General features: G+C 32.8%; 3 protein-coding genes across 4 annotated transcripts in view; all 3 read left to right on the forward strand.

Annotated features, from left to right (window-relative positions):
- The first annotated feature begins 13,623 nt into the window (after nucleotides 1-13,623).
- On the forward strand, nucleotides 13,624-43,109 carry LOC132748479 (thrombospondin-1-like). Of its 2 annotated transcripts, none has more exons than XM_060738108.1 (10): nucleotides 13,624-13,730; nucleotides 15,185-15,226; nucleotides 15,876-15,955; nucleotides 17,852-17,920; nucleotides 19,669-19,783; nucleotides 20,276-20,398; nucleotides 20,750-20,920; nucleotides 21,180-21,350; nucleotides 21,656-21,820; nucleotides 42,444-43,109. In XM_060738108.1, the coding sequence occupies exons 1-10, from the start codon at nucleotides 13,718-13,720 to the stop codon at nucleotides 42,845-42,847; spliced, it is 1,353 nt and encodes a 450-aa protein (XP_060594091.1). In that variant the 5' UTR covers nucleotides 13,624-13,717; the 3' UTR covers nucleotides 42,848-43,109. The 2 variants fall into 2 exon arrangements, with proteins under 2 accessions (XP_060594091.1, XP_060594093.1); XM_060738110.1 differs by lacking the exon at nucleotides 42,444-43,109 and adding an exon at nucleotides 28,084-29,235.
- Nucleotides 43,110-59,359: 16,250 nt separating this feature from the next.
- Nucleotides 59,360-60,304, forward strand: LOC132748481 (uncharacterized). Its single transcript, XM_060738112.1, has one exon. The coding sequence runs from the start codon at nucleotides 59,360-59,362 to the stop codon at nucleotides 60,302-60,304; it is 945 nt and encodes a 314-aa protein (XP_060594095.1).
- Nucleotides 60,305-68,381: 8,077 nt separating this feature from the next.
- Nucleotides 68,382-72,089, forward strand: part of LOC132748480 (A disintegrin and metalloproteinase with thrombospondin motifs adt-1-like) — a 14,552-nt gene continuing 10,844 nt past the window's right edge. The window contains exons 1-5 of the mRNA XM_060738111.1: nucleotides 68,382-68,428; nucleotides 69,483-69,524; nucleotides 69,777-69,856; nucleotides 70,934-71,002; nucleotides 71,496-71,610. Of these exons, the coding sequence (XP_060594094.1) occupies nucleotides 68,416-68,428; nucleotides 69,483-69,524; nucleotides 69,777-69,856; nucleotides 70,934-71,002; nucleotides 71,496-71,610 (319 nt within the window). The 5' untranslated portion in view covers nucleotides 68,382-68,415. The remainder of the gene's footprint in view (nucleotides 68,429-69,482; nucleotides 69,525-69,776; nucleotides 69,857-70,933; nucleotides 71,003-71,495; nucleotides 71,611-72,089) is intronic.

Here is a 72,089-nt window from a genome sequence, read left to right on the forward strand (position 1 = left end):
ACCCACAGTCTTCATATTTGGAGCATGGATGTTTATCATGACTATAAGGAGACCCTATTGATTTTGAGGTCATGGGTCAAAGGTCAAGGTCACAGGGACTTGACAAAAAAAAAGCTTTTCTTCTCAATTGCTAAAGAATGTCCTGTCCGCAAATGTATTGATTTTGACATTTTCACATTTGAAGCATGTAGAATACATAACTTAGCAATGCACTGGCTTAGTAACCTCAGATTTGGCAGGGAGGTTGTCCTTGAGCTCTAAATGGCCACTGTTGATTCTGACAAAGTGGTATGCGGGGGTATTCACGCCATGATAGTGGCAGTTCTAGTTTTTAGTTGTTTTGGTCTGAGTCAAACTTTGTGGCTTAGTTTAAATCCTTATTTACACACATATTTAAGAATCTAAATAGCTTCTCTTATGCACTAGTAATAGATCACTTAACAAGACACAGAACTCTAGCATGAATTATTACAGAATTGTTTCCCTTTGTTAACTTTGAAAATTTATAAGGAGATTAATCAGGAGATAAATATAAGATTTCAAATTGAAAATGCAGAACTATCGATTGTTTGGTAATGATGAAACAAATAGCCTTTTAAAATATAGATACATATATTCATTTGTATATCAATTTTAATTATTTTGTGTCAGTAAAAGCACATCTTTTATTCAATAAAAGCCATAGTAAAGTCAGTAGAAATTCCATTACAAAATGCATCTTCTTATTTTTTTCTGTTTATTTTTGTTTGTGTCTGTGTTTCTGTTATTTTATATATTTTGTACTAATACTAGCTCTTTTTGTTTAAGACACTTCAAAGAAATTTGTGTGTTTTCATGATTCAGTAATATGGTTACATATATGGACTTTGATATGAATTATTAAGATGAATGACTCATTGCGGCAGTAACAATATGAAAAATGATTATTGTATATCACACATGATAAATGCTTAGTGAAAGTAGGATAGTATTAGTATCAATTAATTCAAATGAAATATTGATTAACTTTGGTATTTAACTCTCTACCTGATGGAACTGAAAGCAATAAGCCTTTTCCACCAGTATTTGACCAGGTCAGCAAACTTTTTTACGTTCTGTACTGTTGGTTGCTTGATTATTAGCTGTTCTGTTTCGTAGCATCCTTATTGTTGTTCTCATGTAAAAAAATTAATGTAACTTTAAAAGGTACCAACATGAAACTTGGTATACTTGCTTATCATGACAATGTGCAAAGTGTTGAAAAGATAAGGAGCATAATTATGAAAGAGTTATGACCCTTTTTAACTTAGAATATTTGCCAAAATTGATTATTAAGTAGATGACTTTTAAAACTATTAAAGGTATCAACATGAAACTTGGAATAATTGTTCATCAGGACAAGGCACATTATTTTTAGACAAGGTGAATAATCCAGAAAGCTTTATTTTCAGAGTTATGCCCCTTTTCTAATTAGAATTTTTGTCAAAATTGCTTATTAAGTAGAATAATTTCATAACTGTTAAAGATATCAACATAAAACTTGGAATACTTAATTATTATGACATTGCACAGTTTGAAGACTAGATGTATTATCTTTAAAGCAATATTTTTAGTAGTGTCCTTTTTAACTTGAATATTGTTAAAGATTGGTTATCTTAACATATATAAGTGTTAACACTGCATGTGATGCTTTTGTTTTGTATTTTGGAATTAAATCCCGGATTGTTCTTATTTCAAAGCAGGGCATATCCATAACATTAAATCAGCATGTTAAATATTAATGTTGTACTATTGTTACATGTTGTAGTGATGTTCTTTCCTCTTTTATGTACATAGATATAGCTGTATTATAAGTGTATATAATTGTATATTTGTAATGTTTATTGTAGATCTATTTGTTTACTCAGAATAAATAATATTTTTTAATTGATTTGGATGAATTTGAGATTTTTTGAGATTTTTTTTATATCTTTTAAGTGTGAATAAATAAATGAGATGTTTAGGTCATCGTATTTTTTGTTATTTTCTAGTGAAATTTTCCAGCTTCTGAGTTTGGAACTGTCTATGATCTATTTCATGACTGTCAATATGTAAATTTTAAGTTTAAATCAGCCATCAGTACAATTCCTACACAGCCTAGATAAGGTATATTACCAAATTGTTTAGGTTGTTGAGTAGAGCATTGATGAAAGATCTTGCTATACAAGAAAGGCTGAAAGTCATCACTTGGCTTTACAGTGTTGGTGTCATTTTGATTAAACATATCCATTTTACCTTGATTTTTATAATTTTGGGGTTTGTTGATTTATACTTGGTCAAAAGAACACATATAACAGAACAAACATGTTTAGTAATTCAAATAGGACTTGACCTTTATTTGACTTTGACCGTCTAGGTTAAATATTGAAAATAGCTTAGATTATCTTAACATGGTTGTGATTTATACAGAGATGTTATCTATGTGACAGATTTATACTTGAACAAAAGAACCCTCCTGACAAAACTGATGTGTTGATTAATCATTACCGTCAAGATTGAATTATTAAGATTTGCTGAAATTTTAATAACTTTACTATATGAGCCGCGCTATGACAAAACCAACATAATGCATTTGCGACCAGCATGGATCCAGACCAGCCTGCGCATCCGCGCAGTCTGATCAGGATCCATGCTGTTCGCTAGCAGTTTCTTTACTTGTTATAGGGTCTGTAAGCGAACAGCATGGATTTTGATTAGACTGCGTGGATGCGCAGGCTGGTCTGGATCCATGCTGGTCGCAAACCCATTGTGTTGGTTTTGTCATGACATGGCTCATTTATTTACAGATTTGATTTATACTTGAACAAAAGAACACACTTGACATGAAGCTGGAAAGTTAAACTATTCAATCATTTGAATATGACCTTGACCTTTAATCAACCTTGACCATCAAAGTGTAATTATAAAATTTCCTTTTATTTTTAGCTCGACTATTCGATAAGAATAAGTAGAGCTATTGTAGTCACCCGAGCGTCGGCGTCTGCGTCGGCGTAACCACTTATGTTAAAGTTTTTGTAATAGTTCAAATATTTTCAAAGTCCATTGACATATGGCTTTGAAACTTTGCACACTTGTTCACCATCATGACCCCAACCTGTAGACAGGAGGAGGTAACTCTATCAAGCATTTTGACAGAATTATGCCCCTTTTTCAACTTAGAATTTACGTTAAAGTTTTTGTAATAGTTCAAATATTTTCAAAGTCCATTGACATATGGATTTGAAATTTTGCACACTTGTTCACCATCATGACCCCAACCTGTAGACAGGAGGAGGTAACTCTATCAAGCATTTTGACAAAATTATGCCCCTTTTTCGACTTAGAATTTACGTTAAAGTTTTTGTAATAGTTCAAATATTTTCAAAGTCCATTGACATATGGCTTTGAAACTTTGCACACTTGTTCACCATCATGACCCCAACCTGTAAACAGGAGGAGGTAACTGTATCAAGCATTTTTTTTAAATATCAAGCACTAAGAATAGTCGAGCTTTGCTGTCCTACCGACAGCTCTTGTTATATCTTGTTATTTATTTATAGATTTGATATTTACTTGGACAAAGAACACATATGATAAAACTGACAATTTGAACTATTCTGATATGCCTTTGACTATTGAAATTGGCTAAAATTACCATAATTTTTTAGCTCACCTGAGCTTGCTCAGGGTGAGCTTTTAGGATCGGTGAATGTCCGTCGTCCGTCGTCCGTCCGGCCGTCCACAATTGCTTGTGAACACTCTAGCGGTCGCATTTTTGCCTCAATCATCATCAAACTTGGTCAGGATGCTTATCTAGTTGAAAGCTCGGATGAGTTCGAACATGGGTCATCTCGGATGAAAAACTAGGTCACAAGAGCTAAAAATAGAAAAACCTTGTGAACACTCTAGAGGTCACATTTTTGACCCAATCATCATCAAACTTGGTCAGGTTGTTTGTCTAGGTGATAGCTCGGATGAGTTCGAACATGGGTCATCTCGGATGAAAAAGTAGGTCACAGGAGCTATAAATAGAAAAACCTTGTGAACACTCTAGTGGTCACATTTTTGAACCAATCATCATCAAACTTGGTCAGAATGCTTGTCTAGTCAATTGCTTGGATGAGTTCGAACATGGGTCATCTCTGATGAAAAACTAGTCACAGGAGCTAAAAATAGAAAAACCTTGTGAACACTCTAGTGGTCACATTTTTGACCCAATCATCATCAAACTTTGTCAGGATGCTTGTTTAGATAATAGCTCAGATGAGTTCGAATATGGGTCATCTCGGATGAAAAACTAGGTCACCGGAGCTATAAATAGAAAAACCTTGTTAACACTTTAGCGGTCACATTTTTGCATCAATCATCATCAAACTTGATCAAAATGCTTGTCTAGGTGATAGCTCGGATGAGTTCGAACATGGGTCATCTCGGATGAAAACTAGGTCACAGGAGCTAAAAATAGAAAAACCTTGTTAACACTCTAGTGGTCACAATTTTGACTCAATTGTCATCAAACTTGGTCAGGAAACTTGAATAGGTCATTGCTTGGAATAAATCGAACATGGGACATCTCGGATGAAAAACTAGGTCACATGAGCTAAAATAGAAAAATCTTGTTTACACTCTAGTGGCTACTGTTGTGATCCAAATATTCTGTTAATTGGTCTGAAAGTTTTTTTTGATGATTTCTAAGTCAAGATCAAACATGGGTCATCTTGGATGAAAAACTAGGTCACACCGCCCAAATATGGAAAACCTTGTTAACATTCTAGTGGTCACATTTTCGACTCGATTATCATCAAACTTGGTCAGGATGCTTGTCTAGGTAATTGCTTGGATTAGTTCGAAATCGCATGTGAAACTAGGTCACCGGAGCTAAAAATAGAAAAATCTTGTTAACACTCTAGTTGCTACTGTTTTGATCCAAGTATCCTGGAAATTGGTCTGAAAGTTTGTTTTGATGATTTCTAGGTCAAGTTTGAATATGTGTCACCTGGGTAAAAAACTAGGTCGCACTGCTCAAATATGGATAATCCTTGTTAACACTGTAGTGGTCACATTTTTGACTCACCTGTCATGAGACTTGGTCAGAATGCTTGTCTAGGTAATTGTTTGGATGAGTTTGATAATTCAGGTGAGCGATCTAGGGCCATCATGGCCCTCTTGTTTATTTATGTATGGAATTGATTCATTCTTAGACAATATAATGACAAAACTGACAAGATGATAAATTCAAGTGTGACCTTGATGTTTGATTGAACTTGACTATGAAGGTCAAATATGAAATTTGAATTATATTTTGTACTTGAAATTTATGTTTTCTTGGATTATTTTTTACTACAATACACTCTATGCAATTCAATTTATCAATATGTCTACATGTTAAACCTTAATAGCGTATTATGGTTACTGACTTCAATTATTTTGCTTACCACATGTTATATGGGTTTGAATCCCATCATGGACTTCCTTCATGTGAGGAAACTCTAGAAGGTTGGTGGTCCTACTCTGGTGCTTACTTGTAACTGTAATAATGTAGAGAGGGACACCTGGTGTCTTTCTATATTGGTCAAGCTAAACAGTAAATTTTAATGACCTGCTAAGTGTTTGTGAGAAATATATGTCATAATTGGTTTGAATCAACATTTAATTGGTTAAATGGAAATATTATTCCTTACTGTTATGGAAACATAATGTGCTTTTGCTGAAAACCAAAATGTTTAAAGTTAGCCAACCTGCTTTTTGTACTATAAACAAACCTTAATTTGAATACAGAAGTATTTGTTATAAAATTTGGTGCTGTCTTATAATGTTATGTTAAAGTTACAGGGTTGAAAAAATTACAAAAATTATTTGTTATTTTGAAAAAAGTATAATCCTTTATCATATACCTGTGCCGATTCTGCGACTGTAAATATGGTATTGCATGGCCATGCATATATTTTGACTTGACGTCATTAGCAAAAAATTTTATCGTTATACTATAGGCGCTTCAATGCAACTTATTTCACTTTAAATGGTCTTTATTTTGGGTATGTGATAAATAGAATATTAAATTCGTGTAAGTTCATTACTGAATTTATTGAACTCATTGAACAAAATAATATTATGCTCGCCAGAGGCTCGCATAATATAATTTTATTCAACTCGTGCAATAAATTCAGTATTGAACTTGCACTTATACAATATCCTCTATATAATTAATAAATGCAAAGTTTTTTCCTTTTTCCACTTTTTTGCCCTAGGTAGTTTTTTTTTTGTTTTTTTTTGTTTTTGTTGTTGTTGCTAGGGTCAATCTTCTAGAAAATCATGAATGTTATTCACTTTAATACACCTGTTTCTACTTTGTTTTTAATTTTTTTAGCTCACCTGTGCCATTGTGAGCTTTTGTGATCGTTTTTCTTCCGGCGTGTGTCCGTAAACTTTTACTTTAAACTACATCTGCTCATCAACCACAAAGCCATTTTCATACAAACTTTACAGTTTTGTTCTTTGGGTAATCACCTTTGAAATAGTTCAAAGAATTGAATTCTGTGCAGAACTCTGGTTGACACGGCAACACAAAGAGCTAAAGCTTAGATTTTAGCATGTAACATCTTTTAGTGGTTGTCTACCAAGTTTGTTCAAATAAAGGCCCTGGGGTTGAAATTGGTCGGCCCCAGGGGTCGGGGGTAATTAATTGATTTTCCTTATATCTATATAGAAAAAAACAAAGAAGAATTTTCTTCTATTATACTATAGAAGCTTTAGCTTAGATATTTGATATAAAACATGGTCTCGCAGACCTCTACAAAAATTTTCAAATTATAGCACTCTGGTCAATTTTGCCTCACCCTGGGGAAACATAGATTCACCTTATATGTATGTATTAAAAAATTTAAAAAAATTCTTCCCTAAATCTACAAGAGCTTAGTTTCCATAGCAACCAGTGATTTAATAGCAGCCATCAACTTTTCATAGCAAACTGTAAATTATAGCAACCAGCAAACATTTACTTCCCATAGCAACGAGTGAATCTAGCATTGAATTTCATAGCAGGCACTGACTTCCAAGGAAACCATTTATTTTGTAAAGTTTTTACACTTGCACTTTTTCAGATACAAATATGAACTTTGTTATATTAACTATATATATCTGCTTTCATTATAGTTAACAATAATACTTGTTCCTTGTCATGGAGAATATTCAAATTCAGGTGAGCGGTATTTGGGCCTCTTGTTTTATTTTATTGTCTTCATTGATAAAGAATAGTGTGCAGCCCACAGAGAAATCTTGTTTTTCATAGTATCATTGAACACTTTCATTATTTCATTCTCTTTCTTTCATTTAATTCTAAATGTTATGATTAAAATGTTTGGTTGTTTTTTATTTTTTGTTTCAATGCAATTAGATCAAACTGACATTTTATTAGCAATTTGTCATTTGTGTTACTTTTCATGACATAAAGATACAGAGCAACAAAGAAGGTTGGTGATAGCATCCTTTTGTTGAAAATAATTTCCCTTTTTGGCTATGAAATTTTAATCTATGAAAAGTAGCAATGCTTGATTAAAACTTGATTTTAAATATGAATTTTTTTTTCAAAGTGAATGCTATATATAAAGAGGAGACCAACTTATGCAAGTGATTAAGGGATACAGTTACTATTAACTGTTTCTTAGCAATGCATTGTATTCTGTCTTGCAGGTTTATATAATATCACTTTATGTAACATTGTTTTTAATTTTTGTAGATTTGGAAAATACAGTACAGAAATATTTTTCTTAAAGTTGTTGTTGACATTCTGACATGGATTGTTTTTGTAAGATCTTTCAGTGTTATTTTCATTTTTTTGTAATAGCTAAAAATAAAACTATCAAACACAAACAAAAAATGTTGGTATTAGTTATTGATATACATGTACAAAACACTGCACACAAAATCATTCTTGTATCTCTGAATGTTATCAAAATTTGCATTGAGTAAAAATATGCTATGAAAATAACCAAATTGTGAGCCAGTAGAACCAAGTGATGCTCACTGAATAGGTATTGGACACAGAGTAGTTTCTTGTTGACTCCTTGTAGTTTCAGAGTTATGTTCAAAAATGAAAAAGGGCAATAACTCCAAAATTAGGCAAGGCAGAGTTACGGTTTCTTCTGCAGTGCACTTCTACTTAATTAGATCTATCTACCTACAAAGTTTCTTGTTGATACCTCTTGTGGTTTAAGAGTTATGTCCCAGACAAAGTTCAAAGTGTAAAAATAAACAAAGGGCAATAACTCCAAAATTAGGCAAGGCAGAGTTACAGTTTCTTTAGAAGTGCACTACTACTCAGTGAGATCTAACTACCTATTAAGTTTCTTGTTGATACCTCTTGCAGTTTAAGAGTAATGTCGCGGACAAAGTTTAGTGTTAAAATAAACAAATGACAATAACTCCAAAATTACTTAGTAGGTAAGGCAAAGTTACAGGTCTCGTTTTTTGCACTGCACTGCACTTCTACTCAATAAGATCTATCTACCTACAGTTTCTTGTTGATACCTCGGAATTATGTCCCGGACAAGAAAAGCGGACGGACGGACAAAGCGGCGAGTATATGCTCTCCTTATGGGGTGCATAATAACTTAATTGGAGACGGCCATGCATGATATCTTAACATCTACATTATAATCCATATATGGACGTGTTCATCTGTGCAGAATATTTTTGATTTTATTCAGCATCACAAGCTAGTGTGTTTGCGTGCGTGCGTGTGTGCGAGCTTTTTTTTTGGGGGGGGGGGGGGGTGGAGCTTTTCCCTCCAGCTTTGCGCATGGATTATTTGAAAATCTGGACTCCTTGTGTTGAATGAGTTCTTGAGGTGTAATTTTTTTTTTGTGTGTGGAATTTGATGCGATGTGATTTTTGGTGTTCATGTTGATCTTGAAATAATATGTTATCATACTAATTTAGATTTTTTTAAAGTGTGTTTAATTATTTTTATACACTCGGCAAAAAAAAAAGAAACTTAACATTATGTAACCCTGCATTTCAGTGCGTACTCATGCGTGATAAGTAAGTCTACCTCATTTTAGAGACCTGTCGATACATTACACAAAGCCGATAATCTCGTGCAGTTGTATCATGCACGGGCAACTTAAACGCCAATTTCCGGGGTTTTTGCACGCATCAAAAAATCTCGTGTCATTCTGAGTAAAACCTCTTACACAGAAACTTGCTCTCATTTACAGTTTCGAAAAAAAAAATTGTTAAATCTTAAGACTTTCAGCAGCCAAGCCACGGCTTTCTGAAAATCAACGTAATCAGGCTGTTGGGATGCTGCCAGCGGGTGCTAAGGTTATGGGACGTTGCACAGCATTTTGGGTACAGCGTCACTTACGCTGGACACGAAACCAGTGAGGATCGAAGGGTTATCTTCAGTTTAGAGTAAGTCATGCTGACGGCAGGGTGCGAATCTATCGTCGCAGAAATGAATCTTTGGCTCAATTTTGCATCCGCGAAAGGGATAGGTTTGTTAGGAGAACTGTGATGGTATGGGGAGGGATTATTGGGGACCGAAAGACTGAGCTTGTGGTTGTGCGCGGCAACCTTACAGCACAAAGTCATGTGTATATTCTAACAAACACTCTTTTTACCATTCATGCAGGCTCACGGTCCTAGGTTAACTTTCCAGTAAGACAATGCAAGACCATACAATGCACGTTTAACAGATAATTTTCTAGTTCGCAACCACGTTAACGTCTTTCCCTGGCCCGCTGACTCCCCGGATATGAATCCCATTGAACATATCGGGGCAAAAAGTGAGGACAAATTACCAGATAGACAACGTTAACAACCTCGCGTGGAATGGCGGGCCCTCCATAACGTCTTAATTAGGCGTCACGTACACTCCACGAGGAGGAGAATTCGAGGGTGTATTGCCAGTTCCGTGGCCACACACGTTACTGAGTTCCTGGATTTTAATTTGGACCCCTGGGCCAGAATTTGTTTGTGTATAAATTGTTTCTTTTGGTTAGATCGACGACAATGTGAGTAAATCGAAGCAAAATTTCATAGGAATAAAATGTAATCAGAATTATCCGGATACACCAATAAGAAATTAAAATATGTAAAGTTCTTTTTTCCATTTTGCTCAGTGTATAAATGCAAAGATAAACATTGAGTCAATTAAGGTCGATAATATATATTTTATTGATAATTGGTTTATTTCCTTCCGCGTATCTTAAAGTTATTTAAGTCTGTATGACAAAGATATTCTGTGAGCAAAAGTTCAATAATGTTGTCCCAATCTTGCCTGATCTTATTATTCAAGCAACACCCGGGACCATCTTTCACAAGTAAAACTGGAATGTCACCAGGCGTTCTGAATAAAATCGGTCGGTTTTAAACCATCCCAAATAAATAAAATGTCTGTTGTTTACAATTTTGCAACCTTATCTAGTCTGGTAAGGACAATACATGCTTGTTCTGACCTGCATTCAAAGCTTTTTTTTTTTCGTAGAATTCTAAATTTGTAACATTATCTAATATACGGTAACAATCGTGAAGACCCTTACAACTTTCATTCCAAATGTATAGGACAATGACGTTATCAGATCTATCTGAAATAAACTGAATGAACCAAAGCTGGCAGCTGATTTAATGGTGTCATAGATATTTGATATTAAAGGCAAATAATGCTTCACAAACAAATACAATTCTACTACTTTAGAAAGAGCAAATATTAATTTTATAATGTTTAAATAATTGTTTTAGAGAATGTTAGATGCTTGTTACATGAAGAAAGTAGCGATAAATGTGAAAGGGATCAAAAAGATGCTTCATGTAATTTACAAATGAGTTATTATTTGGATACTATAAAAGAACATCAGCACTTAAATGTTTTTGAGAAATAAAACTAAAAAGCATTTTTGAGGCATAATATTAAGTAAATATTACAGGAGTCAATTCAATCATTTCTTGTGTGTCATGTTGTTCGCTGCACAAATTGATAAGACTTATTCTGTCTGTTTTGTCCATTTTTCCTCCACATAGTTTGTTAAAAAAGCCAACGGAGGAGTACTTGGCGTTAATTTACCAAGTAATATTACATGCAAATAATGCTGTTATCAAATACGACCATAGAAATAAGCAGTGATTCATTTAGGCATTTTACAGCAGTAAAACTAACAAAATACAATAATTATTATATAATTTTTATAACAAAAAGGGGTGGGGGCGACCGTGGCCGAATGGTTAAGTTCGTTGACCATGGGCTTAAATCATTTACCCCTTACCACTGTATGTTCGAATCCCTTAGGGACTTTGTATTTTTTCATGTGAAAAAGCTTTGTGGTCAGTTAGCTTATGGAACTGTCCACGTCGATGGTTCTGCTGGTTCCCGAAATAATGCACGGAGAGGCACATGAGGTCTTTCTCTACCATTAAAGCTGGTAGCCATATGACCTCTGCTGTGATGGTGCGACGTAAAACCCAGGCTAAAAAACTGCCCTCAAAATACGCGGCATCAGGTCCTAGATAAGAAATCGGTAACGATTTTTCTTGATTAAGATCATTTCCAAGCAATATCTGTTTAGCAATGTTACTAGATCATGTAGATCGAATCAAATAATTCCTCGGGTTAGATTTTTACCACTTCAAAACATTTGATTTTTTTCCGCAAATGTAAATTTCTTTGAAAGTTGATGAAAATGTATTGTAAATTTCAACTTGTAAGTGTATCTTCCCAATTATAATGCATTGATGGTTGTTAGTTTGCTGCATGTGCTCTGAGTTTGCGCTACATTCTAAAGGGAGTGTTATAAAGGACGAACGGGTACATTAATAAATTACTGATAACTTTCCTGTTGTAGAATACAATTAAACCTGTGTTATAACACCTCTGAATAAAGACCACCTTGTAAATAAAGACCACTATTTGACAAATTTTCAATGATAAACAATAAACTTCGAATAAAGACCACTTGTCTTTAAACTACATGTATGGTCTTTCCTCTGGATGGTTTTAATTCACAGGTTTGACTGTATATGTAAAATAACCACAAAAAGGTAAAAAAAAAAGTTTATTTGGAAAGAAAAATGCAGAGATTAGCAGATTTTCAGCATTATCTTTTTTATGAACTTTTGACGTGAAATTTAAGTCTAAAATATGCTGACATATAGATCCTTTCATTTAAGCCCGTATTCAAGTTGTCGTCCTTGGATGACGTCATTGGGGGATAGGTGGACAATGCCGATACGATTAAGTACAATAATAGAGGGATATAAAGATCTTAATCCTTTCTCTTGTAAGATTGAAATTGCCAAAATTTTGTGTAATTGAATAAGATTTTACATAAAAAGGATGGTGAAATGAATAAAAATGTTTACTATAATAAGGTTAACGATTTGTTTTAATAGTATACTATATTGCTGTCAACTGATCATGATTACCATTTTCGTTCAGGTAGTTTCGAAAAAGGGCTGCGTAATAATTAATTGCAAGATACTGGTTTATCAAAAATCATTTTGAATTAAGCATTACTATGCCACAGGAAAACAACAATTTAAATCTATGTAATTTCAAAGAAAAAAAATGTAAAGGCATAAAAAGTAAAAATTCTTTTGAATGTACATGACTGTATACTATTTGTGTCTGCAAAAATGCACTCTCAAAAAATCGTACATCACACCAATATATTTAAGCTGGTAAAGTAATATTTTCAACTTGATACATTTTAATTCATACTCTGCTTATCAAATATTTTTTTAAAAAATCACAAACAAAACAACAAAAACAAGTTGTGAAACACGTTTGCAGAAATTCGTTATTAACTGAATTATAATTTTACGTATTTTTGACTGTGCCAGTTGGTAGGACTCTGGATCGAGTATCAAATCAGTAAGGCGTGACCAATAAAGTCCCTAGGATGATCCATAACAAAATTCGGACCATAAATATTTTGACAACTAACAAAAGTGACGTAATCTGATGTTATAACTCTAAAAAATGCACCCTGGTGATTTATGATATCACAGCCAAGTGCCGCTTGTATATACAATATACCAGTGGCGCTTATATATACACATCTATTTATCTATGAAATAAGTTACTGCAAAATGTCTTTATTTTTATAACCATAAGAATAGATTTTTAATATCAAAATTATCTTATTAACGTCTGTTGCGAATCTAAAATTATAAAAGTCAATGCCTCATGGTTTTCGTTCTTTCCGGAATATTTACAAAATTATATCCTTCACTGGTTCTTTGAAATATTTTTTATACGGCATAATGAAAAAGAATCAGTAAGTATTGACAAAATGCATTCTATAATTGTTCTATTAAGCTTGAAAAACAATCATTAAAAGACATTGACAATCTTATTTTCATGTTTGTCACAAATACGCCGGAATTTTCTAAATGACAGAAAATAACACAGAAAACTAGAAAATGGCCATTTAAATTTAAAATAGGCAATTTCAGTGTGTATGGGTGTTTATAAAATATTAAGATTTGATTTAGTTGTGTACGAAACCTTCTCATTTTGCACACTACAAAAAAGCAGGAGTAGTAAACTAGTTTACATTATGTTTTTCAAGTTTTCTAACATTCTTGTAATAAAATGTGAACGACCCTCTTGCTACATGGCCTTATCAATGTTGAACAATATTTTATATATATGTAAACAAAAATTAACCAAGTGCATTATTTCTACTTGCGTGATGGATAGAAGACGTTGACACATTGTTACAATATGTATTCATCATGTAAGTGCTTTAATAGTTTTTCTTATCAAATATTCAAGTATTATAGATCTTTTTTTACCGGGGTATGGTTTTAAAAGCGTTAAATATTCTTTATTTTTGCATGAACTTATTTTACAAAAAAAATAATATAAGTATTTTATCTTACACTCACACACACTAAAATCTATACATTTTAAATTATTATACGTAAACAGACATTGTTTTGAGAGATAGAAATAATATAATAAGTATTATATCTTACATACTAAAATCTATACGTGTGTGTCATCTTATAAATTACAGTGATTATAAATAATAATAATAATAATAATAATAATAATAATAATAATAATAATAATTATAATAATAATAACTTTATTTTGAGAAGATGACATATTGAGAGTACGTACATAATTAACATACAACTTATTTCAAATAAGGCCTTCTATACATATATAAACAGAAAACAGAAATAACAATAAACAGCAATATAATTACGACAAACACTCTTACCAAATACATAGCATTTTTGTGGATTATAAATAATAACGTGTGTAAATTAGTATCTTAACTTTGTATGCACATGCAGACATCAATCAATGTTAACAAAAAAAGAGAGCTATATAAATTTCTGTTAAGAAATCAGTTTAATTAAATGTTTTAGCGCTTTAAGCTGTATTTTATATTAAATAATCCTTTAGTTTACCCTTAAAAGATGACAATTTACTTTGTAGTTTTATGTCAGTTGGAAATATATTCCATAAATGTGCCGCTTTGTATGAAAATGTTTGTTTCATATAATTTGTCCGTGGCCTGAAGTGAATAAGATCATTATTCGCTGAAGAGCGAAGATTATATTTATCATTACAAATATTTTTTTTTACACTTTACGCTTATATTTCTTAAAGTTCCTTAAATACATTTTTCAAACCCACATAATAACCTGATGGCATGTGTATAGTATAAAGTTGTCCCGTTCTTCATCTATTATATCTTTTTTTATGATTTAATTGTTGAAAATTGAATATTGCTATGTCCAACGTTATTATAAACGATAAAATGTGTTTGCAATTTTTGTTTTTTAAAAAATTTGTAGCCATCTCTGTCGGTGGTTGTCTCTTTACAGATTGTTATACTTGTTATATATTTAAAAAGAAAAAAAAAAGAATAATGTAGTAAAATGAATAAAAATTAACAGTACATTGCACAGTCGAGATCTATTCAATTTGTTAATAATCATAAAGATCAAGTCAGACAGACAGACAGACAGACAGACAGAAAACTTTATTTCCTCTCAATATATTATAAATACAATATGAGGATATGCAAAAAACACATATTAAGCAATGTATGGTAATGAAGTAGTCAACCAAGCTATTTATCGTTAAACTGGGTAATTGTGTAAAACAACAAAGAAAGTTGCTTCTTATTATACCTAATTAATCAAGCTTTCACGTTTTGTTTCTTGTTTTTAGATATACCTATCATTGTCCTTCTGGGAGCACTTGGCACAGTTGGTTTGTATATTTCGTTATATAGATGTATACTTTCATCAATTACTGTATATTTATTGAAACGATACAGAATCAACACCAAAAAGAGTCTAATTTTTCAGCCCTTACTTATTGACTTTAAATATTGAGTGGCATTACTGTTTAGTGAACTAAAAGAAACATAATTTTGGTGTCAGAGTAAACTTAAAACTAAAAGTTGTTATGAGCGGGTCCCTCTGATAACATATTTTACCAGTTTAACAAATATTGATGACATAATATATCCAAAATGAATAAAAATCGTTTCAAATAAGCCGTCAAAGCATCCAAAGATAACGTATTCAGTGGTCAAAGAAATATTTTGTTCAGATTAAAAGAGAATTATGATATGATACATGTATGCCCTGTTGCAAAAATGCTCAGAGAAAATTGCATCTCTTGAGTAATTTTCAAAATTAGCGACTGTAAAGAGACTGGTCAAAACCGGCTGACCTTGCCTTAATCCAACAAATTGTACTACGCAAAGATATGTTGTGTATGAGCAAACAAGCGAGATTCGGACCAAGAACAAACATATTTCAGAATCTATCTTTGGGACGTCAATATATTTTTACTTACCTTGCCCTTAACCGGCGGAAAAGGTTAATTAAGATTCTGTTTGTGTGTTAATTAGATTGTCTGGAATGCTACTCCTGTTCGGGTGTGTCATCGGTCAACAGCTGTATCTCAACTACACAATGTCGAACTGAACAGGTATTATATCATCATCTGTTTATAAAAGATCATTTACTTATGTAATGTGCCAGTTACACAAACGGTCGATCCCCAATCGGTCATTTAATTTTAAATTTACTCGCTGTTATGATCGGTTGTCATGCGTGATTTTATTTCTGGTTTTCTGTGTAAACGGCCATCGGTGACAGAAAGCAAATTCAAACGGGGTTGGGTCGGTGATAAAATGCTGAAATACTATCGGTTTTTATCGCCTGTAAATCGGAGCTAAATCGGGCTTAACGCTGATTAATCGGTGTTTGATAGCTAGTCATCAGTGGTTAAACACTTTCCGTCAGATATGGCCGGTGATTCATATTTGGTTATCTTTGTCCGATCGGCGATATCGGTGATTTAGAGCTTGCATATCTCGTGATATAGGTTGCTGTCGGTTATTTGTAAAAAAAAAAAAATACCGATCGAGAATTTTTAACATGTTTAAAAATCCCAATCGGTAATTTTTCACCGATGAAACATATCTTTCCCCAATAGCAGTTGATAGGTGGAAAACAGGTGACCAATAGGTGATATCGGTGTTAAGGCCCAGTTACACTGACGGTCGGTCCCCAATCGGTCATTTAATTTTAAATTTACTCGCTGTTATGATCGGTTGTCATGCGTGATTTTATTTCTGGTTTTCTGTGAAAACGGCCATCGGTGACAGAAAGCAAAGTCAAACGGGAATTGGTCGATGATTAAATGCTGAAATACTTTTGTTTTTTATCGTTTGTAAATCGGAGCTAAATCGGGCGTAACGCTGATTAATCGGTGTTTGATAGCTAGTCATCAGTGGTTAAACACTTTCCGTCAGATATGGCCGGTGATTCATATTTGGTTATCTTTGTCCGATCGGCGATATCGGTGATTAAGAGCTTGCATATCTCGTGATATAGGTTGCCGTCGGTTATTTTTAAAATATTTTCACCGATCGAGAATTTTAAACGTGTTTAAAAATCCCAATCGGTAATTTTTCACCGATGAAACTTATCTTTTCCACCTATCAACTGAATCACCGGCCAAATCTGACGGAAAGTGTTTAACCACTGATGACTAGCTATCAAACACCGATTAATCAGCGTTACGTCCGATTTAGCTTCGATTTACAAACGATAAAAACCTATAGTATTTCAGCATTTTCATCACCGACCCAGCCCCGTTTGAGTTTGCTTTCTGTCACCGATGGCCGTTTACACAGAAAACCAGAAATAAAATCAAGCATGACAACCGATCATAACAGCGAGTAAATTTAAAATTAAATGACCGATTGGGGACCGACCATCTGTGTAACTGGCCCCTAAGAACTCAAGCGAGGCCAAAATGCATTAAAACATAAAATTTGAATTTCTTAAATAGATTAACTGGGAAACTTAAACATAAAAAATGTACAGAATAAAACTGAAAAATATACCTAGAATTAAATTGAAAATCGTATTTTTCTCAGCATTAATTCTTGAAACGCGTTTCAACACTTTCAATTTTGTGTCATTTTTCACAATAAGAATGCTATTCTTGAAGAATGATCTGAAATTTTTTAACACACACTTTTGGTCCAGACCTATTTAAATGGTACATAAATCTCAAAATTATTTCCAGTCCCGGCATGTCAAAATTTCACAGTGAAGTCCCTTCATGTCTTAGATCTTTACATTTTAATACTACTTACAGCTTACGAAAAGGTACTTTTTTGTACTCAAACTTGTATCAAAGAGAGCCAAGGCTTTGAGAGTATTTTCGTTATTTATAAATAAATAATATCTCAATTCTAAGATAATTTCATGAGATACAAAAAATAAGAATGGATCGAAGAATATGATACAAATTTTATTCTGTTATATAGAAGATGTAGATTTCACATACAAACTTCTCTGTTGATTGTAGTCATGTTACACAAACTCCTTCACATCTGGACAAGACACAAAGTTTACCATGGGATGCACCAATAACGACGTAAGTTAACAACCTATATTAACAATTATCGCATGGCTTTGAGGTTTTTCTTTGTTCTTTCCAACCCATTATACTCGGTAAACTTCCAAACTGTATTGATAAATAACAGTACAGTTTTTTAGCTCCTGAGTTTTTTTACGGAGGCTCAAAGGGGGCATAGGGTCAAAGGGAGGATTGGGTAACACATTAAAAATAGAAAGAAAAGAAAGAAAAAAAAGCCGGTTGAACACTGGGTGATGCTCCCCAGAAAGGTTATGGACTTCTTGTTGGTATCTCTTGTGGTTTCAGAGTTATGTCCCGGACAAAGTTCACAGTGTAAAAATGGACAAAGGGCAATAAGTCTAAAATTAGGCAAGACAGAGTGACGTTTACTTCGCAAATCACATCTACTACCTACATGGTTTCTTGTTGATACCTCTTGTGATTGCAGAGTTATGTCCCGGACAAAGTTCAAAGTGTAAAAATGAACAAAGGGCAATAATTCCAAAATAAGGCTGGGCAATAAGGTTTTTGCACTGTACTTTTATTCAATGAGATCTATCTGCCTACAAAGTTTCTTGTTGATACCTCTTGTAGTTTCAGAGTTAATTTTTATATTCCTTTGGGGTGGGGTGCGGTGCGGTGGGGGGGGGGGGGGCAAAAGCGGAAACAACTTTAAACGGCCGTGCTCACTGACTTATTATTTATAGCTAGCTGTGACAGCATGCGCTTGTATAATTTCATTTTATCTGTGGTTTCCAATTGAAACAAAAGTGAAAGGGCACAAGAGAGGGAAAAGCACATAGTATTTTAATTTATATTGTATTACTGTTTTCTGTTACAAAAAAATGGCAATGAAAATGCGATAAAATAGTTATGATATATGAAACTCTTAAGTTATAGGGGTATAACAGTGGCTGTGACGACATTGAGGGATGTTTTTGCCCCCAAAAATGTCGATTTTTTTGCAGAAACAATCCTGAGATATCCCAGTAACTAACTAACTTGTTTCATATACTAAGTATTACTCAACAATCTGATTTGACGTTAAGTAACTATCGCACTATATTGTACTTAGATAAATGTGAACCTTCTGTTTTCATGTGTCAGCGGGCCTTTAAATAATACAATTATTATTATCCGTCGAAAAAGTATATTGACACTATGACAGCTACAATTTAGCGGTGTGTAACACCAAGAGGGATATTTTGTAAACTGGCAATACCGAGAGTTTTCAATAGCACACAGTACTTTGGACCACATAGTATTGAGCAGTCTTATTTGATGATCATACTTAAAATCACTTTGCGTTAGATCATTGTAATCTTACATAGTTTGAGGTTTCATAAATGTTAGAAAACAAAAGCACGGCTGGTTTGCAAGAGTTAGTCTTGGACTTTTTAAATTAAACTCGCGTAACCTTGCATTTTATAGTGTCTGTGTTTATCCTATTGCATTTTTGTAGTTCTTAGGCATGTATATATAATTTAATTAAGATATTATCAGATATATTGCGTGAATAATTTGGCAACACTTCTTTAGTTTAAACGCCCGAATAAATTACATTCAGAAGATACAGTGGACAAATGAATTTTTGGTTTATCCATATATAACTCGCATTTGCTTGAACAAAAATAAAGGAAACAATTACTCTTTTGAATAGTTATAAATGTCTCATAGTTCAAGCAATAATGCTATAATAAATGTCTAAAATTAAGTACTTTTAATATAAATCATAATATTACTATTATATAACGTTTTGTATTTAGCAATGTGGTATTCAATCAGGAATTGTTGGTCGGGACGTTAGTGAACGAGAAACTGACTGTCATGAATGCTGCAGTACAGAGAGGTGTAACAACCAGCTATGTGTCCACTTTAAACGTAAGTTTCTTTTCTAGATATAAGTTACCTAATAGAGTAAAAAAATCTTAATTTATGTAAATTCCCTTGATATGACTTGGTCGGCATATGAAAAGTGTGGTTCTGCAAAAAGGAACAGGAAAATAAACCCCTAAATAAGATAAAGACAACAAAACAAGTGAATACACACACTCACGGACAATTACATATACTAACTGAAAAAATGCTTCGTTTTTATTATATATAATATATGATTTTATAATTACAACTAACGTTGCAATTTCTACCTTGAAACAGAGAGTTTGATACATGCATCCTTCAATTCAAATTGTGAAAAATTTTGAAAATTGAGAATACGCAAATGAAAATGTATATATGACATATCAATGTCATATACTAATCAACGATCAAATGCTAGACGAAGTGCATATTATTTTAATTTACTAGTACTTTAAATTAGTTCAGATAATTCAGAGTCGGTCATTATCTTTAATTCTTATAGTTTTATTTCAGCTACAACGTGTATGGACGATGTGAAAGTAGATTGTGCTTATTTAAACGCAATGTTCAACATATGCAAAGATATTCAGCATTCGAAAAATGTATGTCCAAAATTCTGCGGCCTATGTACATTAGGTAAAGTTTACATTTTCATGTAAGAAAATTCCATTTGTTTTGTAAAGTATATCTAAGTGTTCGTTTCTGAATATTTTACCTAAACTGTCCTATGCAGACACTAATTTCTTCAATACAAGTATAAAATATGAATTGAAAAAAGATAGTACTTTTCTTGTTCTAAGCTTTAAAAAATAAGCTACTTTTTGTACTTCGAACAGTTGATCTGTTACCAAAAACGTGGGATATCTTTTTACAATTTGTAAAAAAAACACAAAAAACAATAAAAAAAGAACAACAAAAAAACAAGACATTGAAGACATTCAAGTTATAAAAAGGTTTAACTTAAACGTGTTATTTTCTTAACTTAAGTGGATGGAAACTGGGCAGAATGGTCGCAGTGGTCGGCTTGTGACGTAACTTGTGAAAAAGGAATACAAACAAGGAAAAGAACATGTACCAACCCTGAGCCTGCACACAATGGCCTTTACTGTGTTGGGAACAAAACCGATACAAAAGCATGTTTATTACAGCCATGTCCAAGTAATTTAAAATTAACATTTGTTGATTAATAAATAATAAATTTAAAGATAACAGTTTTAGTTGATACCATTGCAAGAAAGTAGCATATGTTAAGACAATGAAATTATATTATTATAGCGCTCAATATTTGACAAGAAAGCATCATTTAGTGTTTAGTTTGTCTTTAATGAAGTATGAAAACTGTTGAGCGTGTCGATATCTAAACATTGTTTGACATAATAATTAATAAATAAGGTTCAAATTATGTTCGTTTTTTCAGTCCATGGTGGATGGACAGGATGGGAAAATTGGGGTGCATGCTCAGTAACATGCGATGTAGGGGTACAAAGAAGGGTTCGTAACTGCACAAATCCTTACCCTTCACGCTTTGGAGATCATTGCTTTGGAGATCCATTAGAATACAAAATATGTATGCAAGCTCCATGTGCAAGTAAGTCATATAACCGTGATAAATAAGGATACCGATGAGGTTTTTCTTTGTTTTACAAAAATGTTTTTAGGCCGATAATGATAAATTTTGTGGTTTAAAAAGATATTTTGGCTATATAGATGTGAAAAGAGAAGTCCCAGTAATCAAGGTATGTATAAGAGAAGAAGAAAATGTTTATTCTGAGTGATTATACGTGCTTTACCAGAGATATTTTGACACTAGGCATTAACGTACTTAAACACATATGAACTCTTCAATAACATTGATATCAATTTTCTGATATAAACATTGTATTGAATACACAGACGGAGGATGGTCTTCGTGGGGAACATGGACAACTTGCTCGGCAACATGTGATGGAGGTTTGCGATCCAGATTCAGAAACTGTTCAAATCCATCACCATCTCTACATGGGCAATATTGTGCTGGGCCAGCGACAGAGGTGGACGATTGCAATCAGAAACAATGCGGTAAGTAACTTGAAATTCAAGAAAAAAATCATCATAATTATTTTTAGAGAAAAATTGCATCAAATAAAGTTTTATCGCATTTGATTCCAAATTACATGGTTCAATATTTTATGTCTGGTCATACTACTCATAATTGCAGTTGAGGAAACCATAATTGATAATTATAAGCAGTAAACAAACTCAATGAAATAAAGGTAACGAATTCATCTTTATGATTTCCCCCGAGGGTTTATTTTCCATATTGTTTTACAGCAGTATGTAAATGACATGCCGCCCTAATATCTTTGGTTGATATTCAAGGACTAGTACATTTTTTTGTTGGAGATCAAATAGAGGGGTAAAGGCTTTTTTGGAGTATTTACATCTGCATACGCACGAGAACTCATTTAAAGACCGAATTTAATATACTGGGATCATATATATTTACCGGACAAAAATCAGTTTACCAGACAAAGCTATTCCTTCCGAATATATAGCGCTTTATTTTTTGATTTGATTAAAAAATCATACGTACCGACTGAATCGTACACACACTTTCTATTTCAAAGTAAATAACAACAAAACCACCCTCAGGTAAATATTGTTGATTCAATTATTTATCTTCTAACATGCCATTTTGTTTACTAGTTATTTCATGACCTAGTCATGCGGGGGAATAATCTGTTCTGCGCAGGCCCGTATATGGAGGCCCTTAATGGGTTATTTTAGATAGGTTTTACTTTCCAAACAGTATCTCGTTGTTGTCATTTACAAAAAAAATGCAAATTAAAAAAAAACATATTAAGAACCGGGTTACGCCCATGGGAGGAAACTCTACATGAAATGTAAATAAAATAGATTGTATGGCTTTTTAAACATGCTACACGGTGACCAAAAAGAAACTGTATGACAAAGAAGAATTGAATTCCATTTGAATATCAAAATGTTTCATACATTTAATCAAAACGTTAATTGAGTTAATAGTGTTAATTTCAATTACACCTTATATATAGGCCAATTCGTAACAGGCATGGCTGCCGTGTCTATTTCTAGTGACATACTTGTTTTTCCAATACCTTAACCTTGCCCTTCAATAGCCGTAGTTTCCTTGCTGATTATTTAAAGATTAATTTCAATTCACGCCTTCAAAATTTTTTGAAACACAATTGAGTTGAATACACGATTATTTTCCTCTTACAAAGCCTTACTTTAACGACACATTTCTACGGTCAAATGTTAAATTTCATGTTTGATAAAGGAATGTTTACGTGTATTAAGAACCCAAAATTATTTTGGTAAAATTCCATTCTTTTTTATTATTTTAAATAAAAGTTACAGAATAAAAAACATCATATTTTGTCCGGTAATATGTAGGATCCCAGTAAGTATTTTCAAATGGACCTTGGCAAAATTTGTTATTATGAATCAGTCAATATTTGAAAAACAACATCAGCAAAACAACATATTTATAATAGTCTCTAATGAATTGCATGCAATATGCAAATCTTATTATTTAATGGCTCTTACACCGTTAAAGCTGGATTTCTAAGGATACGATTGCGTCTGCATTTTCTATTGATGATTGGCGTATGCGTTTATCTCAATCTAATCCCAAGTTTCTTATACCCCATTCGGGCAAAACTAAACTAGATTTTCTTACAGTTTTGCTTTTAATGCTTACTTTCTAACATGTAGAAACACAACCAAAAATTATCGAATGATATGTTTTAAACGTATAACGCATACGGATTGTTAAAGCAAATATTTTCTTTAAAACTTGCAAAAACACAATAAAGTCTACTTTGGTTTATTTTGGTGACACATAATATGAGTAGCATCAATGTGATTTCTAGAAATATATCATACTAGTATTTATCGTTTGATGCCCTGTTTCATTGCCGATCAAGTTTCAGTTGTCATTTAAAAAGGTTTGAAAAATAAAAAATGACTGTTTTAATAAACGCAATACGTAAATGCAACTTTTAACATTTCCCCTGAAATTTCTACTGGGATTCAAAATAAAAATAAGTCATCAATTTCTGTGATGAAACTAATCTTTCGACGATATCAATCACTACCTTTATATACTTTGACCGTGACGTCATCATTTTTACAATTTGTCCTAGTTGATCTGTTTTAGAATTTCATGTCTAGAATCTAGTGTTGATTTTTTATTTTAAGATTTTTCTCTTAGACTTGTGAAATAGTTAGATACGTAACTTTTTTGTTCAAAACAGCAAATCTTCAAATCCATATAGAAATAAAGACAAATAGATCTGCCTGTCTGATCATGAATCTCAAGAAGATAAATTGTATACATTCATCCGGATGTTGGTGACACCATCTACATCCTTATATCAATTGAAGGAACAATAATAGGTAATTGAATTGATTCTAACCAATTCAATGAATTTTAACCAAGAATTTCATACTGTAAGATTTTCATTTGATGACATCCGATGGTCCAAGTGCGATGAAATAAACGTTGCATGCCCCATTATGTTATCCGTGTCCGAGGGGCGCCCCTGGCCGAGTGGTTAAGGTCGTTGACTTCAAACCACTTGCCCCTCACCGCTGTGGGTTCAATCCCGACAGGGACTTTGGATTCTTTCATGTGAGGAAGCTATCCAGCTAGCTTACGGAACGTCGGTGGTTCTACTCAGGTGCCCGTTCGTGCCTGAAATAATGCACAGAAGGGCACCTGAGGTCTTCCTCCACCAGTAAAGCTGGAACGTCGCCATATGACCTATACAGTGTCGGTGTGACATAAAACAAAAAAAAAACAACAACAAACAAACAAACAAACTTATCCGTGTCCGATCAACGAGCAACGCAGTTGTATGAATTATCTCATAAACACAAAGAAAGTACAATTCATATTCAGTCATGTTTATTGCACATAGACACGCACAGGAAGATTTCTAGATTAATAAAAATTATCAAGAATGGATAATGGATATAATAGTGGAATTGTATGGGATTATAGGCAACGCTAATATGGGTAAAAAACAGTTGATAATGTTTTTGATAACTATGATTCTTAACATTTATATATAACTTTCAAAAGTAAACCATTACGTTATATATCAAACAATATAACACAACAGATGAAACCATAGATACATGAAGTCACAAAAACTTATTTGCCTCATCAAAACTTTGCTCGAAGAGTAATTGACACAAATGATTCAGAACCAAAGTATTTCAACATCCAAAACCAGATTCTGGAGTACCTTTCGTTCTTGGTCGGGATTTCGCTCCCATTATACATCAACTCGTAGTACAAATTGTTGGACTAACCCTGCTGCCTTGCATCACAACTTTGAATTTGCACATGTAATAACTGCCATTATAACATAATTTAATAGGCACTGCTAACATTTCTTAATGAATAGAAAAATCAGGAATAAATTCTGCAATTCCTCGGCAAAGAATCTCTTTAAAAGATACTTCTTGTTATCGTTTATAAGCATCAACATCTCGAATCATGTCTTTCTCACATAAATAGTGAATATACCTTCCGATTTCATTAAATTTTGCACTATGCTATTGTTATTTCATTTTGTAAAGTTTGTTTTCCATTAAAATAAAAGAAAACGAAAAAACAACAACAACAAAAACCAAAACAAAACAACAGAATCGTAAAAAAGGAATTTCAAATGCTGCTGGCTTATGATATAGATGATGACATGTGGAGAAACGCAAGTCTTGTCTTTGATCGAATCTTGTAAACAACATTCCTTCTTTAGTTTTTAGAACATGTCAAGGAAATGTTAATCCGATCAATTATATATTTGTTGTAATAAGAGGAAAGAAATCCAAGAATATATAAATTATATACATTGTGTCATATAAACTATGTATATTCAACATGCATTTTACTTATATATATATATTCTTTATTATAGTCTGATCTATACAAACATATACAATTAAAACAATATACATACAGTAAATTGTACAGCCTTTCTTTTAAGAATTATAACAGACTGTTATAGTTTATAAGAGGGGCAACTCCACAGTCCATATTACAGAGATCTATAATATCTACTATAGATTTACCTCCCTTATTTACATAATTATACACATTTACATGTCACTATAAACACATCATTATTAATATCTCTAAGACATTTACAAGTAAAACAGCATATTCCAAGCATTGAATGTTATACTTAAAATAATTAAAATGTACTAATATTTATACCTACAACATAACTGTATGAGTAATTACATTAGGGTTGTTAATATTAAAATGGAAGAATGAAATCTCATTACTGTACTAAACCCTAAATGGTTGTCTCCTTATAAATGTACTAAAATCATCTATACATACTTATTATATTTTGTCTTTATACATTCTAAAAGTTTGATAACAACCACTGACCTCAACTTAAAATCTGCCATAAGAAATTTGTTAATAAAATACTGAATTTTGTAAATGTGACACTATTGCGCATAATAAAAAATGTCTTACAAAATCATATATCACTCATGGTCAGACCATGGATGGACTGGTCAGTGGTGATTATCAAAACAGGAAGATAAAATTTTCTAGTTGATTTAAAAATACATTTATAACATTTATACAATAAAAGTTCTTTTGTTATTAAAATGTTCATTTTAGGCAGGAGATGAGACACACACATCATCAACTTCAAATTTTTTGAAATTAATAATGTGTATCGTCACCCTCCACCTAAAATGAAGCAATTAAAATATATATTTATTGGTACAAAAAATCTCTTCTAACATTAAGTATTTCGTATCAGGATTTTGCAGTATATTTGACAATATCATCATTTGACAAGAGGAAGCAAAACTTGGCAATATCATTATAAGAATTAAACAAAGTACAATTTTCAGCAGCATTTTCTTGCGAATATCAGTGTACTGGGGGCAATGCAATAATACGTGCATCTCATCTTCGATGCCATTATTACAAATAGGACATACTCTATCGTTAACATTTAATCTTTCGTATCTGCCAATCTCCAATCTGATTGGTGCAACACCACATCTAAATTTAGTTTCAACTTGTGTCGCACGTAACTCAAAAAGGATTTGACCTAGAGTCATGAAACTTTACAGGAATGTTGATCAGCATGTGTAATTGTGCACTTAGGTATTTTCGTGTGGATTTATTTAGTATTTTTAGAGTAATTGCACTTGACTTAATAAAATTTTGTAATTTTCAACTTGTGTCACATGTAACTCAAAAAGGATTTGACCTAGAGTCATGAAACTTTACGGGAATGTTGATCAGCATGTGTAGTTGTGCACCTGGGTATTTTCGTGTGGATTTATTTAGTATTTTTAGAGTTATTGCCCTCGACTTAATAAAATTTTGCAATTTTCAATATGTGTCGCATATAACTCAAAAGGATTTGACATAGAGTCATAAAACTTTACAGGAATGTTGATCAGCATGTGTAGTTGTGTACCTGGGTATTTTCGTGTGGATTTATTTAATATTTTTAGAGTTATTGCCCTTGACTGAGAATATTTTTGCAATTTTCAACTTGTGTCGCATGTAACTCAAAAAGGATTTGACATAGAGTCATTAAACCTTACGGGAAGGCTGCTCAGCATATGTAGTTGTGCACCTAGGGTTTCGCTTGTGGATTTATCCAGCATTTGTAGAGTTATTTCCCTTGACTTAGTAAAAACCGTTTCATTATGTTGTTATTTGAGTGCTTGAGTTAGAATCAACCAACTTTACAGGAATAATGATCAACATCACTAAATTACAGGAAAAATGATCAACATCACTGTGAAGCTATGCACCTGGAACTTTGCATGTGGATTTTTTTCAGTTTTGTTAGAGTTATTGCCCTTGTCTTGCAGTAGTATAAATATGCAATTTTCAACTTGTTCATGCATAGTTCAAAAAGTATTTGACTTGTAGGCCTGAAAGTTTACAAGAATGTTGGTCAGCATGTGTATTAATGCACCTTTGGGTTTGCTTGTGGATTTATATCAGTATTTGTAAAGTTCTTGCCCTTTACTTAGTAAAAGATTTTTAGTTTTCAACTTGTGGCACATGTAGTTCAAAAATATTTGACCTAGAGTCATAAGATTGACAAAACAGTGGCGTGTAGGGGCACCCGTGTCCTATGGACACATTTCTAGTTTATCACATTAATGATTTATGTGGTGTTGCCCTGAGGTTTACCTTCGTTAAATATTTTCTATATATTGACTAATTTTGTTGTTGATTTATTTCATGCTGATCATATTGTTTATATCCCATTCCTTATTCGTTGGTGTTTCTCTGATTGCAGTTATTGTCTTCCTTGCTCATGGTGTCACAGATACAACACCTCGATCTGGTCAGGATCTAGTATTTCCCACTGTTCTGTTTAACGAGGGAGGAGCATATAGCAGTTCTACTGGAAAGTTCACTGCCCCCTTGAATGGGCCATATTCATTCAGCATTAATATTTGCCATACGACTGGGCAGCATTTATATTTAAAGTTTATGGTTGAAAGTAAGGTATACTCAATAGTAGATTTTTATGATGGTTATTCTGCCGTTTGTCAATCAACCGACATCGATGTATACTTACATAAAGGCGAACGCGTGTGGATAACTTGCGTTGGAGGAAATACAACAATATCATCTGAGAATCAAAATTCGAGGACATTCTTTTCTGGCGCTTTAACTCGTATCTAGCTTAGTGTTTTATTTAACGTTACTTCTTTTTTGTGTCAATGTTTTCCATGTCGTCATAATGTAAGCCCCAGAAAAAATATAGCCAATCTACGAGCATGTAAACATTACTAAAACACTTCCCTATGCTCATCATCGTCTTGTCTGTTATAACCATGATCTAGAGTGTCATATTTCTGGCAACAGTTATACAGTCAATTATCACATTATTTATATTACTAACTTGTTAGTTTTCGTGTGAATGAGGTACATAAAAGATATCTGTGCAATTCAGTAGATAAATTTCTTTTAATGACGAATATCTATTAAACTTGCAAATTTACTTACCAGATAAAAATTAAATATCTGCTTATATGCATATTTTTATGTTAGTTTGTTAGTAAGATAAATATCAGATGATAATGTGTATAATGATGCTGAAGACTTCAGACATATCCTCTGCGGTTTCCAATTATTATCTGACAAATCTGCTAACACTTATCTGTTAAAAACATGTAACATATAATTATTTGTTTATCAACTAAACTTTCGTGTTAGTTAGGTTTTGAGTGAGTGAGTTAGTTAGTTCATCATTTAACTGTTTAACAGAAAACAAAACTAGTAAATCGCATAAATTTTACTTTAAGTTATATCAAATAACGTGTTTAACTCCTGGCAGACATGTTTCATCATTATGATTCCTCAGAATTTATTAAATACACTTTTAGATCTGAGATGAAATTTAGTTGTAAATTCTCAAACTGAATAAAGTTCATTTAAGTTATTTGCTTTCTATACTTTCCCCCCTGTTTCTACTATTCTGAATAACTAAAAAAATACAAACAAGATTGCATTTGTGAAAAATGCTATGCCACCGCATTAATACAACACTAAATAGTAATGTATGAACATAACATAATAGAACAAACAGTTATTCAAGACTTGTACAATAAGTACATAATCATTATACATATACATAAATAAATAGTACATATGATTTGATGTCACAATGGAAAATAGCACATTATCACAAATTCATATTTTGAGAGGATGAACTGTATTTAATTACATTGTATAAGTAATAGAATTTCTATGAGAAAGTGCGAGTTTAATATAACTAGCAAGATTTTTCAAAATAATCTTATTTTTTTTTGCACTGAACAACTCTACAAGTTTAATTACACTTGGATTGATATAATAATAACGTTTAATATATCTTTTCGAATATTATTATAGCATGGACATATAAGTATAAAAATAATGATATTCATCTTCAAGGTCCTGTGTATTACAGTACATGTGTATGTACAATAACGCTCATTTCTAGCAACTCTATTCGTACCATATCTACCTGTTTGTATACGTAAGGAATGAGAAGACATTCTTATTTTACTAATACACAACCTTAGGTTACTAGGCAGTATATCAAGGTAAAGCTCATACAAAAAGTATTTTTAAGGTTTGTATACAATGTTAAAACACCACTGTTCTCCTTATCAACATGCCAACTTTGAATAAAAGTGTCTATCAGTCTCTGTTTAAACAAAGGTATAAATGATTTACTGTTAACAATATTGGGATCATCCTAAACATAGTTAAAACCATATTGATATAATAAATTTTTTACCTTAGTTAACCAATTACTTTTACCGTTATTGCAATCACTGAGACACTTTAAGAATAATGTTTTCTGTTTCAAGTAAGCGAAACCAATACTTAATTATCTTAACATATCTTCCAATATACAGTGGATAACGAGCCAGTTCACCATAACCAGCTGCATTTGAAGTTCTTATATTTACATTTAATATTCTTTTACAAAATTTTAGATGTTTTCTTTCAATTTCTTTAGACTTACTGTGGCCCCAAATCTCAGCTGCATAATTTAAGATTGATCCAACAAAAGAGTCAAATAGCTGACATAATATATAACTTCGGTTTCACTTTATATTTGTTACAGTTTATCAGTAATACATTTAACGCTTTCAAAGCTTTACCAACAAGCTGTTCCTGGTTTAATACAAAATTACCAGTATAATTAAAAACTGTACCTAAATAATTGAAATCATTTACAACCTCTAGGTATTTGTCATTATACAAAAACTTTTCAGAGGACAACAAACCACCTCTCTTCCTAAAAAGCATAACTTTAGTCTTATCTACATTAACCTATAGACTCCACTTTGTACAGTAATTGTGTAATAAAACTAATCCTCAGGTGAATTGCCTAGAATGGCCATATCGTCTGCAAAAAGCCACACTATAAAAATATGATATCATTAAACTCTAAACCACAATTTATATATTACGCTGCAAAAACTCAATGTCATCAATAAAAAGAGAAAATAAAACCGGCGAAATTATCTCCCCTTGACGTAAGCCTATAGCGTTTTCGAAAAACACTTAATAATTATTACACACTTTAATACACGATTGAATTTTATTGTACATATCCTTAACAATACGCAAAATAATTTACCCCTAATACCAGATTTATGTAATTTTAACCAAAGTGCATGTCTATTAACACTGTCAAAAGCCTTTTTAAAGTCAACAAATACGCAATTCAAACGTTTATTGTCGTTAATATATTTCTGAACAATAGAAGATAACACAAATAAAGCATCAACAGTAGATTTGCCTTTACTAAACCCAAACTGGGCATTTGACAGTAAACAATTTGCTTCACAATATCTATAAATTCTTTTATTTATATTAGATGTAAATATTTTTGACATACAGCTAACTAAAGTTATGCCTCTACTGTATAGTTATTTACCTCATTCTTATCTCCCTTTTTGTGCAAAGGAATTATTACTCCTTCAGTCCAATTATCCGGAAAATATCCGCTATCAAGTACTTTATCAAATATATCACATAAATGTGAAGACAATATATCAATTGACTCAATAAAATATTTATTTAATAGAAAATCGTGTCCGTAAGCCTTTCCTCGTTTCAAGGAATCGACAGCATCTATAATTTCATTAACAGATATTGGCCGATCTAAAAAGTCATCAGCATCATCACTAAAGTTGAAATCTTGAGTTGAGGCAAAATTCTCAGATTCAACATTAACATTTTGAAATATATCATTTCCTAGTTCCGAAAAATATTTGAAAAATGACTCTAGGGAAAGATTATTAGCAACAACATTTTTTCTTTTAAAATATTTCCAAAACTCCTTTGGTTTTGATAACCTTAAATTTTCAATTTCCCAATTTCCTTAACTTGCTTCAGGTTATAACAACTTCGTTTTCTCCTCATTATAGCCTTATACCTAGCCGCCCTTAACAAGCATAATTGTTGCCTATTTGTTGTCTGAGAACAAAGAAGAAACAGATATTTCTCTTAAAGCTTCAATTTTGAATAAAGTGGTTGAAAGGGGCACCCCAGATGATTTTGGAAATAGTTGTTATAGATGTTATAATTTTTGGGGGAAAACGGTAATGAAATAGAAGGGTCATAGTTAAAAAAAACAATACTGTAATTTTTAAACATTAAAGGCGGGGAAATTTGGTATTAAAGGGTATACGTAACAGACGAGCTTACTTCAAACAAAGATCCCATTGCGGAATTTAAAAATTAAGGGAAAAAACAGGCTTTTTCCCTTTAAAAAAAAAAACTTCAAACGATGGGGAAAAAAAAAGGGTAAACATTATTAAGCAAGGGCGTAAAAATCCCAGGAAAGCTCGGTAGGGAAGTTAACCAGAAAATGACATAAATCATTTGGTTTTAAAATAGCGATCGGCCAAACCCCATATAAAAACAAAAAGAAAATTTAGTTTTCTGGAACATTGAAGGATTTGTGTCAAAAACACTTTTTCATGATTTTATTCTTTATTTGTCAACTTTTGAAATATTTGCATTAGGAGAAACCTGGGAAGAAAATAATGATCTTACAAATAATATTTTTGTGTCACATAAATGTTACTTTTTTACCAGCTGTTAGAAATTCGATGTTTTGGCAGGGCCATGGGTGGCATGTCCGTGTATGTAAAAAATGAATTGATTAAATATATTTACACGTGTTATCCATGAATGTGAAGTAGGCATTTATATTGAAAATTTTCAAAGTCTGTTACAAATTAGCTAAAGATACATTGTTATTTTTTTGCCTATTTACCACCACTTGACTCCCCTTTTTATAGTAATAAAACATTAAAAGGTGTATCAATTGGAGGAAGTATTTAAACTCTGCTATTAGTAATTACCAAGACTGTAATTATTATTATAATGGGTGATTTAAATGCAAGATGTGGTGAATTGAGCGAATGCTTAAATGTTGAACACAATATTAACCAACTTGAAAGAAATAACCAATTTTTTCAAAGTCCAATTGATGAAATACGTAAATCTTGTGATAAGACTATCAATTTCGCAGGGTAAATTATTTATTGAAATGTGTAAAGTGTATTCTTTATATATCATGAATGGGCGTTTTTGGACAAGACAAAAATTATGGTCATTTTACGAATACTTCTACTTTGGGCTGCAGTGTAATTGATTATGCATTATGCTCAGAAGATTTGATAAGTAATATTTACAGATTTTAAAATTGATGAAAGGGGTGGCGAATCAAAGCATTTTCATTAAATATAAAGCTGAAAATGTATAAAAAATGAAAGAGAAAAATTAAATGCCCAAGGGAATAACAATTTTATTCTTTTACAAAATCCCATATAGTGATAAGAATGTTTATCAAGAGAAAACTGAGTGAATTATTCACAAAAGATGTAATGTTGAACTTTGTAAATCCATTTGAGGACACTCAAGTTGGGATCGATAATATTGTATCTAATTTAGTACATGTCTAACTGTATTGGTAAGCATTTTCAAAAAAAAGGTCAAATTTTAAGCTTCCTTCATCACCAAAAATGGTTCGAGTTTTTAGATTGTAAGATTTTAAAAAATCAAAAATATAAACTGTTAAGACAATATAGGAATTGTAGGTCTGACATAAATTTGCAAAGATATCTTTAAAACGAAATGAGTTTAAAAAACAAGTGTAATTTGAAGATGCGAGAATACAATAAACAAAAACCTTGATGACCTAGAACAGCAAAAGTTAACGATCCTAAGTCATTTTGGTCAAAACTTAAATCTATGACTGGCAAGAAAAGTTAGGACAGTAAACAATATTTCTACCCAGGAATGGCTTGAATATTTTACAGGCCTTGCTAACCCTTATGAATGTGATGAAAATACTGGTGAAAAAATTTAGAAATGATTAAATGAAGAAATAGATAAGATGAAGTTGATCAATATACATTTTTAATTCTGAGATCACTGAAGATGAAGTAGAATGGCTGTAAAGCATATTAAAACTGGTAAAAACCAGGTCCTGATAATCTAATCCCAGAGTTTTTCATTTACGGGGTATAGATAGCTTTATACATATACTTGTTAAATTGTTTAATCGACTATTTGCTACAGGCGAGTATCCAGAAATCCTGGTGTGAATCTTCACAAAAAAGGGATATAAACAATTGTGGGACAATTATAGGGGTATAAGTTTACAAAATGTTTTAGGTAAAATATATTGTGGATTTTAGTGGCTCGTTTGAATTTTTTTTGCACAAATATATAGTAAAATTTCTGAAAACCAGAGTGGTTTTAAAAACAGGAATACTCACTGTGGATAAATGCATTTATTTTAAAAATCTTTAAACGATAGACTAGTTAAAAATAAAAAACAAAAGATATTTGTTGCATTCATTGATTTTCATAAATGTTTTGATACCATAAATAGACAAATTCTTTGGAATGTACTTAGAAATGGGGGGTGTCAGTGGAAAATTGTATATAGCTTTTTCAAGTATGTATAGAACCGTTAAAGCATTATTAGATGTAAATAATGAAAAGGTGATTACATATTAAGTTCAGTAGGATTAAAACAAGGTTGTTTGGCCAGCCCGATTCTTTTCTCTTTTTATATAGATGAATTACAACATATGTTAGATGATAGTGGCATAAGAGGAATTCAATTACACCCGTCTGAGACACAACATTTATCTTAATGTTTGCAGATGATATTGCTCTCCTTTCAGATACAGTTTCTGGTTTACAAAAAACAGTTAGATACTTTTGTCATTTTTTTTGCGATACATATAAACTTAAAGTAAATGAAAGTAAAACAAAAATAGTGTGTTTTTAAAAATGGTGGTACATTATGTAAAATTGAAAAAAATGGACTTATAAAAACAAGCAGATTGAAGTTGTTAATGCTTTTAGTTACGTTGGTTTAACATTTACAAGACAACTCTCTATGAAAAGAATGGTACACCGAGTTATGCATAAAGGGTAAGAGGGTTTTTATATCAATCTTAAAATCCTTGTATGATTGTGGCCAATTAAATAAGAAAGTATTTTTAAACTATTTGATACTAAAATATGTCCTCAGTTACTTTATGGGGCTGAAAAATTTGGGGCATGGGTAAATTTGAAGAGCTAGAACGAGTACAATATTATGCATGCAAACGCTTTATGTGTGTAAACAAAATGCATCCAATGTAGCTGTATTAGGCGACTGCGGGAGGTATCCATGTATTTAATATCCATTAAGAGGTGTATTAACTATTGGTTAAAAATTATTAAAATGCCAAACGATAGATTAGTTAAAAAGTGTTACTTAATGATGTTTAATGATGATATACAGGGACATGACAATTGGGTTACATCTTTAAGAAAAAATTTTACAAAGTCATGGTTTTGGATATGTATGGGAAAGTCAATCTGTTACATCAGATAAATACTTTATAGCACTATTTGAAAATAGGTTAAAAGATATATACCTACAAGAGTGGCATTCATCTGTAACCTCTAATGTAAAATTGTCTTTTTATGGTATGTTTAAGGAAAATTTCTCATATGAATGTTATTTAGATGTTCTAGACATTAGAAAATTTAGATATATATACTCAATTTTAGAATAGGGTCACATGATCTTGAAATTGAGGTTGGTAGACATAAAAAGATATTGAGGGAAAACAGATTAATGCACAAAATGTTCTAAGAATGTAATAGAAGATGAATTTCATTTTTTACTATGTTGTGATTTTTATTCAGAACTTAGAAAATTATATTTACCGATTAAGTACCTAAATGCTCCAACCCGAAACAAATTTAATATATTAATGTCTACAAAAAATAATGATTATAAAGGGTACAGCAACATTTTTGTATTACGCTTTTGAAAAAAGGAAGATTAACAATTAATATGTCTTAGATACAAAATGATAATTAAGAAACTCCCAGAAAAAAAAAAAATTTTATGCTTAAAAGTTATTTTCAGTTAAATTTATATAGTATATGTTTAAACATTGTGCACATGCTATAATTTTGTGTAAATTGTTTCTCTGTATATATGTTTTTGCATGGGCCGGAGGCCTTAAAGCGAATAAAGTATTTGTATTGTATTGTATTGTTTGAGATTTAAAACGGTTAAATTTTGACAAAGCATCTATATACAACTGCCTGGACCGTTCACATTCATAGTCAAACCATGACATGTTTTTAACAATATTTGTCTGGCTAAACGAGACAGCTTTTTTAATAGTAACATTTTGACGAAATATAGGATCCGTTACATCATGAATAATAGACGTTAAATTTAACAACATATTATCTATTGACGTTCTATTTTGCAAATCGATATTACTAGTCACATTGTTTAAAAGAGGTAATTTTGTTATAAGACTTGATCTAAAATGATTTTTCAACTCTGCAGACCATCTTTAGTTAACAAATGTTTCATTATCATAAATACAATTTTCAATAGCAATATTTCAATGTAAACTAAAAGATATAGGACAGTGGTCACTCCATTCGTTAAAATCATGAATAATAAAATCGCTAAGGCTTGAAAAATTACCAGGTTTTGTTAATAAATAATCAATAACAGACGACCCTAGCCTCGATAAATACGTGCAATTACCGATCATATGATCACTGTATAAACGACAGTTAACTATTCGAACTCCCGTGCTTTTGCAAAGATCAAGTAAACGATTACCAAAGGTGTTACATGTTTTATTATATGTAGAGGCCTGGGTTAGGGGTTCATCTGCTACATAATCCTGTAAATCTAGTTCATCATTCAACGTGTCAAATACCACATAATCATGTTTGATGCCAACACGACTATTCCAGTCTCCGACTAAATAAATATCACCATCATTATCAAATTCAAAAATATCATTTTCAATACTTTCAAAAAGATCTACATTTTACACTGTGTACGCAGGATAATCGTCACACCAGAAATAAATTCCACCAATATAAACATCTGATTCAAATCTAAAGAATGTTTTATCTAGTTTTAACCAATCAATTGTGTCATAGTGAGTGCGTGCGTACAGTTTGAATACCGTCTTTCAAAGATTCATGATAGTAAACTGCAACCCCACCACTTGATTCCCGTGCATTACGATGCTGAAACTTGCTATAAAAGTTAAAAGATACATATCCGTTTAAATCAATATAACTTTTTTGATTTGTCCATGTTTCATAAAACAAACACTATATTACATTTATTTAAGATAGAAATAAAGTCCTTATTACATTTTTTATCATCAGTCAGTCCATTAATTGTCCACGATAGCACACTCAGATCATTCCCGGCGTACCTCTAGTTGGCGCTGTCCTTGAAAGGTTTCCTGTCAATGAACAAAGTGTCGTAAGAGATCCAAGTTCTCGACCCCTTGTCCCGCGCCTCCTTCATCTTGGGTACGAGTTTTCTTCGTTTGTCGGATACTTCCTTCGGGAACTGCTCATGAATAAAGTATGGTGTATTTTTAAGTGCACTACCAGCCTTTCTTACAAGCTCGCGCTCCTTAAATAAGTTGAATTTTGCTACAATTGGTCGATTTTTACCCGGTCTTTTCTCGCCCATTCTATGAATACGTTCAAATTTCATTTCAATAACCAAATCACTATCCAATTTCATCTTGCTGACTAAGAAGTCACGCACTAAAGATTCTGCATTTTCTGTTTCCCTGGTAGGGCCTCCTCTATATTACCGAACACTATGTTGTTTTGCATGGATTGTATTGTACATAAAGAAGTTCATCATTTAGTTGTTTATTTTTAACTTCCAATTCCTGTACTTTGGATGAAACAATACTCAAATTAAAATATGCAATTTTTACCCTTTCCTCTACAGTACTAATTCTATTGGCAGTCTGAACTTTATCGTCATGGATAAAAGTCCATAGCTTTGACATTTCCTTTTCAAATTTGTCAACTTTGACCTCTAGCGACTTTAACAATCCCAATTTCTCTTCAACAGTAAACAAACGATTATCAATTTTCTCCAATAATTTCATTAAGTCTGCATTTGAAGGAGATTTATTTGCCGGTATACCCATATTTACAGGAATAGAATCATCCGAGTGTATGCTATTTTGAGCCACTGAAACATCTGGATCATCGAAAAGCTTATTCAAATTTAAAGCTTCGTGGGCATCAGGTTCATAAAATAGCACAGAATTGGTTTCTTTTAAAATGTTACTGCCCAGGGTAGGGCATATTTTGACCACAGGGCTATAATTTGAACAATCTTGCTAGAGGTTCACTACACAATGTTTCATGCAAAATATCTAACCTCTAGCATTTGTTAATTTCGAGAATTTTTTTTAGTTTTTACTATATACATATAAGGAAAACCTATGACCCCGGGGCGGGGCTGATTTTGACACTAGAGGCAAAATTTGAACAACTTTGGTAGAGTACCTATAGATGATATCACATACCAAATATCAAACCTCTAAGCCTTGTACCTTCAGACAAGAAGGTATTTTAAGTTTTTACTATATGTACATATAGTGAAAATCAATGACCCCCGGGGCGGGGCCAATTTTGACCCCAGGGCTATAATTTGAACAATCTTGGTAGAGGTCTACCAGACAATGCCGTATGCAAAATATCTAAGCGCTCGGCCTTTTGGGTCTTTACAAGAAGATTTTTATACCCCCAAAAACGAAGTTTGGGGGGGTATATAGGAGTCACCCGGTGGTCAGTCGGTCGGTTGGTCGGGCGGTCGGTCGGTCGGTCGGTCGGTCCAGACGTCCGTTGCATTTTCCTTGTCCGGAGCATAACTTGAAAACTAATGGTTGGAATTCAATATAACTACATACAATGGTCAAGCACATTGAAAGGAAGTGCAGTGCACAAGAACCATAACTCTATCTTGACTAATTACAGAGTTATTGCCCTTTGTTACTTTTCCTTGTCCGGGGCATAACTTGAAAACTACTGGTTGGAATTCAAAACAACTTCATACAATTGACAAACACAATAAGGGGAAGTGCAGTGCACAAGAACCATAACTCTATCTAAAGTAATTACAGAGTTATTGCCCTTTGTTGCTTTTCCATTGCTTTTTTTTTGTCCGTTGCATTTTCCTTGTCCGGAGCATAACTTGAAGACTAATGGTTGGAATTCAATATAACTACATACAATGGTCAAGCACATTGAGAGGAAGTGCAGTGCGTAAGAAACATAACTCTATCTTGACTAATTACAGAGTTATTGCCCTTTGTTACTTTTCTTGTCCGTGACATAACTTGAAAACTACTGGTTGGAATTCAAAACAACTTCATACAATTGTCAAACACAATAAGGGAAAGTGCAGTGCACAAGAACCATAACTCTATCAAAAGTAATTACAGAGTTATTGCCCTTTGTTGCTTTTCAATTGCCTTCTTTTTTTGTCCGGAGCATAACTTGAAGACTAATGGTTGGAATTCAATATAACTACATACAATGGTCAAGCACATTGAGAGGAAGTGCAGTGCATAAGAACCATAACTCTATCTAAAGTAGTTACAGAGTTATTGCCCTTTATTACTTTTCCATTGCTTTCTTTTGTCCGGACCATAACTTGAAGACTAATTGTTGGAATTCATTATAACTTCATACAATGGTCCAGCACATTGAAAGGAAGTGCAGTGCACAAGAACCATAACTCCATTTTGACTTATTACAGAGTTACTGCCCTTTGTTTCTTTTCCTTGTCCAGAGCATGACTTTAAAACTACTGGTTGGAATTCAAAACAACTTCATACAATGGTCAAGCACAATAAGGGGAAGTGCAGTGCACAAGAACAATAACTCCATCTTGACTTATTACAGAGTTATTGTCCTTTGTTACTTTTCCATTGCTTTCTTTTGTCCGGATCATAACTTGAAGACTTATTGTTGGAATTCATTATAACTTCATACAATGGTCAAGCACATTGAGGGAAAGTGCAGTGCATAAGAACCATAACTCCATCTTGACTAATTACAGAGTTACTGCCCTTTGTTACTTTTCCTTGTCCAGAGCATGACTTGAAAACTACTGGTTGGAATTCAAAACAACTTCATACAATGGTCAAGCACAATAAGGGGAAGTGCAGTGCACAAGAACCATAACTCCATCTTGATTAATTACAGAGTTATTGCCCTTTGTTACTTTTCCTTGTCCAGAGCATAACTTGAAAACTACTGTTTGGAATTCAGTACAACTTCATACAGTTGTCAAGGACATTCAAAGGAAGTGCAGTGCACAAGGACCATAACTCCATTTTGACAAAATACAGAGTTACTGCCGTTTGATACTTTTCCTTGTCCGGAGCATAACTTAAAACGTACTGGTTGGAATTCAAAACAACTTCATACAATGGTCAAGCACAATAAGAGGAAGTGCAGTGCACAAGAACTATTACTCTATCTTCAGTATTTATAGAGTTATTGCCCTTTGATCTTTTTCTTTGTCTTTCTGGACTTATTACAGAGTAATTCAATTAAACTTCATCAATGGCCAACCACATTGAAAGGAAATGCAACATACATGAATCATAATTATCTTTAATTGCCCACAACCATAACTCTATGTTTCAATTCTTTTACAAGGTATTCTGTTACTAGTAACATCCTCATTTCTGAAGCAGTCTTGTGGGGGTATTAATCACATTTAGTGATAGTTCTAGTTAAAATTTATTCTTATAATTCCTTTTGGTTGCCATGGCAACCAGATTTCTGCATGGAATGAAATTCTTTGAACAACTTTGGAAGCCTTTTACCCAAGAATCAATCCTGCCAAGTTTGGTTGAAATTGGACTCGTGTGAATCGCTATATGCCACCGCATCGCAGATGCTGCGGTGGCATAAAAATGACCCTGATATGTGTTCAAATTGTTTACATAAAGAGCCATTGGTAATATTGGTATATATATATATATATATATATATATATATATATATATATATATATATATATATATATATATATATATATATATATATATATATATATATATATATATATATATATATATATAGGTCGTTCTTTCTGTTTTAATATTGTTTTTCTATTCATATTTACACCAACTATTCCAACCGGTTTTAATAGCATCTATACCTGTACGCATCAAACTGCGGCACCATCGCCTTAAACTTTTAATTTAACATCTTTTCATATTATCATTAAAAGAACCTATATCTAAAATGCGTTCAATAGTTAACCAATGAAAATATAATCTTTAAACAAGAAATTATAAAATCAACCAATGAAAATGTATTTTCAATTATGAGATTGTCGATTCAACCAATTAAAATAATTCAATTTAGGCTTATTTCAGGCCGACTGCCAAAAAAAGTCAAACAGATATTCAGATACTGGTTGTCAAGCAGTTTCCGGTCCTTAGCAGTTTTCCGGCCCCTTATCATTTTCGTTCAGTACGTACAGTCTATTTTTACCAATAGGGCAGCTCTGTTACTTCGTCAAATCAAAGAGACATTTGTTTTCTATGCAACATAGCATTTAAAACAGCACAGTTATATGTTTTAAAGATTTTTCCTGTTGTTTAAAGTTACCTTAGAGAACTTAAGACATTTAAAAATAAGCTACACATGTGGAATTCTACTTTAAATGCACATGCGCAAGAACTGAAACCCCTTTCCAGGTTAATCAATATTTTTGAACATTATATTTGCAGACGACACGGAAAAAGGTTGGGGAGTTCTATTTCTTTGATAAAAACATCTTAACATTTCTTACTGGTACTGAATTATATTCAAAATAAAAAAAGGTCCGAAAAACTGCTATGAAATTTTGAATAAAAGAGCGCAAATGTGTTTCATGCAAGCCTATTATTCCAAGTAAAAAGTAAACTAAAAGAGCAATATTGAAAACAAGGTAATGACTTGAAAGGTACCTAACTTTGTTCTGTGAAAATCTTGGTCTTATACTCGTCAAGAGACAAATTTTTATTTTATTTGTTAAAAGTACGATTTGGGGCCAGAAACTGCTTGGAAACAAGTAAATGAATTTCAAATAAATCGGTCTATATTAAATTCATCATAATAGTCATATTTTTATAGATGTGATGTGATCGTAAGCTGGCTTGACCGAATTATCATAAAAGTCTCAGACGAGTAAATAACAATAAACATATCAGCGGCATGACTAATTGATAATGTCCACATGTCTGAATTTCAATATTTTCGCAAACCTTTTCTTTCATAATCAACAGAATATAATATTTATATGAAAATTATTTCGAAAGAGGCAAGTGAAAACAAAACGAATAAACACACAAAAACAGTCTAATAGTTTACTGAACCTGATATAAAAATAAATAAAATAAAATAAAACAACAGTCTTGACCTAGAGTATAATAATGCTTAATAAGTAAAACATTCCAAGCGAATGTATATTTAAATATCTGGTGCACCTGTGATATACTCTATTTTTCTAAGTTGCTGAACAGGAAAGGTACATACAAATTGGAAAGACTCAAAAAATATTTTTTCCAAGGAGTCACAAATTAAGAAAGAAATCATTTTATTACCATACACGTATATCGATGAAATAAAACAGTATGCAGCAAAGTAATGTCTATATTTTCTACAATAAAATTTTATGTACTTAAAAATTTATATGAAATTCAATATGTTTTTCAAAAATGAACAGTTAAGGGAAAGTCATTTGTTTGCATATGTTTGCAGTCTCTGAAGTGGTATTTCTCGCGCATGCTCTTAGCACATACAATGTTAGCAGTGGTGCGAGATTCATCTTTACAACAAACCTTGTCAACGTGGGCGGAGCTTACAGCAATACAACTGGATATTTTACAGCACCGGTGGGCGGATCTTATTCTTTTAGTTACCAGTTTTGTCTGTATAGCACTGGTAAAAATATGTATGTTAATATCATGATTAACAATACTTATTACTCAGCTTCTCATTATTATGAGGCAAACACATACGTCTGTAATTCTTCAAAAATATTTGTTCACCTTAAAAAAGGAGACAGGGTATGGGTAAAATGTTACAGTGCAACGAATGGGACTAGGTTGGTTGAAGATTCACAACACATGAATACATTTTCTGGTATTTTAATTCGCACGTAGAGAATGATCCCTGTTTTCACTCATTAGCCTAGAAAAGGCTGTTTTATTGTTATTAAATTATATTAACTTTATGCAATATTAATAATGTATTAGTATATAACTAATTAAGTAATAAATTTAACAAGTAATAGTCTTTTCTTTCCTATGATTTTGATTTAAAACAGGCTACGATGTTTTTTTTAAGAATTTTAATAAAAGTGATACACTGTTTACATGTTAAGGTCAAATATCAACTTTGTAAAATAAAAATGGTTTAAGATTGTGTTATTGTGTTTATTGTGTTTTATAAGGTGGAAAAATGATTAGTAAATGCAATAAATTTCTCAAAGTTGAGAACTGTATTGCTTCCTTCAACATTAAAATAACATGTTTTTGTTTAAATTTTATTGTGCGATGTATGCCCAAAATATTAAAATGCTGATATAGATCGAGAAACACCGACTCACCCAGTTCACCTGCTGTATTTTTGCCGGAAACTAAAATCAGTTAAACTGGAATTTAGGCTAACTTTACATACATATACACTACAGGATGGTTCTGAGCCATTCATATAGACCTGCTAAAGAATGTCTCGTTATTTCGTTTGCACATTATTGCGAATACATATTGAAGATGAATTGTTGAAGTCCACTTCATAATGATCGTACTAGTGTTGCACCATAAAACATGGTTAACAGACAGTCCTTTGATAAAAGACTTACATCTTATCCACAGCCAAGTAAACATCTTGGAATAGGTATTACTAATTAAATTTTAGTCTTCTTCTTTGAGCTAACTATCTGTGGTGCGACATCTAGTACTTGAATCAGAACACATAGGCTGAGAATCAGTCTACTTAGCTACACTAAAGTACCCCCTTTCATTAAGGAAACCAACTTTAAGGTAGGTAGTTTTAAGTTTTAAGAACGTATTAGAATATGTTTCTCTTACACTACCGTTATTTGGGATAATTGATAGAAAACAACAAGGAAATGATGACCAGAGATCGCTCACCTCAGATTAATAGCCAGAACAGGTTATAATTATTCAGATTGTTTCATATTGAGTTGTGACAAAGTTCGACTTCTGAGTCATAATTTATATACCTTTTGTAGTGGATAACAAAATGATACTACACGACAAATATCTGAGATAGTCTGGTGAATATAGTTTCTTAAAAGTTTACTTCAGTCGCCTTTGTTTCTCTTAAGTCCCAGGGTGGGTCTTCTTTGGCTTCAGAGTCTTTACGTATATAAAGATTGTAGAACATCACATGCCAACTATCTATCATTTGGGCAATAAGATTCAAAAAAGAAGATTAAAATTTGTTTTTCCATATAAGTCTATGGAAATTATGTGACCCTAGGGCAGGGCCAATTTTGACTCTATGGGCATGATCTATATCAAATTATACACGTAAAGATAGGGTCAAACACATTAGCTCCGAGGAAAAGACTTTTAAAGTTTATTTGTATCTACAGTGACCTACTAGTGCATCAGATAGAAACCGTTTATGGAAGACTACATACTTTTGCCCACTGTAATGATCATATGTCGACGACTTGCCAGCTTTACTGGTATTAGAAGACATCAGGTACCTCACTGGGTATTAATGTAAGGTACGATAGGAAACTTAATGGTCGTATGTCAACTTTCAATCTTCACTGGTGGAAGAAGACATCGGTTGGGCTACCGGACATTAATTCTAGCATAAGTCAGTAGAGCCACTGACGTAAGCTTGCTGGAGAGCTTCCTCACGTGCACATGAAAGAATTCAAAATCCCCAACAATATTTAAATCCGTATTGGAGAGGGACAAGTTGTTTGACATCAACCCCATTAAGCATTCTTTTTTGGACGGAACTGTTTTAAAGTAATCAAATTACAGAATAAACGTGGCACCCCGCAAAACATTTTATATACGTGTGGGCAGTTTCCCTGGTGACACTAAAAATAAGTGTAACAAGGAAATGTGATATGTTAAATTTTGCAATCTGCTCATGAGTTAAATGTAGTTTAAATAGACATACACAACATGCCTTCTGATTCCCATATTGTATCTCAATCATAACATAAATAATTATGTACTTGCATTTATGTTTGAATTTGCAGAAAGTAACGTATGTGTGTAAAAAACCGAACACAACCAAAATCTCATGGAGTCGTGGAATATGTTTTCAAACCGAGCATTTAAGTAACACATGTTGCTTTTTGTAATTCAAGTCAAAATGCAATGTTAAGTCAATATACATCCTCGCGGGGACAAAGGCTAGATAATTTCGACCTTAAAAGTGATTGACTTTCATGAAATCGGCCAACATTAAGTTGTTTTTTAATTGAAATGATTCATACTTGGATAAAACAATAGTTAAGTCAAAGCCGACAAATCATAGTCCAGACCCCAGTAGGGCTAAAAGCGACAATCCCTGAGTCGAGAGGTAGACATTTTAACCAGCACAATTCTGCTTTCGTTATGCTATACTTGGAACAAAACTATATTTCATGACAATTTACTGTTCCAAGAAGTAAAAGCATTTTTTTCTTGTTATATAAGATTATAAATGTTTATCAGAGGATAAAATTATCTGAGTATTTAAGTCGGGTGATCATTTTAGACGTATTGCAACCGTGTTGCTTTGTTCTCCGCTTAACTAATCCTCCCAAATGAAAATTTCACAGAAGAGTACAGTTTGCTAGTTTATTCTTGCTTCAGTTACACTTCTCTCTTTTTCTCAAAGAGAATTCTATTACTTACCGAAATCTTTTATATGTTGTGTGTACATGAATATATGCGGTTCATGGCGAGCTTGGTCGATATGAATAAAAAAAAAACGATCTGTTAAATATTGGCTCAAAATGATGAAAAGACTTTTATATATCATTTGTATAAAGATCAATGTGACAATATTAGCGGTATATGTTTGGCAAAAAGAATGAATTCTATTGTTGATCATTTAGGTTTTACTGATAATAAGATTGTATTTTGATAGCGATATGAATTATTTTAATTTAAAAAAAGGATAATAGTTCAAGTTATCCAAGACTGGCAAAACGGTATTTCGGGAGAGCTATTGTAATTTTAAAAGCAGTTTTGAATTTAAAAAATATCTACAGTAGATACTATTTCAAACGATAATATGAAAAAGGCTGTAACAAAAACAAGACTTAACTCTCATGTTCTTATGGTAGAAACTGGCAGATATTACAATGTTGATAGAATTGATAGAGATTGTACGGTGGCACAAATGTGACATGTGTGTGAGTTACTAAGTCGTGGCCACGAGATAGCTAAGTCATGGCCACGAGATACTATGTCGTGGCCACGAGTTACTAAGTCGTGGCCATGAGATAGCTAAGTCGTGGCCACGAGATACTATGTCGTGGCCACGAGTTACTAAGTCGTGGCCACGAGATAGCTAAGTCGTGGCCACGAGATAAATAACCAATCAGATTACACCATTTATGTGAATTTCCCTAATTAACTAGACATGTGCTATAGTACAAGGATGCCCCTTCTTCACCAGCCTGTAAAAGTGCCATTTATACAACTTATTGACTTGTCAATAATTTTACATTTAGCGTCACTGTGACCCTGATTTTTGACCCAATGACCTCGAAATTATTAGATGTCATCTACTGATCAGGTGCAATGATCTTTCTGGGTTACATTAACCATGGCTTATCCTTTCTAAATTATTCATCAGACAAGGATTTTACCTTATAGGCTATTTACTGTCCATGGGCAATGTCCCTTACAAATAAAATAAACCAGGACTTATTCCTTCTCATGTTATCGTATAAACAAGGTTAACAGGCCGTAGTACGTACAAACTGACCAATTCGATCACAAACTTGCCCAACAAAGAGCTATAGTAAAAATAAATGTCTGATGGGCCTTGGAAGGTGACTTTCTAATATGATCTTAAAGACAAGTTCAAAGTGAATATCTTCAATATTTTCAAAGATTAATGTTGCATGTAAAAGTAAGTTATAAAGTTTAAACATTACATAATATATACAGCGTATTCTGATTGGTTAAATATCTCGTGGCCACGACTTAGCCCTCTCGTGGCCACGACTTAGTAACTCGTGGCCACGACATAGTATCTCGTGGCCACGAGATAAATAAAAACGCACACACGTTACCTTTGTGCCACCGTAAGATTGTAAAATATGTTGTCAAAATTTAATTGAAAAAGAATATCATTTATTTTATCCAATATACAGATCAAAATACCAAGGTCAATTCTCATGGCAAACTATTCGAAGATTTAACTGGATGGTTATCATCCATCAACTAGTTCTGTAGATGCAGATGTTTAAAGGTTTCCGATTTTAGCTCTAGTGGCCTCTAAAATGGGCTAATCAAATTAATATAAGCAAATGATAAAAGACTACCTAAGAATGCAACAGGCAAAGCTTGGTGATCATACATCAATTAGTGCAGAAGAAGATGTTTTTTTTCTATTTTAAGCTATAGTGGCCCCTTAAATGGGGCCAATCAAGTTAAAATGAGCAAATTTGAGAAAATACTACATAAGAATATCCCATAAGAATGCTTCAGACAAAGTTTGGTCATCATCCGCAAAAATGTGCAGTAGAAGAGGATGTTTAAAGTTTTTTTTAACTAACAGCCTCCGTGGTCGAGGGGTTAGAGTGGCGTGGGTTCGATCCCCGGGAGATGCTTTGGTAGTTTAGCCCGGAGGAAAGTAGTCTAGTACTGGTTTAACGATGGTTAGCTATTTGGTGAAACGATAGTTAGCTATATGACTGAAATACTGTTGGGAAAAGGCGTAAAAATGAAACAAACAAACAAACTATATTTAGCTGTAGAGGCCCCTTAAAGGAGCCGAATAAATTAATATGAGCAAATTTGATAAAAGATTACCTAAGAATGCTACAGACAAAGTTGGTAAATCATCCATCAATTAGTTCAGTAGAAGATGTTTAAAGGTTTTATATTTCTAGCTCTGTTGACCCCTAAATGGGGCAAATTGAAACTAGAAGGGTTTTTGTCACAAAAACATGTCTCCTAAAACTCTGAATGGTCACTCATTTGCAGTTTCATTGAAATCCCACCAGCAGCTTGACTTGTGAAAGCACACCAAGATTTTTCTATTTATAGCTCTGCAGCAATGCAGAATATGCCGGCGATATGCACAACTTCGGATGGTAATGATCACTCTTGTGCAGTTTCATTGAAATCCCACAGGTAGATTGACCGGTGAAACTATGGATGGTACTGATCACTCCGGTAAAGTTTGGTTGAAATCCCACTAATAGTTTGACCTGTGAAGGCCGGACAAGAATTTTCTAATTTTTTGCTCTGGTGGTCATTTTGTGTAGCGAAGCGGATCATGGCTATATGCACAAAAATGGATGGTACTGATCACACCTGTAAAGTTTGGTGGGAATCCCACATACTGCTATCTGTGAAGGCCGGGCAAGATTTTTTTTGGTGGTCATTTTGTGCAACGAAGTACGACATGCTGGCGATATGCCGAGTTGACCTGTGCCGAGTTGACCCGTGCCGAGTTGGTACAGGGCCGAGTTTACTCTTTACCTGCACAACTATGAATGATACTGATAACTTCCGTAAAGTTTGGTTGAAATCCCACCAGTAGTTGTGATGGTACTGATCACACCTGTTAAGTTTGGTGGGAATTCCACAATACTGCTATCTGTGAAGGCCGAACAAGATTTTTTTAACTCTGGAAGCCATTTTGTGCAGCGAAGCGGAATGAGCCGGTGACACGCACAAATAGGGGTGGTGTAAAGTTTCAGTAGTTTGACCTGTGAAGGCTGGACAAGATTTTTCTATTTTTATCTTTGGTGGCCATTTTGTGCTGGGAAGCAGAACAAGTCGTAAATGTGCACAACTATGGATGGTACTGATCACTCCTGTAAAGTTTGGTTGAAATCCAACCAGTACCTCGACCCGTGTGTCTAAACTCACTTGGAATTTGGCTATATAATGTATCAACTATAATACTACATTAGGTTTGGGATATAAACTTACGTTTTATTTTTGTGAAAATCATGTTTAGTATCACGTGTCGCCTGATGATAGCCAACTAGGCAGTTGTATTGAGGGGTGATTGGACAGGGTTTTTCCCTTTGGTCGCAGCTTGTTATTAGCATATCTTCTTAGTAGCATATTGCAGGCGAAACAAGAATCATTAAAAGACCAAAACTCCATTTCTATTCTAAGGCCATTACTCAGTAATAAAAATATTCAAATCTCGTTAAATATGGACAAGGACTTAGGTCCCGAATCGCTAAACACAAAAAATATGGTTAAAAAATCCTGTAACAATTATACATGTATCAGAATAAAATACAACTTCTATGTGTACTACATTTATTACACACTTTCGAACAAAAACTGGTAATATTTTTATCACAATAACTTTAGATTTTGAAAACAATATTTTCATTTCATTAACATATTCTTACAAGAAAAAATCCGAATATTTATGTTATTTGATAAAAAATCAATTTATTATTTTCGCCTTTATAGGGAATTTCCTTCTTTTTTCACATGATTTAAAACTGGTTAAAATCAGGCATTGATATTTTTCTGTTGATTCAACAAGAATAGAGCTACTAGGCCGCCTCAACATTCATTATTCATAGTCCAGATGCTCAATTTCAATATTTTGTTATTGAAATCACTCAAAACTACTGTATTATAATATAAACAAGAAGCGCCACAATGCGACGAAAACCAGGTTTTCAACGACCAAGTTTTGATGTGACAGGAAACAAAGGTTCAAAATGCTCCTTATTGTGAATAAGCTGAAAATTCTATTGTAAGCAAATGACCTTGACCTTGCTCCCAGATATCTTAGTGGCAATCCCAAGCTGCCACACAGCATGATTGATGTCAAAAGGTCAAAGAAAACTCAAGTTAATATGTGAAAACTGAATTTCTTTTAAGCAACAGAGACCTTGACCTTGTTCAAAGACACCTGGGTAGCAATCCAAAACTGCCTCTTTATATAAGCTACCCATACACCAAGTTTTGTGTCAATAGCAAACTCAAGTTATTGAGCGCAAACTGTATTTCCATTTTATTAACAGTGACCTTGACCTTGATATCAGACCCCTTGGTAGCAATCCCAAGCTGCTTCTTGATATAAGCTACCCATACACCAAGTTTGGTGCCAATAGACCAAAGCAAACTCAAGTTATTGAGCTGAAACTTAATTTCCATTTCAAGTAGTAGTGACCTTGACCTTGATCACAGTCACCTGGGTAGCGACCCCAAGCTGTCTCTTGATATAAGCCACCCATACATCAAGTTTGGTGTCAATAGGCCAAAGAGAACTCAAATTATTGAGCGCAAACTTAATTTCTATTTTTAGTAACAGTGACCTTGACCTTGATCACAGACACCTTGGTAGCACTCCCAGCTGCCTCTTAATATAAGCTGCCCATACATCAAGTTTGGTGTCAATAAGCCAAAGCAAATTCAAGTTATTGAGCTGAAACTGAATAATTTCTATTTTTAGAAACAGTGACCTTGACTTTGATCACAGACACCTGGGTAGCAATCCCAGCTGCCTCTCGATATAAGCTACCCATACACCAAGTTTGGTGTTAATAGGCCATAGCAAACTCAAGTTATTAAGCTGAAACTGAATTTAGCTTTATAGTAACAGTGCACTTGACCTTGATCATAGACACCTGGGTATCAATCCCAAGCTGCCTCTTGATATAAGCTACCTACACACCTACACACCAAGTTTGGTGAAAAAGGCTAAAAAAAACCCACTAAAGTTATTAGCGGAAACCAAATGTTGACGCCCGCCTGCCAAGTTTGGCATTACAACAAGAGCGGGTGGAACCGGGTGATGATCCCCGAATAGGTTTTGGACACAGGAAAGTATACCTCTTGTAGTGTCAGAGTTATGTCACAGACAAAGTTTAAAGTGTAAAAACAACCAAAATGTTGTGCACGACACATTGTCTCAATATGGTGATCATTTCTGTGAAATAGTTGTAAAATCCGACTTCAAATTACGAAGTTATGGGACAGACACGATTTTGCTGCAAGGTCATGCTGTGACCTTGACCTTCAAGGTAGCGACCCAAATGTTGCATGCGACACGTCGATTCAATATGGTGATCATTTCTGTGAAATAGTTGTTAAATCTAACTTAAAGTAACAAAGTTATGGGCCGGACAAAATTTTGCTGCAAGGTCATGCTGTGACCTTGACCTCCAAGGTAGCGACCCAAATGTTGCTCGCGACACATTGTCTCAATATGGTGATCATTTCTGTGAAATAGTTTTAAAATCCAACTTCAAATAACTAAGTTATGGGCCGGACACGATTTTGCTCCAAGATCATGCTGTGTCCTTGACCTTCAATGTAGCGACCCAAATGTTGCGCGCAACACGTTATCTCAATATAGTGATCATTTCTGTGAAATAGTTTTAAAATCTGACTTCAAATAATGAAGTTATGGACCGGAAACGATTTTGCTGCAAGGTCATGCTGTGACCTTGACCTTTAAGGTAGCGACCCAAATGTTGCCCGCGACACTTTGTATCGATATGGTGATCATTTTGGTGAAATAGTTTTAAAATCCGACTTTAAATAACTAAGTTATGGGCCGGAAACGATTTTGCTGCAAGGTCATGCTGTAACCTTGACCTTCAAGGTAGCGACCCAAATGTTGCGCGCGACACCTCCTCTTAATATGGTGATCATTTCTGTGAAATAGTTTTAAATCCGACTTCAAAGAACAAAGTTATGGGCTGGACGCAATTTTGTTGCAAGGTCATGCTGTGACCTTGACCTTTAAGGTAGCAACCCAAATGTTGCTCGCGACCCGTCGTCTCAATATGGTGATCATTTCTGTGAAATAGTTTTAAAATCCGACTTCAAATAACGAAGTTATGGGCCGGACACGATTTTGCTGCAAGGTCATGCTGTGACCTTGACCTTCAAGGTAGCGACCCAAATGTTGCGCGCGACACGTCGTCTCAATATTGTGATCATTTCTGTGAAATAGTTTTAAAATCTGACTTCAAATAACACAGTTATGGGCCGGACATGAATTCGGGACGTACCTACATACGGACGGACTGACGGACGGATGGCCGTCAGGCCGAATTGGAATAAGGGGCGTTTTCTATTGTTATTCTCTATTGTTTAACAGAGGGCCAATCGCCCCTTACTCTATTGTTACAGAATGAACTCTATTGTTCTCTTTTGTTCTGTTTACAGTTAGATGGCCCTCTAACCCTATTTCGTAGTGCGGACGGACAACCAGACGACTATATGCTCCCCCGAAATTTTTCGAGGAGCATAATATCCAGTTTTCGTTGAAAACCTGGTAAATAAAGCATTCAAATTTCAAATCAGTACAAAATTGTTACATAAATTATGCAGTAACAAGCAGATGAGCACAAAAACAAAACAAAAACAAAATACCCATATTCATGTAAAGAAACATTTATCTGCACATATATTTATTGCAAACCATTCATTGATATAAGATACACTTAAAAGTACATATGCTTTTAAAAGTTACAATTATTATAAATTTAAAGTAATTAAATTAAATAACAAATCAGGTCAAAACTGATCAACATAGCAGTTGAAATTATAATTGTATAGGCACATACATGTACATTAGATGATAACTATCTTATTTTTAATTAAATAAACAAAAAAGTAAGATTCACGAATTCTAATCATTTAAAATATGATACAGAACCTTTCTATATTTTTTTTGAACCTTGAATATAATTCACAGCACTATAATATATATATACATGGGTGCAAGTTCAAAATGTCCAAAAACTTAAGCATAATCTTAATTGGATTTATATAGGAAAAAAAGAGTGATTTAAGGTATATACAAAACTTACTCTTCAGGCAAATGCATAAAAAACTTTTATCATGTATAGATCTATATCATACCAAATATATATTTAACCTACTGGAATAACAACCATTACAGTCAAACTTGCCCTTAAAAACACCATAATCTGAAAGACCTATATATAACTTGAGAATTAATACAAATATTCTTAAGATTATGTACGTATTTATAAATAAACTCCTCTTGTTTCATATAATATAAAATATTTCATAATTACAAAATCAATTTTTTAACCTTATCTAGATCATTTGGAGTCTTATCCTTTGTTGCTTTTGTAAACACGTGGCCTGGTCTTCATGGACAAATTTGACTGTACTTGCATAGGTACTGACTAACAAAATACTCAAACATTTACAAATATACATAATTACATACATTTAAATTTGTCACTTTTCTTGACAAGAAGTGAATAATTCAGCCTATTAGAAAACATACAGCCTATTAGAAAGTATTCAACAACCAAGACATGTTTCACTTTTCCCTGTTATTTGCTCACTGACAACAAATATCAATGTTTGTACTTTTTTATAATGCTTTTTTGTCTTTACAGCTTTTGTAACACAAATGTTAGCACTTCTACAATATAGCAGATATCAGGGTATATTTGGTAATCTAACCAACCTGTTGATAATTCAGGTAAAAATTGTATTAAATAATTATACTGTGGTTCATTATAATACACATGTAGTTGGTGAACTAATAAACCTTTTCATAGTTCAGGTAAAATTTCTATTCAATAATTATATCGAGGTTGAACATTATTATGTACATGTAGTTGGTGAACTAATAAACCTTTTCATAGTTCAGGTAAAATTTCTATTCAATAATTATATCGAGGTTGAACATTATAATGTACATGTAGTTGGTGAACTAATAAACCTTTTCATAGTTCAGGTAAAATTTCTATTCAATAATTATATCGAGGTTGAACATCATTATGTACATGTAGTTGGTGAACTAATAAACCTTTTCAAAGTTCAGGTAAAATTTCTATTCAATGATTATATCGAGGTTGAACATTATTATGTACATGTAGTTGGTGAACTAATAAACCTTTTCATAGTTCAGGTAGAATTTCTATTCAATAATTATATCGAGGTTGAACATTATTATGTACATGTAGTTGGTGAACTAATAAACTTTTTCATAGTTCAGGTAAAATTTCTATTAAATAATTATACTGTGGTTCATTATAATGTACACGTAGTTGATGAACTATTTAATAAACCTGTTAATAGTTCAGGTAAAATTTCTATTAAATAATTATATTGAGGTTCATTATAATGTACAAGTAGTTGGTGAACTAATTAACCTGTTGATTATGTTAAGGTAAATATTTTATTAATTATAACCAGGTTTCTTAAAAACACCAATATTGTGTATTTGAGTGAACCAACAGTATTAACAACTTGATAGTTTGGCTCAATATTCACAAGTGCACTACTACTACATGTACATTAAATAGATATACATGTATAAGCTTTAAAAAAAACAACAACAACAACGGTTTAACAGTTTTATTAATTAATTAAAATTAATGAGAGAATCAACAAATGTATATGACATTAATGTCTTTATAATAATCTTTCTCAGATTATTCCTTTAGTTTTGCTTTATCCATCGATATCTCACTGGTACCTGAGAAATATATCTTTTTGTATTTCAATCAGAACCATATGATATGGAAATGCAGTATTACCTTTTCTTAAAATATCAAATATGTTGCACAGTATTAACTTTACATATCATAATCATAAAAGAATGAAACAGAAACTTTAAAATTCAATATTATATCACAGGACAGAGTTATATGTGTTTTAGCCTAAAATGTATCTGGATGTCATTAATGAATAATTTATGTTTTTAAGCAATGCTATGATCAAGTGGAGGTCATGGCCATTTAAAAGTGCTATAGGCTTCAAAGAAAACAAGAGGGCCATGATGGCCCTGAGTCGCTCACCAGAAACAACTGCTTTTCAGTGTTGGAATGTCAATATATTCTAATATTAAATTGAGCATAGAATATGTTTAAACAATAATTTGAAGAAATGCCATGACCTGGGGCATTTAAGATGTAGCTTAAACGGGGCTAATCAAATTAATATGAGCAAACTTGATAAAATAATACCTAAAATGCTACAAAGTTTGGTGATAATCTATCAATTATTTCAGTAGGAAATGATGTTCGAAGGCTTTTTCTATTTTTAGCTTTAGTGGCCCCTATAAGGGGCTAATCAAATTGAAATAAGCAAACTTGATAAAAAAAAAGTACCCAAGAATGCTACAGACAAAGTTTGGTGATCTTCCATCAATTGGTTCTGAAGTAGAAGATGTTTAAAGGTTTTTCTATTTTTAGCTTCAGCGGCCCCTAAAAGGGGCCAATCAAATTAATATGAGCAAACTTGATAAAACATTACCCAAAAATGCTACAGACAAAGTTTGTTAATCATCCATTAATAAGTTCTGTAGGAGAAGATGTTTAAACGTATTTCTATTTTTAATTTAGCGGCCCCTAAAGGGGGCTAATCAAATTAATATGAGCAAACTTAATAAAAGACTACCCAATAATGCTACAGACAAAGTTTGGTAATCATCCATCAATTAGTTTTGTAGCAATAGACGTTTAAATGTATATCTATTTTTTATTTTAGCGGCCCTTAAAAGGGGCCAATCAAAATAATATGAGCAAACTTGATAAAAGACTACCCAACAATGCTTCAAACAAAGTTTGGTGATCATCCATCCATCAGTTCTGTAGAAAAAGACATTTAAAGGTATTTCTATAGAGACCCTTAAAGGGGCTAATCAAATTAATATGAGCAAACTTGCATACTTGATAAAAGACTAAAAAAAGCTTTAGGTAACGTCTCCCTAGTTGCTTGATAGATTTTGATGAAACTCAACAAAAATGATCCTTAATGATCCTTTACTAATATTACTAATTTTGTTAAGGTCTGCTAAATTGTCACAATTAGAAATAGGCTTTAAAGGATATTTTGTCTTTAACCATGTTATTGAAAAGCATCACTTGAATGATCTTTAGGTGGTCCTTTACAAAAATTGCTTATATGGTTACGTTCCGTTGAGCATAATTGCTACCAGAGCTAAAAAAAAGAATAAAAAAGCTTATAAAGACATTTTATACTCTTTTATATTGACATTGATAAAAGCTTGATTCTTTTTAATCATGAAAAATTTGTAAAGTTTTAACATTGTAACATAGTTAAGAAGTAAATATCATAAACTTTTTAGGTGCATAGCTAATTTTGATTACATTCATAAAAAAAGTATCTTTTAGAAGTACATGTACTTTTGAAAAAATAAGACATACAACATCGTGCATGCTTAATACAGAAATAAAACTTACATGAAATCTCCTCAACCCATTGGTAGATTTTGATTAAAATTAAAAAGAATGTCCTGGTAATAAAATTTGCATATGTAGATCCTATTCTCTGATAATCGATTTAGGGCCCACATGCTCTCTTTTTGGTTGTGTTTTTTTTTTAAATATCTTTGTTCGTAATTCGTTGTGTTTTTTGTCTATATATACATGTTTTGAGAATAGTCAAGGCTACTAACTTAATGACAACACTTTTTTACAATTGTACTCTCATAACACTTGTCTAAGTGGGTTCATATTTTTGTCATTTTATGAAACAACTTTTGTAATATTTGTAATCAAGGAATTTAGGATGTTTGTATTTGATTTGACCTGTTGATATATGGATTTATGTTAAGTCAATACTTTCTGTAGTTTATTTTCATTTTCTTAAAGTTTGAAACAAAACTATAGAAAACAAACAAAAGTTCTGGTTTCAGTTTTTATATAGTTTACAATGGACATCCTAAGTCTACCTAGTATGTTAGTTCAACAAAACAAAACGTGCTCATGATAAGCTATTGGAGTCTGTCGTCTTAAGTCGTTCATAGCCTTCAATTCACATGAACAATATCTTATCTGAAACCAACGGCTGGATATAAACAAAACTTCACAGGAATGATCTTTTGGTAGTACCATATCAGAGTTGTTCAAATGGTTCCTTCCTATTGCATAAGTAGATCTCTGTACCAAAAGGAGTTACAAAAACGCAAAATGCAATAATCTTGTCTGAAAACACACAAGGTCCGGAGCTTTACAATGAAGTATACAATTAGAGGTTCCCTACAAAAGTTCGAGTTTTTCTTACATGCATAAAGTATTTTTTAATCTTCTCTTAACCCTCTTATCTTAGGACTAGGGCTCAGATATTTGGTATAACATATTCTACCATGATTGTAGAGATAATAGTCCTTAAGTCAAATTTACCCCAGCCACAGATGTCCATCGGTTTTACATTAATTCATGTATATTGTCAAGTCTTCAAAACCCTCCTCGGCCAGAGCATAGATATTTAGCATGACATACGAGGTATGATCAAAAAGTTCTCGGCCCGAAATACTTCAAGCCTCTATACTGACATTTACACACGATACGTCAATACTGATATCTTATTGAAGATAACTGACCTAGTTAAACGCGGTTTTACTCAGATTAAGTAACATAAAACACACTTTGATCAGTAGAGTGTTGTGTCATTTAGACAAAATGGAGAAAGTTGAAATCAGATCCCTCATTAGGTACCTCTGTAAGAAAGGGATGCCCCCAAGGAAATCCATGAAGACTTCATGGATACACTTGGGAAGGAGTCCCCTTCATATAGCACTGTGTAAACGTGGGCTGCTGAATTTAAGAGGGGCAGAACAGCGAGATGATGAGCGGCCCGGGCGGCCAAAAGAGGCCACCAACGATGAAACTGCCGAAGCTGTGCACGATCTGGTTACGTGCGACAGAAGACGAGACCTGTGAAGCATTGCTAGGAATGTGAGTATTAACTTAGGTTCAGTTCAGGCAATTCTGACTGATGTCTATGACATGTCAAAGGTTTCCGCTAGATGTGTCCTCAGACAGTTGAGTGACGACCAGAAACGGACCAGGCTTGACATTTCATGATATCTTTTGTCTCGCTACGATAATGAACCTGATTTTATCAACCGGATCGTAACTCAGGATGAAACAAGGGTCAATCACTTCGATCCAGAATCCAAAAAACAAAGTAGCAGTGGAAGCACCCTGGCTCACCTCCTCCGACGAAATTCAAGAGAGTGCCATCAGCAGGGAAGATGGTGGCTTCAATTATTTGGGATAGTCAGGGGATAATCATGATTGACTATCTTGAGCAAGGTTGTACCATAAACGCTAGTGTACTTCGAACTATTTAGACGTCTGCGTCAAGAAATCGAGCGTAAAAGGGGGTGCAAACTGACACAAGGCGTTATGCTCCTGCACCACAATGCGCCAGCTCAAACATACCAAGTTGTGATGATTGCTGCAACTGACTGCGGTTTTGAAATTCTTCCCAATCACCCATATTCTCCGGACTTGGCCCCCTCTGACTTCTTCCTGTTTCCGAAACTGAAAGCCAAGCTTCGTGGTAGACGTTTTGGAAGCAATGAAGGTGTCACTGAGGCGGTCAATGAGTTTTTTGAGGACCAAAATAGAGAGTTCTATTTTTAAGGGTTAAACAAGTTGGAGCACAGTTAAGCAAAGTGCATTGATGTAGAGGACCATTATATTGAAAAGTAAGATCATTAGTTGGGTTCTCTGACTACCAGAAGTACATTTTACCAAGAACGTTTTGATCAATACTCGTATCATCTGGTTGAATTCTATCAACGTTGTGTAAATTATAGCCCTGTGATCAAGATTGACAGTGCCACAGGGGATGTGCTTCTTTACATGTATATCTATATGGTAAACATCTCTGAAACTTCAAGTGTTTGAGCTTATTCTTTAGCACGAAAAATCATCTAGTGGATCTCTACTGATATTGTTTAAATTATGGCCATGGTATCCAAAATGGCTGCCGCGGTGGTCTTTGGTTTTCTTTTTATGTTACGTCATGTATATAATAAAACCTTCAAAACATTTTTATGAAACCCCACGGGGTACAGTCTGGATACTTGACATGAAACACTGTGTAGTTGACCACTATCAGGATTGTACGGATTCTGGCCCAGGGGTCAAGTTTGGTTGATTAGCTTTAGCTTCCAGTAAAGAGTCCCTTAAAGAAATACATTGTAGTATTTTGATAACAATTTAGCCTGTAACAGTTAGTTTTGCACGTGCATGTATACATTTTCATGTTACATTTGTATACAGATGTGAATAGTTTCTCTCTGCCAGAGAGGTGTAACAGTATTTGTTTTACGTACTAAGTACAGACCTTCCCATGATGCTTTTGTTATAATGTTAACTGCGCATGCTTAGTAAATATGTATTAGCTCTGTATGAATGAGTTGTGACTAGCTTAATAAAATATTTAAACGCACGTTTGTGTTCTTACCTGCACCAAGGAACATGGTGTCAGAAGTATAAGACTGCTAACAAACGCAAAAAGGACTAAATGCGACCCTTTTCTTAAAGCATAATTCGTGCAGTGGTGGATTTATTAATCTTTTAATTTACGTGCAAAAGTAAAATATTTGGACATATCAGCACAATTATGAGTGCCGATGAACATCACCCGCTGCACACCCATCAAATGTTGTGCCATCGTTGATTCCATTCCCGCAGAAATTGGATTTAGACGGAAATGTATCAACAAACTGGAACAAAATTCAGACGTGGCTGGATTAATTACGAGACTGGACTTAATTTCAAACCAAAGGATCTAAGAGTAGCAACATTTTTAACATGCATATGGCCTGAAGCAATGGATATATTTAACTTTGCAAATGAAACAGACAAGGACGATATCGACATTGTCATTGATAAATTCGAAACGTTCTGTGTTGGCAAAACCAAAGTGACATTCGAACGTTACGTCTTTCACACGTGCGTGCAAGGTGAGACAGAAACATTCGACACTTATCTTAGTAAAGTAAGGAAATTTGCAAGAACATGCAGCTATGGTGACTTAGAGAATGAATTAATAACTGATAGGCTAGTTCTGGGAATTCGAGATAATGGGTTACGAAAACGATTACTACAGGATGATAAATTGACCCTAGATAAATGCATAGACATGTGCAGAGCAGCAGAAGCATCATCCTCAAAAGTAAAGTCGTTGTCTAAACATGCATCTCCAGACGAAGATGTGCAAGTCGTAAAGCCAAAACGCAAACAACTGCTTGCCAAAAATGATCAAAGTAGTAAGAAAAAGTGCAAATATTGTGGAAAAAATTGTGCTAAAGGAAAGTGTCCGGCTTTTGGACAAAAGTGCAGGTCTTGTGGCAAATTTAATCATTTTGCTTCGGAATGCAAATCGCGTAAACATCACAAAGTGAAATCAGAAAGACCACATGTGAGACATTTAAATTTGAGCTCATCGTCAGGAAGTGAAGAGGACGTTTTGATGTTGAATCAAAATCAAAAGGTGAAAACGAAAATTTTCGCAAACATGTTATTAATTAATAAAAACAAAACTGTGAGATTTCAATTAGACAGCGGAGCTACGGCAAATATTTTACCAAGGTTGTACGCGCCAGACGAGATAAAAGAGAGAACTAACATTACGTTATCAATGTATGATAAATAAAAAATGAAAGCCTGTGGTACGTGCAAATTAGTTTTGAAATAATCCCAGGACAAGAAAACGATACGAGGTGCGGTTTATCGTAATGGAAAATGATACGGCTGTTCCGTTATTATGATCTGAGACGATTCAGGAAATGGATTTAATTAAGATACAATATCATAACATTTGTCCCGTCAGTGTTGATAAGAACTCTAAATTGACTGTGGAAGAAATTAAAACGAGATATTCGTCGGTATTTGAGGGCGAAGGAAGATTTCGGGGAAAACTACACTTGGAATTTGATGATACAGTGAAACCTGTGAAAATGCCACTCAGAAGGGTTCCTATTGCAATGAAAGAAAAACTTAAAAAAGGAGTAATAAAACTTGAGAACAAGGCAAAATAGCGAAAGTTAACACTCCAACAGACTGGATATCAAGTGAAGTAATTGTGAAGAAAAGATCAAATGCGCTTAGAATATGTATAGATCCAAAAACTTTGAACACTGCTTTGAAAAGAAGTCATTTTCTGCTACCAGTGGTTGAAGATGTGTTGTCTGAACTTAATTCTGCAAAAGTATTTTCAAAATGCGATGTAAAAAATGCTTTTCATCATGTGGAGCTAGATGAACAGTCAAGCTATTTGACAACATTTGAAACGCCATTCGGACGATATCGCTGGCTTGTTATGCCATTTGGTATTTCACCAGCACCAGAGTACTTTCAACAATACCTGGAAAGGAATTTGGAAGGGCTACCGGGTATAAAAGCGATCGCAGACGACATAATCATTTATGGAAAGGGTAAAACTTACGAAGAAGCATTGCGCGATCATGACAACAACGTAGTGAAACTACTAGAAAGATGCCAAGAGAGAAATATTAAGCTAAATAAAGAAAAATTTCAGTTGCACAAAACCGAGATGTCGTTTGTAGGACATTTGCTGACAGACACAGGGGTGAAACCTGACCCGTCTAAAGTAGATGCAATTATGAACATGCCAAGACCCACAGACAAGAAAGCTGTACAACGTTTTTTAGGCCTCGTTAACTACTTAACGAAGTTCTTGGATAAACTAAGTGAACTATGTGAGCCGTTAAGACAATTGACGCATAAAGATGCAGTATTTCAGTGGACAGAAGTCCATGATGAAGCGTTTGACACGCTAAAACAGGCAGTGTGCGATGCTCCTGTACTACGATATTTTGACCCAGAGTCTGAAGTTACTCTTCAAGCGGATTCCTCAGAAGCCGGCCTTTGTTGTGTATTGTTACAAAACGGCAGCCTGTAGCATATGCAAGCCGTAGTTTAACAAATATACAAAGGAATTATGAAATGATAGTAAAGGAACTATTAAGTTTCCTGTACGGAATGACCAAATTTCATTATTTTACATAATGAAGAAAGGTTATTGTTGAAAATGACCATAAAGCATTGGAAATTATTTGTAAGAAAATTTTGTACAAGGCACCAAAACGATTACAAAGAATGTTTCTAAAATTAGGAACATATGACTATCAGATTCGTTATAAGAAGGGCAAACATATGTATATTGCGGATACACTATCAAGAGCATATCTGAACAAGGACAAAGCTACATCACTTGAAGAAGTATATTTTTCAGATTACGAGAAAGAAATCGAATCCACTGATATGTCAGATAGATTATCTAGCGGTGTCTCCCCAAAGACAAGCACGAATTAGACAAGCAACTGCTGAAGATTCAACTCTACATAAATTAATCGGATGCATAAAGAATGGTTGGGCTGGTGTCCATCCTAACGAGGTTTCTCCATACTTTGCAGTGAGAGATGAATTATCAGAAGATAATGGTATCATATTTCGCGGAGATAGATGTGTCATACCTAAAAGTATGCGGTCAGAAACTCTAGGTCAAAATCATTCACATATTGGTGTTGAAGAATGTTTGAAAAGAGCAAGATCATGTGTGTACTGGCTGGCCAAATATGACATCGCAAATAAAAGATTATATCACTAAGTGTGACACTTGCCAATCTTTAGAAAGAAAACAAACAAAAGAACCATTGATCAATCATGATATACCGGATAGGCCATGGGTTAAAGTTGGAACAGATGTCTTAATGTTTGACGGAAAAGATTATTTGGTCACTGTTGACTATTTTAGTAATTTCTTTGAAATTGACAGGCTATACGAATCGAGCTCGAAAGAAATCATTGGCAAACTGAAGCAACATTTTGCTAGACATGGAATTCCAGAATGTCTTGTCTCCGATCAAGCAAGTGTATTTAAATCTGAGAAATTCAAATCGTTTGAAAGAAAATGGGACTTTAATCATATATTTTCATAAGCTAGATATCCGCAGTCAGACGGAAAGGCGGAAAACGTAGTAAAAAACGGCGAAACGTATCATGAAAATGGCTAAGCATTCTCACACGGATCCAATGATAGCGATATTGAACTTCCGGAACACACCCCAAATTTCAAGAAATTACAGTCCAGCTCAGCAACTCATAAACAGGAAAACTAGAACATTGCTTCCGGAAAGATCTTTGAATTTTAAACCGAGTATACCGTTTCATATTAAAGAGAATCTTGACAGAAGTAAGCAAAGGCAAACGCGTTATTACGACAAAAATGCGAAGTCGTTAGGTCGTTTAAGAACCGGTGAAACTGTGAGAATACAACCCCAGGAACGAAACAAAACCTGGGAAAAGGGTATTGTTGTTAGAAAGCCACAAACACGTTCATATGATATAAGAAAGGAGGATGGTACGGTAATAAATCTAAATCGACGTCAGCTTCGCAAAACTAACGAACACTTCAATGAGAAGGAAAGGGAAGAAACTGTCGGTTTACCTGCGAATGCTAGCAGTAATGAGTTGCCTCCCGTTGAGCCTCCCGTTAAATCAACTGTGGACAATCCGAAATTAAAACCAGATCAGGTCGAGTTATTCGTATGCCAGTGAAATACAAGGACTATGTAACACAATATACAAATTGTAGCAATTGTGAGACTGTGTATAAATGTATGTTATTAACAGTTACAGCTTATTTTTCAGACAGTTGTGATTTTGATATCATGATTTGTTTATTTTTATAGGTATTTCTTAGTCATCATGTTTTTAATGATTTAGTATTCTGAACTGAATAAGATTGGAAATTACTTCTTATTTTTGTAAAAGAGAAAAGATGTAACAGTATTTGATTTACATACTAAGTACAGACCTTCCCATGATGCTTTTGATATAATGTTAACTGCGCATGCTTAGTAAAAATACGCACTCTGCTCTATGTATTAGCTCTGTATGAACAAGTAGAGTTTTTGATGCTAAAGCATCAAGTCGCCGGATAGAAATATGATTGTATTATTATTAATAAAAGAAAATATCAGGTTAATGGTTCGAGTATAAAGAAAAGAGGAACAATAAGTTGAGTAATGTTTATTCATAAGCACGTTTTCATGTTCTTGTCACAATTATATCTTTCTTGCTATAACCTTTGTAAAAGAGTTTTATTTGTATTATTTTATAATAAAACATCATATTTGAAGCAAATTTTGTCAAGAAAATGTTATCATTATTAAATAAGCAAGTATTGTTTGGCAATATTTACCCGAGACTCTTTAATTTTCGGGAGGTGTTTCGTTAGTATTCATTACTTATTATGATTTATGTAAACGATTTTATTGTAAGTATAATTACGTGTATATATCATTTAATACTGCTCGATGGCCTAGTGGTAAGTATGACGAAGTTATAACCTAGTAGGAATCTTGGACAAATCCTGTTTGTAGTTTTCATAAATTGATTTTTATTATATATTTTAACTATATGAAACATAAGTTGATAATCGTGTGTTTTATTCATAGCACTTTTTTATTTCATAATTTTGATAAATGGTTTAATTTATGCAAAATTTAAAAAAAATATCATAAAAGAAAACATAAAAAATCACTTTATCGAACATACAGTCTTCACTTAGAAACTAACTGAAAATCTAACACCTTTTCATCGAGGGCAAGCAAGTAATATGTAAAGCAAGTGATATGCTTGTAATTGTACTTGTAATTCTACTTTATACATATACCGTTGTACCATACAAAATATTACATTGAAATCCATATGGTTTACGTCAGAATCCGATAATTACCGATCATCGAATATTTGCAAAGTGACTATAAAAATATATATATGCTTAATTATTGCATAAAACAATGCAATTCTACTGTTAAAGTGGTGTCTGCATAAAAAAATTATTCTTATCGAAAAAATATATAATTTAGTTGAAATCAATATTCTCGCCGTTACATACGATATAATTAACGTTTAATTGCCTTCCAGTGCGATAAACTATCAACAAAAAGATAGTTTATTAGTTTGCTCTGTATATCCAATACGATTCCGGGACCCTACCGTCATACCGAGATTTTGTAATTATTCATACAAAATTACTTTGATTTGCACTTTATCACCTTCTATACCTTGTGCTACCTGTATGTCTGTTTTATCAGCCATTTGTTACTATTAATAGATTTTATAACAATAACATACAACGTGTAGTCACGTGATTCTTACAAAGAAACATGGAGAAATAGTTTATAACTAAATTAAATAATAAAATAGAATAGGTCTCATAAGATATAAACACACAGATAATTTAAAGTGTCATTTCAAATACCATGCATGATTTATTTATCATAAAATAGCAACGCTTGACACTTTGAAATAAGTAAAAGTATCCCTTAATTCAATGACTTATCCATAGGGATACATCATTTATTCATTTTATAAAAATTGTCATGTTGCTTTTTAAGATGTCAATATTTGAATATTTCATTTCATTGAGCAACGTAATTGTATGTTTGAATTTTTGAGATTAGTAAAACAATTGTAGTCTTTAATTGTTCAGTAATTGATGTGCTTTTACTTACAAATTTTAAGGCCTTCTCCTACCATAGGTATAATATTAAACTGTTACAAATATAGTCGCCGGTAGAAACCGGCGACTAATGAGATGAGACTGGCTTAATAAAATATATAAACGCACGTTTGTGTTCTTACCTGCACCAAAAAACAAGAGGCCAGTTTTTGTATCCGTGTTAGTTTGTAATAATAGACTCGAATCCCTCTTTTAATGTTAAACGGATTGGATTCTTTTGTGTGTTTCCGTGCCCCACATGAATAATTTGAACAAACAAGAATAAAAGTAATTTTTGCCACATGTATAACCCCAGCTCAAAAACCCGAACCCCGTTGTCCTAACACTGGTAAGGGAAAATATATTGAAATGAATATCTGTTATCATTATATAAAAATGTAACCTAAACAATGGTAATATTCATCATTTTTTGAACAATGGCAAGTTCACCTTATGACACAAATATTGCTATTTTCTTTTATCTCTTCCATTGTTTAAATTAAAATCTATGAACCAAATACATGACCTTTTATACAAGTAAAATGGGACATAATATGAACTATATTCCTGATGTAATTGATGTTTTAGTTTACTTTGTTTTTGTCTTTACAATTGAAATAATTATGACAAAAGAAATGAATAAAACAATTAACACCCCGTCTGAATTATCAAAAAATGTAAGGAAATAATTGCAACTCGCACTGGTTACTTTAATTAACATTTATAATAACAATAACAAATCGATGATGCTGATTATGATGACTATGATGATGATTATGATAATGATGACGATGATAATGATGATGATGATGATGATAATGATGATGGTGATTGTGATAATATTAAGAATGATAATGATGATATTACGACTACGATCTTAATTATTGTCAGTTCGTAGTTTTTTTTAACAAGACATATTAAAACCCTTACTTTATATTTTATTTATTTGTTTATCAGAGTTTTATCAATGTACACAAATGAAATACATATAAAATGTAATATGAATGCATATTGTCAATCTATTAGATTTATAAGAGACTAGAACGTTTAATTACTATTTACAAACAAAAAATTAAAATACCCTTGCTAATATGAATCCGAGTAGTGAACCTGTGTTATAAAATGAATCTACTGAAGTAAATTAAAGTACTGGGTAACAGAGCACCTTAAATGTTCCATAAAGGTATTAATGTTATAGTCATATTTAATCAAATTTGGTTTAGAATAATAGCAAAGCTATTTTCTAGATAATACATGTACATCTTTAAAAAAAAACAACACAAAACGTTATAAAAATAATGTCAGGTGTATAAAATTAATTTTCTTCTATTCAGTATGTTAAAAAAATAATATAATATTTACTTATTATAATAATCGGCATGTTTTTCATGAGCTAATGAAAGAGTTAAAATGATCAAACTATCTTAATATAACTTGTTTACGTGATCGTATTTAACAGACCATGCGCTAAATCAAGTTGAAATATTATAGTCATCAATCGCCTTATTTTCTTTCACATGTTTTAAAATTCTTTGAGAGACGGTCTGTGAGCTCAAGTCCCATCTAATATTTAGCCCAAATCGTGCCCGATCTATATTAGTGTACTAAAAACAACCGGGGTCCTCTTGCACAAGTTAACATGTAATATTGCCAGGTGTTCGATAGGCTTGTCCTGCTCTACATTCAAAGTCTTTTCATAGAATTCCAAATTTGTAACATTATCTAATGGTTTATTTGGTGACAACCACCATTATTTTCCAATATCTAGGGCAATGACATTTAACACTATCTAAATTATCTGAGACAAAGTTGGTGAACTAAATCTGAAAGGTGATTTTAATCATATTGTACAAACTCCTGTTGATTTTGTAAGTAGGATCTATGTCATCTTTAAAGCCATGTAATCAATCTATTGCACGAATTGATGTTTGCTTTATGATGTCTTTTCCATTTTCTTTTTCTACATGTTCATAATGTCAGACATAGCCTACAGAGGTGTACTTGTCTTTAAATGTACTTACAAGTCGAAGGTGCCCGAAGTTTAATATTCACTTAATATTAGTTTCAAATGACCTTACTAAACATTTGGTTAAAATAGTGATACTTATTTTCGGTATAGTTAACAAGAAATGTAAGTAAAATTAACCTGTTTATAAAGAAATTATTAAAAGCAATCAAACGATGAAAATTATGTGATATCAATTCTGGCATTCTAAAATATGTACCTGTGTACCGATTGTTCACGATTGTATTCTAAAATATGTACCTGTGTACCCATTGTTAACGATTGTATTCTAAAAGATGTAACTGTGTACCCATTGTTCACGATTGTATTCCATTATTTGATTCTGTTTTGTCTTATTAATCTCATTTTCAGAGAATAAAGAGAGCTACTGTAATTATGGTTTTGCGTGCAAGTTGGTATCTCCAAAACTGTTGAATGAAATTGGCTGTTACTTTACACACTTATTGGAGAGAATAAAAGTAGGTCTTTTTCCAAGGCCCATAACTCTTATATGATATTTTCACAGAATTATGGCCCTTTATGAACTAAGAAAATTCTACACTATCCAAGCTATAGTTTACTATCAACAGTATAGTCGAGCACGTTGTTTTGCCGGCAGCTCTTATTTTTTATTTTTTGCGAAAGCAATGTTTAATGCCTAATCAATTCAAGTACCATTCACTATGGCCCAGAATCAAAACAAATGATGCCAGTAATTCCTGAAGTATTTTTTTTTCTTTTTCAAAACATTGGCCGATAGATCCAAGAAGCTATTGACATATATATGTGATGATACTTATATCTAGAGAGTTTTCCTCGAGGGTCGTTCATTTGATATTTTTCAGGTGTGTGCTATCATACCAAAAGACAGTCTACAAAAAAAAACGAATTTGTACTGCCATTTATTTAAGAATACTTAAGTGGTTTTCATTTGCTTAAGTGTTTTGCTTATGTTTTCTCATCACTGCAAATTTCAGCGTCTTAGTGGTGTTAGGGTAAACTTATTATTGGATTTTGAGGTTACAAAAATGAAGGATTATACTATGAAGCTTTACATATAAATTTAACTTGAAATAAAATCAAATGAACGACCCTCTTTTTATATGGCCTTATCAATGTAGAGCAATATTTTGAGTATATATTAGAAAAAAAATCTCAAGGAGCTTTATTTCTGCTCACGAGATGGAAGGAAGACTTTGACAAACTTAAGAAGAATACTCAGCGAAATATGCATTCATTATGTAAGTACTTTGATAGAAATTTTTATTATTTTAGCGATTTAAATATTGTTTTATTTTAGACATTTTATTATTTTAGAGATTTTATTTCGTAGAGATTCGATTATTTTATTATTCTAAATACTTTGATAGAAATTTTATTGTTTTAGATATTTTATTATTTAGAGATTTTATCATTTTAAATACTCTGAAAGAGATTTTATTGTTTTACTAATTTAGAGATTTTATTATTTAAGAGATTTTATTATTCTATTTTTTTTATTAATTTAAGTACTTTTATATAGTGATTGTTAAGTATTTTACGGTGTAATTTAGGGAAAAAACTTAGTGTACTTGTTTAAGCATGAAGTGTTCTTGATTTCATTATAAAAATGCTTAGAAATACGAAAGTTTATGTACACATGCATCGTTTCGAATTTTCAAAAGAGATCTTTTACAACGCATAATGATTTTATTAGTGTTATATTTGACAAACTAAAATTTGTTTTAATCTATCTTTGAAGTCATTTTATGAATCTTTTATAAAAACGTTTCTATACAAAAAAACCCCCACTTGATTCTGTTTAATCTGAAATTTTCTTTATATACAATTTATTTGAAACAATTATTTAATTGCATGTGCATAAAATTGCTCTGTTTTCATATTGTTTCTATCCATTTAAAAAAAAATCTTCAGGATCATAGATTTCTTTGCTCAAAGTGTTGAATAATAAATATTGCTATAAACCGTGCTAGGGTGGTTGTAAGATGTTCTCTTACCGTCAGAGACAAACCTTTCGGTTATGTTGTCTTAGTTCTCGATGGATGTCTTTTTCAACAGATCCTACAAGTGTACTTGTTGTTAAAGATATCATATTAAAAAAAAGAAATAATAATCATATAGAAGAAATGAAAACGTGGCATAACAAAGTATTTTTCGATTTGTAAATGTGGAGTTAAATCAAACAATTTTTTATTATTATTAACTTCTAGTAATTGAAAAGTTGCTTCGGCTCTTTTTTAAAATTAACATATATTATTTATAATCAACTTCAAAGTTTTGTTAATTTTGTTTCAGATTTACCTTTCCTCGTTCTACTTGGAACACTGAGCATAGTCGGTTTGTATTTTATTTTAAAGTTTAATACTTTCATCAATTTAATTTATAAAATGAGATACGTATTCAAATCTAAATTAATCTGAACCATGGACCAATTTATTGACTGGGTAACTGATCAACAGTGGATTAATAGAACTACCCAACCGATGACATATCTCTAAAAAATCAAAGAAAGTTGGTTAATAAATATGATTAACATATCTACATGTTGTTATAAAAAGTAAATAGTCGTTACATATTGTTAATACTCAGATTGTCTGGAATGCTACTCATGTTCGGGTGTGTCATCAGTCAACAACTGTATATCAACAACGCAATGTCGAACTGGACAGGTATTATATCATCATATCTTCTTAATTCGTCACCTTCACTTATTCTTAAACATAATTAAAAACAAAAACCGATGTCTTTTTATTATATCTATGGGTTACAAGCTCTATGTTTCTGTGTAAACTCTATAACAGACTCTTACCCTTATATTGTTTAATTTTGATTTTTTAATTTATATAGGTATTTATTGGCTAAATTATGCTAAATCTAGTAATAAATATGGTACCTGATATTTTCAAAGTGTCATAAAATTAAAACTAGAAAGTAAAAGTATTTCATATTTTACAAGATCAACCAATATACTTCTTTAAAAAATTAGGGAAACTTTGAAAACAGGCACTCATTTGGGTAAATTTTAAGGATTTTTTTTAAAATTAGGCTCCCTAAGTAGGAAAATGGTCAGACACGTGGTAAAAATGGGTGGGGTAGGGTAACCTTTTTATACAGATTTCATAAATTTGAAGTAGAAACCATAATTTTGCTGATGTGGATTGTTAGCTGAATAGTTCTATTTGTTTCTTACCAAAAATCAATGGGAAAACATTTTTCATTAGAATGTTGTTGCACTGATTTTTTAAACGTTCCTCATTTCTAAAAAAAGGCACCGTCATAACATCCTAGCTTGAATACAGAAAAGTGGCCATAACTTGATTTCCGTACGGTAAACTTTGTTTAAATTTTGCATACAGGTGTACTTTAAGGTATATATCTGACCTATGATGTCAATTGTTTAGTTCACTATAGTGCCCATTAGGGTGGTAATACCTTAATCAAGTCAATAGAAAAGCCGATAACGTTCTCTTCATATGCAAAGATTTGTCTTGAAGGTTGTTTTACTCAGGTGCCCGTTCGTGCCTGACACAATGCACAGAAGGGCACCTTTGGTCTTCCTCCAGTCGCCATATGACCTGAACTTTGTTGGTGTTAAATGAAACCCAACTAAAAATAAAGTTATGTTTACGTTACTATTTAAATAATTCAATCTTGTTTAAATAAAAGAACACAAAATTAAAAAATAAAAGTTTCTCATGTTATTAAAATGTACGTTTGTCATTTTAAAATATTTTTGTTACTTGTAGTCATGTTATACAAACTCCTTTACATCTGGACAAGACACAAAGTTAACAATGGGCTGCACTAATAACGAAGTAAGTTTATAAGTCATTCTAATGAACTAGGTTTGATATAAGGTTCGTTAGTACATGTTAATAACCAGTTATAATATCTTTACGATAGAAGATGTTGATGGGAAACAATATAGAGCATAAATTTTCGTTGAAAGTTTCCATTTCTAAACCATTCAAGGTTCTGAAAGAGTAAAATAGCACTGTTTTAGCTTGTATGTTTGCATTCATAGTTTGAGCAAAAGAGTTTTTTATAATTATTTGTTCAAACTTTGAATCATTTCATGATACATATCAGTAAACAAGTAAATATTTATTTACGAAGGTCTTAAATAAAAGCCAATGGCTGAGGTGATATGCAAATGCGTAACTTGAGACCCACTTTAAAGACATGTAAGAGAAAGATGTGACATAGGAATAATTCTATGTCTGTAAGTGCATTATGATATTTCATCATGAAGTTCTTTTAACTCATGTTATAGCATAAATGTATCTAATGTTTTATACATGTATGTAGCAATGCGGTATTCAATCAGGAATTGTTGGTCGGGACGTTAGTGAACGAGAAACGAGCTGCCATGAATGCTGCAGTACAGAGAGATGTAACTATCAACTATGTATCCACTTTAAACGTAAGTTCCTTTTGTAGATCTAAGTTAGCACAAAGAGTAAATAGAATAAACTGCTTTTTTTCTAAATTTCATTTATTACCCTTGGTATGAAGCTACTTTACTGGCATATACTATATATGTGTGTATGTGAATAAACAAGACTGATGAGCATATTAATGGTTATATCTTGATTAATAAAATCTATTAATTTTGCTTCAGATTCCTTAAATAATTAAAAAAAAAATTAAAAGGCAAACAGTGACTGTATCAATTCAAACTTTTGTCCTAGGCCAAAGTGGACCGAAATACAAATGAAAATGATCGAAACAAAATAATAGAATATAATTATACTAAAAGAAAATATAGAAAACATAAACATTTAAGAGACAATAAGGACAGCAAATTACCGTTACAAAGATAACTTTGAACACAATATTATCACCACAACCTAAAACAATATCAACAATATTTGAAAAGTAAAATGTACTTGAAACATCCTA

This window comes from Ruditapes philippinarum, unplaced genomic scaffold (assembly GCF_026571515.1).
Source record: "Ruditapes philippinarum isolate M1 unplaced genomic scaffold, ASM2657151v2 ctg4070_1_1_1_1, whole genome shotgun sequence".
Taxonomy (NCBI): Eukaryota; Metazoa; Mollusca; class Bivalvia; order Venerida; family Veneridae; genus Ruditapes; species Ruditapes philippinarum.

Excerpts from the sequence above, each read along its gene's own strand:
- LOC132748479 (XM_060738108.1), top strand. Across the intron at positions 15,227-15,875 it reads GGGAGCACTTGGCACAGTTG|ATTGTCTGGAATGCTACTCC; the intron begins GTTTGTATATTT and ends TGTGTTAATTAG. Across the intron at positions 20,399-20,749 it reads CTGCGGCCTATGTACATTAG|TGGATGGAAACTGGGCAGAA; the intron begins GTAAAGTTTACA and ends TCTTAACTTAAG.
- LOC132748481 (XM_060738112.1), top strand. The coding sequence starts at position 59,360 with ATGTATCAACAAACTGGAACAAAATTCAGACGTGGCTGGATTAATTAC.